The 72,089-nt window shown below is 37.4% G+C and overlaps 1 protein-coding gene across 1 annotated transcript; it reads left to right on the forward strand.

The window, feature by feature from the left end:
* Positions 1-48,487: 48,487 nt before the first annotated feature.
* LOC136232744 (calcium-dependent protein kinase-like) lies at positions 48,488-56,254 on the forward strand. Its single transcript, XM_066022125.1, has 8 exons — positions 48,488-49,414; positions 50,320-50,463; positions 53,119-53,271; positions 53,357-53,472; positions 54,822-54,989; positions 55,082-55,209; positions 55,733-55,832; positions 55,920-56,254. The coding sequence occupies exons 1-8, from the start codon at positions 48,733-48,735 to the stop codon at positions 55,992-55,994; spliced, it is 1,566 nt and encodes a 521-aa protein (XP_065878197.1). The 5' UTR covers positions 48,488-48,732; the 3' UTR covers positions 55,995-56,254.
* Positions 56,255-72,089: the final 15,835 nt, after the last annotated feature.

A 72,089-nucleotide genomic window follows, 5' to 3' on the forward strand; every position in this document is an offset into this window, starting at 1 on the left:
TAGCTGCATATATACATTTATAAAGGGATTTAATCAAAACCTTATAAAATATACTCAGAACTTAAGTTCATATAACTTTATATATATAATGCATCTTGTCAAAACAAATCAAAACAAATAAACGTTTTATCAAACTAATTCATAATCAAATGAATGTTTTATCAAACCAACTTGTAATCAAATCAATATTTTATCAAACCAACTCGTAATCAATCAAATGTAAAACCTTATATCAAAATCAATCATAACCGAAAACATAATCCAAACGAACTTAAAACATTGTATCCATCCTCAAGTTTCTCCCTTTAAGTATCAATCCATAACCACATATATAGTCGAGACGTCTCTTAACATTGCCTATCCCATATGGTCTTACCCAACACTTCACTGCCATACCCAATAGGTTTTCAGACTGTGTAGACAGGCCATGTCCCTCATTGAACATGGTCTTCAAATATAAGACCACCGATCCGGATAACTCTCGATGGATATAAAATCATAAAATCATAACGTGCTCAAATTTCCTTTCACAATCAAATTCCAAACTATTTCATAACCATAAATCATTTGGCTTCAATTAGCCCTTTTATAAAAGTAACCACAATTATTCAAAATATCAATCCTTAATCAATAAAAATTCCAAAGTTAATCAATCAAATTAAGCCGTAAATCAACATAATCAAGTAAAATCTGAAATTCACATAGAAGCATAATCAATAGCTTCATTTGAACCGTAATTGCACAATATAAAGCAAAATCATGAAAAACCTCAATTTTACAAAATTCCTGCATAACCCTAAAATATCAATTTCTGAAAATTCTTTGATTATATATATATATATATATATATATTTATATACATCAAACTCAAAATATAGTTGATAGTTACTTACCTTGGCTACTAATTGAAGAAAATACACCCGATCGATTCTCCTCTAAATTCTGTCTAAGACGTTTTCCCTCCAAACATTGTCGAAACTTAAAAACTCTTCGGTTAGGACTTAGATCTATGCATAAGGATGCTATGGTTCCAATTTCGAGTGATTCGGACAGTCGAATCTCCGTAAATCAAAGAAACGGTGGACAAACGGCTGAAAGAAAACTGATGAAGAAAAGAAACAGGAAAGAAAAGAAAAACACAGAAAGAAAATGAGATAGTGATCGCACCACCTTTTCACGATTTGGATTATATATATCCAAATCTAGCAAATATTAAGTTCGATCCTCCATCTTTATATAATCTTTAAAAATTACTTCAAACTTTTATTTTACACATAAAACCCTCAAATTAACTCTAAACTTTTCCTATAGTACCAAATTAACTTCACACACCCAATAATTATAACATATACTAATATCAAAATATAAATTCTAAAAATTTAGACACGGACGTGACATAAAAACTATATATAAATAGACCTACTAGGATAAAAGTTTAACATTAGAAGCGAAATAAAGCTTGGAATATTAGAATAAAATATGGGACACGGGTTAAAACAAGATCACCAAGCTAAGGTATGAACCACCTAGTTAGCTTGTATCCAAACGAACCAAACTAACTAAGAATCCTATTGACGAAGAAGTACTGACACTGACTAATTAAATCTCCGAACTCCGAACAATCTTCACTTCTTGCATAAATAGAGTCTACCACAACTTTTACATCTACCTCAAAGATAACTCTCTGAAGTCCTTGATCTCTAGTTCATTCCATTGTCCGGGTAAGAGCAAGAGCTTCACCTTCCTTGCCTCGTAGCATTTTGTTTATGGAAGTCGTTCTAACACCAAGAAGAGAAGTTTGAAAGAGCTTATTGGGTTCAAAAAGCTCATTTAAAAAAAACTCATTTTAGGAGACTTTTCAATTAACTTATTGTTTTATCTCTTCTTATGAACATTTTTACCCCTAATTAATACTCTTTAATTCTAAATAAATGTTTTACCATTTATTTATCATTTTACATAAACAACTATTAGGAGTCAACTAAGTTTTATCAAACAAGTTCACACAATCTGCTAGTCAAATCAGATAACCAAAAAGGTAATCAGCTAACAGCTCATTACCAAACATGTCATAACCTTTTTATTATACAAGTAGGCGAGGTTTATTGTTTTCTTTTATTGTCAATTTTTTTTCATTTAATTATTGTACAAAATCAATATAGTTATCATTGACAAATTGGTGCTTTAATTATCTAGAATGTTGAAATAAGTAAATTGAATATGTAAGGAGATAAAGATCCTCTAAGAGCATCTCTAATAATTGGATTACGAGACTAATTTTAAATTTATCAGTCACCCCAACCATTAGAGAAGCAAAATTTGAAGTCTTAGTCATTGGAGAGTCGCCGGATTCAACGACTCTGCAAGAAAATTTGAAGTAAAAACGATGAGATGCGCTGGAGAGAAGAAGAGAGAAACGTGTGCCGCCTATGTTGCAACAGTAGAGGCGTGGCGTTCACCTCTCTTCTCTGCGCATGGCGTGATGAAAATTCCGCGAGAAGTGCACTAAAACTGTGGGTCCCTCTGTCTTTTTAGTCTCCAATGGGAGATTTCGCATTTCAATGTTTTATTTTGTAATTTTTTTTACAGTAAAAGTTTATAAATTGACGCATATTTGAAAAAGGTTAAATTTTTATTCGGCATAAAGTAAGATTATCTAAGGTTATCGGTAATAATTGTACAAACATAAATACTAAAATATAAGAAATGTGTAATAGTAATATTTTTTAAAATCCTATAAAAACAATCAATTAACCCACAACAAACTACATAAATTTTCAATCTTTTTCTACTATTAATATTTGGCAACGTTTCGGAACTGACTTTACTAATTGATCATCGACAGATTTCATTCTTTCAATTGTATTATTGTTTTAATTTAATGTATTTAGTTTGTTCCTCACATGCTATCGGCAAATAGTCTGTTCGTTTTTTTTTTCAAATGTACATTTCTTAATATATTTTACAATTACGTTAATTACTAATATCGATTAAAATTGGGACAAAAAATTTATATACATTTTATTTATGAAATAACATAATATTAAACAGTTTTACCCTTTATAATATTTATTTTTATAATACTTAATTTTCAATTTTATCTACCAACAATTCACTCAATAATTTAATAATCTTTACTATCAAAATAATAATAATTTAATAACCTTTCTTACATTGTCTCTCAAATCAATTTTGTTGTACAAAATCGATGTAGTTATCATTGACTAATTGGTGCTTTAATCATCTAGAATGCCAATTATATCCAATAGTAGATACAAAGACAAAGACAAGTTCAAGGTCTATTATAAATTTATTTTTCTTTCTAGAAAAGAAAGAAAAATAGTTAAAGTTCAAGGGCCTCTTTTTTTTTATTTATTTATTAATTAAGGCGTTTCTTGACTTAACTAAGGCGCGGTTCCGGTATTTTAGAGGGTCTAGAAAAATAGTCTGTTGTTAATTCTGGGAAACGATCATGCATCTTAAGTCCGATCTTATCAAGTACCTAATACTTCAAAAGATAAAGCATTAAAATCAACAAAAAAAAAAAATGTAAACAAAGTTATTTAAAATGAAAAGAAACACTTATTTAATTACCTCATGATAAACTCATACCGATAATGTTGAAAGTAAGTAACAACATTTCCATCCCTCTTCATTCGAGTACGTGCTGGAACTATATCATTCATATTAACAACATTGATAGAATGAGTCACACAAAAAGACTTAACTTCCAACAAAAATGTCTCCCATCTTCTATCCCGCAAGTCTAGCAACTGAGTCTTCACATTCTTAATCATGCATGGCTTGAACAATATTTTGATCTCTTTTTTGCAACAAATTAGACAAATCATTTGTGTATGCCAATATTTGTTTCATCAAATGCAAAATAAATACAAAGTCATAGCTCTCCATCCTCATTGTCAAGGTCCTAGCAAAGCCACTATCATCGCCATCCTCATAGACATTAAAAAGCACATCTTTTACTGAGGGCCACATTGAATGTAAGCGTAGTAATGTTGTGTAATGTGATCCCCATCTAGTGTCACATGGCCTAGCTAATCCAGTTTCTTGATTTTTTTCCCCTACCACTAGTAATTTCCCCACTCTCAAGACGTTCAACTATTCGATCATGTTGAAGTTGTCTAAGATTGTCGACTCGTTTACAAGATGCTCCACTCGTATTCACAATCATAGTAACTAGAGTAAAGAAATCACCAACAATTTTGTTTGATCCTTTGGCGACTGCAATAATCACCAATTGAAGCTGATGAGCAAAACAATGAACATAGAATGCATGAGGATTTTCTCTTAAAATCAAGGTCTTCAACCCTTTAAACTTTCCTCGCATATTTGAAGCACCATCATATCTTTGACCTCTCAATCTAGACAGAGATAATCCATGCTTGGAAAATAATGCATCAATGGAATCTTTTAAACATTGTGATAGAGTCTCTTTGACATGAACCACCCCTAACAATCATTCAATAACTTCTCCACATTTGTTGACATATCTAAGGACTACTGCCATTTGTTCTTTCACATAGCTATCACGAGATTCATCAACCAAAATAGTGAAACACTTATCACCAATATCATTTAATACAAGAAGTGTAGTCTCCACAGCACATACATTAGTCATTTCCTTTTGAATAGTGGGACAAATCATAAGATTATTTTGCGGAGCATTAATTCCAACAACCTTTCCAACACATTTGTTTTTTGAGGTGTACCATTCAAGCAACTCATGAAAGTTTCCTTTATTAAAAGAAATTGAAGACTCATCGTGTCCACGAAAAGACAAGCCTTGCTGCAATAAAAATCTAATCACATCTAAACTAGCAGTCAAACGCGCGTGATAATCAAATTCAACCTCTTGACATTGCTTTGACAATGAATGGGTTACACTTTGTCTTTGATTTCTAAATGCTTCCAGATTCCTAATAGCACTATGATGCACACCCGTAACTCCACCAACATGTTTAATAAATTTTTCACTGGATTTTTTTCCAATTGTAAAATTCTTTGGTATTAAATACTTCATCTTTATAGCGACTGACATTAGGTGGCTTGAATAGAAAACAACAAAAACAATAAGCGGCATCATTCGATATGCTATATTCTAACCAATCATACTTGTCAAACCATTAAACTCTAAAACCCCTTTTAGATGGACCAAATTGACGTTGAGGAAATGTATGCCCAAGTGGTCGACAAGGACCTCTAGATATGTACTCTCTTCGAACACGATCCATAAGGTTAACATCAAATTCTTCAATCTGTTTTCTTAGTCCAGGATCACTAATTATATCATCTGGGTTAAACTCAACACTAGGAGTTGAATTGAGAAGTATTTGTGCATTAGGACTACTACTGCTAGGTAATTCATCAACCGAACTTCGTGCTCTTTTAAACACAAATTTATTCATTAACCTACATAAATGAATAATTCCAAATCAATTCAATCAATAATGCCAAACCAATTCAATCCATTAACCCAAAATTAAGAATAACCTAAAATTAAGAACAATCTATTAATCAATATCCATTAACCTAAAATTAAGGATAACAATTAAGAACAAACTATCAAACTAACTAACAATTAAGAACAAACTAACTAATTCACAATATCCATTTCTTTTCTAATATTTCTACTTTATTCAATGCTAAATATGATTGGAGATTTTCATTTGATATAAAAGAAATGCAACACTATACTCGACAGTTATTTGTACACTATACTTTATTCATAGCACTAACAATACATTTTTTGTCCTTCCATTTTAACCTAAAATTAAGGATAACAATTAATAACAAACTATCAAACTAACTAACAATTAAGAACAAACTAACTAATTCACAATATCCATTAACCTAAAATTTAAATTAAAGGACAAAAAAAGTTAAACTAACCTGTTGGAATGGTGGCCGCCGGCCGGCCGGAGAGGAGAGGAGGCGTCGACGCTGCTGGATGGAGGAGGGAGAGGAGGGGCGTGCCACGTGCTTGCTGGAGAGGAGAGGAGGCGATGCTTTGCGAGATCGACGAAGGAACGCGAGGGAGAGGCGAGGCTTTGCGAAATCCCTGGAGAGTTGGTGCGCTGCGTTTTTGTTATTTTGTAAAATAAACCATAAACCAAAACGACGTCGTTTTGGGAATTTTTTTTTCCCGGATGAAGGGGGAAAATGCCCCTTTGACCCCCCTAAATCTACCCCTGGTCTAAACGGTTCTTATACTCTATTTACTTTACAAATCTAAATTTTATAAATATAAAATTTAATTAATTCTAGATTGAACTAAGAAGAACTAACTAAAACTCAAACTTTTGGAGTAATTTAAAGAGAATGAAGCGATTAACAACTAGTATATTATTGTGGGATAAGGTACAAATTTAGCCTTATGATTATTAAAGAAGAACAAATTTAACTCTCACTTACAAAACAATGTAATATTAAGCCTAACGTTTACCAAATGATGCAATTTTAGACCTCATTAATGGAAGATGACTTTTTTCATGTGTAATTTCATGTTCTCGTTACCTCCTATATCTATCATTCTATGGAACATATTCTGTTAATGAAAAAAATACCCATCTTTCATTAATGAGCTTTGAAATTGCATCATTTCATAAATTTTAGGCTTGGAACTGTATTTTTTTTTATACGTAAAGACTAATTTTGCCCTCCTCAAATAACCACATGGACAAATTTATAACTTATCCCTCTTACTAGACAAAAGTTGTGAAATAATTTTTGAGACCCCCTATTGTGCTATTGTTAAGAGGTCGTGATTAGAAGAAAAAAAATACAATATGTGTATTGTTGTGGATTTTCGCTTCCACTTTATTATATGTATTCTTATTCTCTATACATGATTATTTTTAAATCCAAATATGAGATAATAATTACTGTTGATAATTTTTAACAATTGAAATTTCAGTAATTATTGTATTGTAACTGAAATAAGTTTTGAATTTTATAAAAAAAAATAAAAAAAAATTGAATGGGAGGTCCTAGGTGGGCGTCTAGACTGGCTTCCCCTAGAGCCTCCTATGCTTAATAATCACCTTCTTCCGACTTATCATCAGTAGTTTGGTTAGCTCAATAATGACAACTAAATAGGAGGGTTGCACTCGTTGCAGGACTTAACCTAACACCTTTCGGTACAAGCTAGCGACAACTATACACCACTTGTAGCAGAACGTTCCATTCTAATGGTTGACCATCTACATATGTCGATAAGAAGATGAATGAGCCAAGATTAAATTAAATCTTTCTTAATTTCTCATTAATTCTATTAACAGCAACACCAACAATATAAAAAAGAACATACACAAAATACCAAAGGCCAGCTGTTGAAGAAACAAAAATGGTTGTAACTGTATGCTGAGGTGGCTGTGAGTGAAAGAGGATATGATGTAGGTGAGGTGTGTGGTGAGAGAATGTTCTATTTCTAGAATGTTTCTATTTGCAATTGGAAAAGGCAAATTATAGGGATAGACAATCTGGGGAAAACATAGAAATTGAAATTAGGGAAAGCTCTGATACTATTAGATTAACAGTAACAACAACAATATAAAGAAGACAATACACAAAACGCCAAAGGCCAGTTGTGGAAGAAACAAAAATGGTTGTAACTATATGCTAAGGTGGGTGTAGGTGAGAGTGGTGCGATGTAGGTGAGGTGTGTGGTAAAAAAGAATGTTCAGTTTCTAATTTTTTTTTATATTTGTCAATAGAAAAGGCAAATTGGGGAACGAAAATTTGGGGAAAATGCAGAAATTGAAATTAGGGAAAACTCCGATACTAAAAGAAGATGAATGAGCTAAAATTGAATGAAATCTTTCTTAATTTCTCATTGATTAGATTAACAGCAACAACGATGATATAAAGAAGAAAATACAAAAAATGCCAAAGGTCAGTTGTGAAAAAACAAAAACAGTTGTAACCGTATGTTGAGATGACTGTGAGTGAGAGATGATTTGATGTAGGTGAGGTGTGTGGTAAGGAAATGTTCTATTTTCTAAAATATTTCTATTTGTAACTGTAAAAGGCAAAGTGAGGAAAGACAATTTGGTAAAAACGCAGAAATTAAAATTAGGGACAGCTTTGATACCATAAGAAGATGAATGAGCCAAGATTGGTGAAATATTTCTTAATTTCTCATTGATTAGATTAACAGAAATAACGATAGTATAAAGAATAAAATACATAAAATGACAAAGGCTAGATGTGGAAGAAACAAAAACAGTTGTAACCGTATGATGGAGTGGTTGTGAGTGAGAGAAGATATAATGTAGTGACATGTGTGGTAAGGGAATGTTTTGTTTCTGGAATGTTTCTATTTGTAATTGAAAAAGGCAAATTGGGGTAAAGACAATTTGGAAAAACGCAGAAATTGAAATTAGAGAAAACTCAGATACCATAAGAAGATGAATGAACCAAGATTGAATGAAATCTTTCTTAATTTCTCATTGATTGGATTAACAGCAACAACGACGATATAAAGAAGAAAATACACAAAATGTCAAAGGCCTGTGGAAGAAACAAAAACGGTTGTAATCGTACGCTGCGGTGGCGGTGAGTGAGAGAGGATTTGATGTAGGTTGGGTGTGTGGTAAGGGAATGTTCTATTTCTTATTTGTAATTGGAAAAGGCAAGTTGGGGAAAGACAATTTGGGAAAAACATAGAAATTGAAATTAGGGAAAGCTCTGACACCATAAGAAGATGAATGAGCCAAGATTGAATGAAATCTTTCTTAATTTCCGATTGATTAGATTAACAACAGCAACAACAATATAAAGAAGAAACTATACAAAATGTCAAAGGCCAGTTATGGAAGAAAAAAAAACGGTTGTAACCATACCTGAGGTGAATGTGAGTGAGAGAATATGATGTAGCTGAGATGTGTCGTAAGGGAATGTTCTATTACGTTTCTATTTGTAATTGGAAAAGGCTAATTGGGGAAAGACAATTTGAGGAACATGCAAAAATTGAAATTAGGGATTTAGATTTGACAGAGGTTGAAGACGACGGAGACAAATAGGCGCTGTAAATTCATGAGTCGAGTCTTATAAACTTCATGATCTAAATATACCTTTGAGTGTGAAGGATATGCGTTAAGTATCCCATATTAGTTAGATGTTCTTATATTAAGTAGCTGATCTTCCATGTCATTTGGAGGACATCCGATTCATATTTGGATATGTGTATTATGGCATAACTTAATAAATAAAATAGTTTGACCTCTTATAATATATGCGGGTCCATATTACACATGACAAAATACAGTAAAACCTCTATATATGAATACTCTATATAGGAATAACCTCTATTTTGTTATAAAAAAAACTCGGTCCCAATTTGGGCCAGTTATAAATAGGAATAACCTCCCAAACGTTATTTGTTATACACTTTTCAAGTCTCACATTTAGAAACTATGCCTCTATATAGTAATAATTATATATTTATATGTATATATATTAAGAATTCAAACTAAATTATAAAATATTTAAAAAAACTATTGAAATTATCTATGGGTTGGAAACAACTATAACTTGAAATTATAAATATTTAGTATTGTCATTGATGTTTACATTTTTCTCATAAAACTCTTTCCATTATAATCTAAACTCTAAATTGAAATTCTAAATATTTAATTTGTTCCATTAATGTCTATTGTTATACATTATATATAAACCATGCATGTCTATGATAAAAATTTAAAATTTTATGTGTTGAGAAATTTTATTATACCAAACTCTATTTAGTAATAACCTCTCAATTGTTATACAAATAGTCTGGTCCCAAGTGTATTCTTATATAGAGGTTTTACTGTATGTATCGGAGGTCATCCATTTAAAAAAAATAAAAATATATAACTCAAACGAAGAAATTAAAAAATTTAAATTTCAAAATAATTTTTATGTATAAATTACATCTATGACCACTTAAGTTTAATCATTTGATGGTATAGCCACTAAACTTCAAAACGGAACATAAAAGTCTCTCAATTTTACTTTTTTTTCTTTTTTTTTTATTATCATTATGGTTAATAAACTCCGGTTAACACCTCAAAATGTGGATAAATTACATCCATAGCTACTAAATTTTATTTCAACTAACATTATGAGCACTAAACTTGGGTTAAATGCATTATTGGTCACTGAACTGATATGGTTATCTTAAAATAATCACTCAACTTTAATTTGTCTCAATAAAATCACTCAATTTTGAGTTTTATCTCAATTAGGTCACATCATTGATTTTAGTGGTTAAAACGCATCAAAATAATGACATGAGTGACACATCAACATGAGTTAACTCAAATTTATGACCAAAACGAAAGGTGACAACAACATGTCAGGTATATTGTTATGAAAAAACTAATTTTCATAAAAATAATCGATATGTGATCGCAAGGTGGTACATACATGGATGTCATGTGTCATTTTGGTTAGAAATATAAGTTGTCTCATATTAACGTATCACTTATGTCATCATTCCGATGTTTTTTAATTACTGAAATCGTCATAGTGACCTAATTGAGACAAAACTCAAAAGTTTGGTGATTTTATTTAGGCAAATTGAACATGAGTGACCATTTTGAGATTACCATATAAATTCAGTAACCAATGGTGCATTTAACCCCACTAAACTTCAAAACATAACATAAAGGCTTAATACATATATACGCAACCCCCTGAACTTGTCCTTTTTTTCATTTTACCCCCTAAACTTAAGGGACAACCTATTGACCTCCTAAACTTCTAAAAAACCACCCAATTTACCCATCCTCTCCGACGTGGCGCTTGGATTATTGCAGCTTTGTATTCACCACGTCGGAGAGGAGGGGTAAATTGGGTGGCTTTTTGGAAGTTTAAGGGGTCAATAGGTTGTCTCTTAAGTTTAGGGGGTAAAATAAAAAAAATGACAAATTCAGGGGGCTGCGTATATATTAAGCCTAACATAAACATCAAAACATAACATAAAGGTCAGTTAACTTTACACTTTATAAGATTACCAACTAAACTTCAATTAACACCTCAAACTGACATTTGACGACCTCAAAATGGAAACATCTAATAATTAGAATTGTTTAAATCCATATTTACCATACAACCATATTTTATATTTTCTAAACCCATCTGAAAATTTTTTCTCTCTAAAATTCACTTTTTCGTCTCTTAACTAAACAATATTTAATTTACTTTCTCCCAATTTACTCTAATTTTGTGGTTAAATTACACCCACGGCCATTGAACTTTATTCATTTTCATTATATCCCACTAAACTTTAAAAGGTAATATAAAAGCCATTTAATTTTATATTTTCTAACATTATGACCACTAAACTTTCAATAACGCATCAAAATGACCGTTCACAACCTAAAAATAAAAATATACAAGAATTAAAGTTGTTTAGAACGACATTTATCATGAAATCACAATTTTTATTTTCCAAAATCACAATTTCTTGAGCTATCTCTTTCACTCTCCTAACCAAACAACACTTAAATAATCTAAAAACAAAAAAACAATGAAGAGTTAAAGTTGCTTAGAATATCATCAATTTTTAGAAATTTTTATTTTGAGATCATCAACAGTCACTTTGAGACGTTAATTGAAATTTAGCTGTTATAATGCTAGAAAGTATAAAGTTGAATGTCATGTTATGTAAAATTTAATGACCATAATGTTAATTAAAGTAAAGTTCAGTGGTTATGGATATAATCTGTTTGGTTCAGCTGTTAGCTAATAGCTGTTGCGGTTGCTGTTAGCTGTTTGCAGTTGCAGTAAGTTGTTTGTTATTAGCTGTTTAATTATTAGTGTTTGGTAAAATTATATTGAAATGTTGTTGTTTGGATTTAAAATGTCTAAAATGGACATGTTTTAAATTAATCAACGATGAAATTATAAAAGGAAAAATGTGAAAAAATGTCGATAACATTTACAACTAGGAATAATTTTACTCTTAACATCTAAAATGATGCAATTTTACCCATAATGTTGGCAGCTATGAGCAATTTTACTCCTAACATTGGCAAATTGGATCGATTTCAAATATTATTAGAAAATATAGATATTAGAGGTAAAATTGCTTTTGGCTGCCAATATTAGGGGTATAATTGCACCATTTTAGATGTTAAGGGTAAAATTGCTCCTAGCTATAAATATTAGTGGTATTTTTGCACTTTATCCTATTATAAAATAAAAAATGTGTTACATAAATTAATAAAAAATAATCTATATAAAAAATAAAAAATTTATTGAATACAACACAACTTTGTTCTTTTGATAATTATGTTGTAGAAATATAAATACTATTAAAGAATAAACATATTTTTATGAAAATAAAAAGGATAATTTTATCAATAACAAATAACTACAAACAGATGTTTATGAAAAACTTCAAATATGAGCTTTTCGTGAAACGCTCAAGAACGTTGCAGTTTCCAGAGAAATTTTAAACTCTGTGGTTTTATAAACCTAACCAAACGCCTGCGGTTTGGAGTGAACGCTAAACGCTCATCCGAAAAGCTGAAACAAACACCCTCTTACTTTTTTTTTTTTTTTGGTTGTTGTTATAAAAAATTTAGAGATAAATTCGGTTTGATGTTCATGAATAGTCAAATGATAATTTACCACGCATTTTCCCTTTGTTAAATATTTGTTAAAATTTGGTAATTATTGATTATTAATTATTAATCAAACCCTGCTGTTTATACCCACTTTACAAAAAAAAAGATACAAAATTCCAAATTGGTTACTTTGCTATCAATTTCAATTTGAATCCTCCGAAAATAGAAGTTTAAACATTTTTCTACAGTTTTATGATGACAATGATGAAAAGGAAAATTAATGATTCAGTTAAACAAATCCAGATTATCATTTCCTTAAACTTTTAACAGACTTTATTGATTTTGATATTATTGTAACATCAAATTCAAAGGTTTTATATCAATAAATCAACTTTTTTTGGAAGAAAATAAAATTGGAGGCTATAAATGTAATTTTCCAGAAAAATTTAGGGTAAATTACATTTGTAGCCACTGAACTTTATAGATTTTATACTAAGACCACTGAACTTTAAAATGTAACATAAAAGTTACTGATCTTTATACTTTGTTATACCCGTGGCGGGTAAATTACATCCATGACCATTGAACTTTACCCATTTTAATATTGTGATCACTAAACTTCAAATTCTTAACGGTATGACCACTGGACTTTACACTTTTTTAACACCGGTGGTCATTCAAAACCTCAAAATGACCGTTGACGCCTTCAAAATAAAAAATTCAAAGAGTTAATGATATTCTAAGGAACTTTAATTCTTGAAAATTTTCGTTTTGAGGTCATTTAAGTGTTGTTTGGTTACGAGAGAGAGTGCTTTTTTAGAGAGAGAAAGCTCCAAAAAAGTGATTTTGGAAAATAAAAAATGTGGTTTCATGGTAAATGTCGTTATGAATAACTTTAATTCTTGAATATTTTCATTTTGAGGTTGTTAACGGTCATTTTGAATAGTTAGTTAAAATTGATTGGTCACTAGTGTTAAAAAGTGTAAAGTTTAGTGGTTATACTGTTAACAATTGAAGTTCAATGACCATAATGTTAAAATTGATAAAGTTCAGTGGTCATGAATGTAATTTACTTGATTTATATAAATAAATTAATTTTTTTTAATAAAATAAAATTGGAGGCTATAAATGTAATTTTCCTTATTTTTTTAAGTGTCCTTGGCCATTAAACTTTACAAAATTTTCATGATAAAAGCCACTGAACTATACTTTGTTATTACACCATGGCCATTAAAATTTAACTTACTATTCAAAATGATCCTTAACGATTTCAAAATGAAAATATTCATGAATTAAAGTTGTTCAAAATAAGATTTACCATGAAACCACATTTTTATTTTCCAAAATCACTATTTCTGGAGATTTTTCTCTCTAAAAATCCACTTTCTCTCCTAACCAAACAACAGATTTCAAAACAAAAAAATTCAAGAATTAAAGTTGCTAATAATATCATTAATTCTTGCATTCTTTTATTTTAAGACAGTTAAAAATCATTTTGAGACGTTAATTGAAATTTAGTGAATCATAGATGTAACAAAGTTTAAAGTTTAATAACTTTTATGTTATATTTTAAAGTTCAGTAGCTATACTGTGAAAATTGATAAAATTCAATGGACGTGGGTGTAATTTACGCGAAAAATTTATGAAACATTTATTAACATAGATGGATTCAAATAGATAAGCTTTCTATTTATAGTGCAAGAATTAAATTTATAACCTCATTAGTAAAGATTTTGATATGATTTTATCTGGATTTTTATATGATTTTATCAAATTTCATATTATTGATTTTTTTTTTTTTTTTATTTCAATAAGGCCATTCTTACCGTTTCATATGGAAAAAACCCATTTATACAGTGACATGATATCAACATTAAAAATAATTGATTTCCACATATGACATGTAGCAATTATATAATATTAAGAAATAAATGGTAAATAATTTATTAGTTTCTACATTTTTTATTTTATTTAGTATACTGTTTTTGTATTTTAATAGGGATAATTACAAAACTGGCTCTATTTTATAATCTATTTACGTTTTTAATCTAGTTATCTAACTTTTTACAAATATAGGCAGTTTCATTGTATTTGGACAAAAATACCATTGTCTTCCTTATTCCCCCTTCTTCCCCATCAAACACATTCACCATTACTCATTCATCACACTTGCTCCACACTTTCCTTCTTCTCTTCTTTTTTTCTTTCCATTTTTTACAACACTTCATACAACAATCAAGTGAACAACAATCAAGTGAACAATCCAAGAGCTAAAGCTTAGTTTATTCATGTAAGTATGGTGCCGGGTTTGACCTAGATTTCAATTTTAATCTCAATACAATATCATATGTGTTTAATACGATGTATATAAGATGTATATGTCAAATTCAAACGAAAATAGTCTAGGGTTATGCATTTCGGACCCATTCAACCCATTGAAACTCTGTATTTTTTTCAGATTTTTCATGAACGTTTTTCTGGGATTTCCCCCGACTTTGTCGTATCTGTCGCACCACGAAATAGTGCGACAATGGCCCGATAGTTTAATGTTGTCGCACTTGTCGTATTTTTCACGGTGCGACAGACTCCAGAAATATGAACCTGTCGTATTTTTTCAGGGTGCGACAAACTCTCTTGGTATAAGTTTGTCGCCTTTGTCGCATTTTTTCAGGATGCGACAGACTCTCTTAGTATAAGCTTGTCGATTTTGTCACATTTTTTAAAGGTGCGAAAGACTATCTGAGTATAAGTTTTTGTTAATATGTGTTTTTTTTTCTCAAATGTAGAAGTATGTCGTTTGGAACAGTTCCATGTATGTTATTGTGGCACGGCCATTGGAAAACCGTTCGAGAAGATATGACATACGTGGGCGGTCAATCGAAGTTGTTCCGTTTTGCTACTAACATCGATTTGCAAATGTTAAAAGAGAAAGTGTACACTTCAGTAAGTATTGATGCAACCGATTTTGATCTACATATCTCAATGCAGTCGACATACGGTCCAAACAAAGTTCTTGGAATAGTAGCACCAATTCAAGAAGATGAGGATGTTATGGTTTTTATAGACTATTGTCGTATGAATCCGACTGATTTGATTCCTCTATATGCTACCTTTATACCACGAAGAAATGATGAACAAAAAGACATACAAGGTAAGGAGATGAGGAAGCCCCAAAAAGAAGAGACACGAACAGAAGTCGTGCTTGTACAATCAAACCGTGCTTCTACACACGAATTTGACGCCCGTGGATTAGATGATCTAATTGAGGACCGAATTTGGAATGATGATGATGGTTACGATCCCAATGATGGTTATGATGATTATGATGTGTATCCCGATGATGATTATGAAGTACCTATTCGGCAGAGTGAAGCCAGCGGTGTCAAAATAGAGCCGCAAGTTGATCATGTCCTGAAATATACTGAGGATGATTCAAAAAGGCAAAGAAGAATGACTGATCCATTGCGGTGGATTCCAGAGGCCCCCAAGGCACCCGCGTTGGCTAAAGAAAAACTTACAGATAAAGGTGCCTTCAGTTTAAAGGTGGATGATATTTTTGCCAACAAAGTAGAACTGAAAGATGCACTCGGAAAACATGTAATCTTAAATATGTACCAATGGAAGGTATACAGATCTAACAAGTCAATGTTTGAAGTTAGATGTACATATGTTGAAAAATGTAAATGGCGGGCTAGAGGTATTGTGATACCTGGTTCTGAAATGTTTAGACTTCGAAGGATGGATGGTATCGATCAACACACTTGTCCAAGAGATCAAATATTACCACACCATAGACAGGCGGGGAAACGAGTTGCTGGCAAACTGCTTCGAGATAAGTTTGATCTCTCGAATCGAGTGTACCGACCAATTAACATTGCTGAAGATTTTCAAAATGATTACAAAATTAACATCTCTTACATGCAATCCTGGAGAGCAAGGAATTGGGCCATAGATGCTCAAAGTTTCACCGGAAGAGTCATACATGTTGTTACCGGATTATTGTGTGACATTGAATGCTAAAAACCCTGGTACGGTGATACATATTGAAACTGATGATGATCACCACTTTAAATGTTTTTTCCTTGCTTTTGGTGCTTCAATTAGAGCGTTTAAAGAACACATCCATCCAGTTCTTTGTGTTGATGGAACCTTTTTAAAAGGTAAATATCCCGGAACATTATTTGTTGTTGTTGGTAAAGATGGTAACAACATGATTTTTCCACTTGCATTTTCCATTGGACATAGGGAAAGTAACGAATCATGGACATGGTTTTTGACCAAGGTAAAAGAATGTATAGGCGATGTCGAAAATCTAGCCATAATATCAAACAGACATAAGAGCATTGAACATGCATCCAACTTGGTTTTTCCAAATGCCATACATGGAGCTTGTGGCTTTCATTTTAAACAAAATGTGAAGGCCAGATTCAGGGCCGTTAAGAATATAGATGCTGTGTTTTGGAAGACTGTAAAAGCATATCGAACTTCCGACTTTGACGAGTCATTCACTAGACTTCGTGCTTTATATCCCGATGCCGCTATATATTTAGAGCAAGTTGGAATAGAGAAATGGTCACGTGCCTATTTTTTCGCTTGTCGGTACAACATCATGACGACAAATATTTCTGAATCATTCAATGCTGCTATGGGGAAAGGTAGACATTTACCGATCACAATGGTAGTGGAGTTCATACGGTGTATCCTTCAAAGGTGGTTTTACGAACGACGCAATGAAGCAGGTTCTATCTCTAAACTAATTTACAATTGAGTTGATCATTTCATAACCCTTATTGTAACTTATACATATATCTATGCATTTCAATGTTAGGCGAACGTCAGTCGTTTTTGTGTGAGTGGGCCGAAGAAAAACTAAAAGGACATGTCTCGAAATCTGTAAAATGTTCTTGTCGTCCTATCAATCAACACATGTTTGACGTCGGCGATCGACTAAAGGGTGGGATTGTGGATTTGAATTCAAAAACATGTACGTGTAGGTCATCATGTGATTGACCCTTTCCATGATTTCATCCACAAGTCCCCTTCTCTTATCCACTCTTGGACGGATGACAAACTGGTTATCATCATCTGCTTCTTCCTCGTCCACCTCAACTTCTTTTGTTCCCTCTTCCTCTTCACCGTCTTCTTTTTCGTCTTCTTCATTTTCTTCCTCTTCGCCATCTTCTTTTTCGTCATCTTTATTATCTTCGCCTGCCTTGTCCTCGTCCTCATCTCTTGCTTCCTCCTTCAAATGGTCCATAAGTTGTTTAAACCAACCACATTGCTTCTCTCCATCTTCTGGTTCAATGGTTGCATGTTCAAGAGGATCGGCTTTCTACAAAACAATTCCCAAATGTAATAGGTGAAAAAGCTTTCCAAATATAGCAACTCATACAACTTGTTCGCTTACCTCAAACAATGTCTGGATTTCAGACAATTGCGCGGTCTTTAACTGTGTCCACCGAAGCACGCGAGGAATGGTAGGTTCAAATTCGAGTCTTGTATAAAAGATATTGGTAGCTTTCCATATCTCACAAATCCAAACCTATCATCAAGCAACAAGTATACATAAATATTATATACACTATAACAAGTACACATAAAGCAAACAAGTATACCAAAATTTCATACCTGGAGTGCATGAGTAAAACCATACAGGTTATATGGAATCCGGCCTTGCACCTTTTTCGCCTCAACCATATCCTGAAAACTTTTCTTATTTAGAGCCGACTTCAAGGTCTTCAAACTCTCATTAAAAGCCACCACACCCCACAGATACTTGTGGAACAGCTCTGGGAACTCAGCAAGGGTCATAATATAAGGACGGACCTTTCATGTGACCTTGTGTTCCAAAATGTTGCCATGTATGAAATACAGCATTGCCATCAAAACTGCATCACCATCGTCTTGCTTGGCCCAATCCGTTCCTGTGAACTTCTTGTTGGTCCCTTATAACGTAACAAGTTAGTTCCAAGAGGGGGATAGGAACTATTTAAAATTTTAATACGTTAAGGCTGACTTCTTTTTCTTTGAAAAAGGATTACACAGCGCACTGAGTAAATTAAGACACTAGCTTAGTCAACTGGTGACTAAGTCAGCTTCTTTCTTTGAGTCAGGAGATAGCACTTGAGTCTATTCCTAAACTCAGATACTCAATACAACACAACTCAGCGTGACCTCTTTACTTGGTCAGTTTTGTTTAAGCAAGCAATATATATATTAAGGAGTTTAAGGTTAGAAAGATGTTACTCAGCAGATTTATCCAGGTTCGGCCTCTAAGCCTACGTCCTGTCCCCGGAACACGTTCCGAGCTTTCAAATTCTCTACTGAGCTTTTTAACAGTAGAGCATCAAACCTTTTACAACTTAGAAGTTGAGTATAACAAGAGTACCTTCCTCTATACCTCTACTCACTCCTAATCTCTCGCTGAGTACTATAACCGAGTACTCAGCCTCTCCTTTCTAATCTCTAGAAATGATAAAGATTTGTCCTAAACAATAATTGCTAAGACACCTTAGATGATTGAATAATCACTCTAGACTTTTACACGAAAGATATATAATTTGGTGTAAGTATTTGCTTTGCTTTTTCTCACAGAACTTTGAGTAGAATTTTGGTCAGCGTAATGGCTTGATAAAGTTCTGTATTGAATGAAGCAACTGAAAGGCCCTATTTATAGAGACGTCTGAGGCATCAGTCATTTCGAATTTTGAAATAACCGTTGGAGGGAAACGGCTTCCTGTCGTTGTCACTCAGTCCTGCTCAGTGCTCTCGGCCAATCAGATTCAAGTATCTTCTGTCTTCGGTCAATGCTGAGCAGCTTTTAGTCAGTCCTGCAGAATGTCTCTCCATTTATGGTAAGGTTAACTAGACAGCTTTCTGTGTCTTCTGAACTTTACCCAAAGTAGAAATACTTTGTCTGGAAGTTGTTCTTGCTCAGCTGCTGTCTTGTACTCTTTGTCGATACAACTCAGCAGCTTCGTTCCAAAGTTGTTCAACGAAGGTCTTCTCGAACCTTCTCTCGTTGAGCTGCATTTTGTACACAACGGCAGCGTTTTGCACACGCAGGCCGAGTGGTCTTGATCTGTTTGACTTGGGCTTTGACTTCCGTATTGGGCTTAAAGCCTTTTAGTCTTTATGTCTTATAAACAATATAACTCAACATTAAACAAACACATTAGTATTATAAATCAAAGCATTTAAACTTAGTGTGTTTAGAATATATTTAATTTTACTTAAATAATTTTGTCAAATCAAAATCATGTGGAAAGGTGTTTCAACAAACTCCCCCATTTTGATGTTGGCAAAACTATTCAGCGAGGAACTCAGTATTGAGCTCCCCCATGATAGTTGACCTAATATTACTTAGCAGACTCCCCCGTAAGGGTTAAGCTACTGACTAAACACTTTAAGGTTTAATCGACTAAGTCTAAGGTCAGTTTTTTTTTTTAGGCATAGGTCAGCTCATGGAATATATTCTATTTTACTCAGTGTTAAGCGGAAGATTTAACATTCAGAGGGCGCTGAGTATTTTATTGTTCAATGGGTCTTATGAGACAGTGTTTAATAAGCATACAAGATAATGTCAAACATTTTATCAGCATAGCGTACAATCAACAAGTATTATAGACAGTAAGCACAGTTGATGTTTTTGAAGATACATAATAACATAATACTCAGCATCATAGAAAATAATTCAAGGTTGGATAAAAGATGCAAGTATTGTATTGAAATAAAGTAGTCAGCATACACAGCAAAAAGAAACATAGAAACTACAAAGTGAAAACACATGACTGAGTTAGCCTATTTCTATTTCTTCTTCTTTTGCTTAGACTGACTACTTCTAGCAGCCTCCTGCTGAGTTCTAGCTTGTTCTTTCTCCCCCGTTTTGTCAGCATCGGGAGGAGGAGGAATTCTAAAGGAGTCGGTTAAGACCGCGTTGGTCAGTGTGCCGGACAACTCCTTAAGCTTGTCGGCGCTTTCATTGATGCCGTCGAAGACAACAACGCCTTCATCCAAGACCTCTTGAGGTATACCGAGTTCAGCTACGCTGAGCATGCTCAGTATGTAGGCTTGAGATTTACCCACCCAAGTAATTGTGTCTGACAGTGCAGCAAAAACTTGATGAAATGTCTTCAGCAGGGCTGAGTCATAATATTGACGCTGGATATTGTAATGACGCACATGGGTGAAGGTCTTTTGGGTAGTGACCAGTATCTCATTTTGCTTCATCTGGTCAGTGTCCATCTCTTGCTTATTTAAGTTCAGCAAACAAACGGCTTCACTAATTTGCTCCATTGAGCATTGAGAGTAAGAAGCCAGCTGATGGTTGGTCTTGTTTTTCTCAATGTGAAGCTGGGCAAATAGCATCTTAACTTCAGCAGAAGTGGCATATTGAGAGTTTGAAGTTGACAAGGTTTGGAATTGCTCTTGAAGAGTGTTGAGATGTTGAGCCATTGTCAGTTGGATCTCAGCCAGCTTCGTGATTGAGTCCTGCTTGGGCTGTTGTGTTTGAATGGAGATCATAACACTTAGCAGATCCTTCAGTCCCTTAACTTCATTTAAAAGCTGAGTGACTTAGGACAGCTGAGTTGACTCATTGTTGGTAGACCCAGCAGTAGGTTCAGCAGTTTGATGAAGATCCTTGATTAATGACTGCACCGAGTTGATGAGTTGACTACCAGACTCAGTGGCATACATATAGCTGAGTGATCCTTCATCAGTTTGCCGAGTTTCCTCAGTGTGACCAGTTGATGGAGGAGTAGGATTTTTCTCAGGTACGACATAGTCAGTGACTGGAAGGGGGTTGTCAATCTGCATTTGATTCTCTTGTAGAGATGATGGATCGACATGAATGATTGTTGTTGTAAGAGTAGGTTGAATGAGTTCAGTGCTGACAGGGGCAGGTGTTTCCTTAGTCAGCACAGTGCTTGGAGCATCAGCATTAGCAAGAACTTGCTCGGTTTGGCTTGAAGGGTTGGCAGAAGCATTCAAGTCGGCTTGTTCCTGTTGTGAAGAAACAGAGGCTTGCTTTTCAAGAGAAACTGGTGTAGTCGCAGAAGTTTGTTTCCTGAAAAACTTTAACTTAAGCATAGAAGGGTCTTTGCTCGGCTTCTGGACTGGAAGGTCAATGACAGTTGTCTGACTTGCCTTTACTAGTCTTCTTCTTCGAGGGGGAGGAGGAATGTCAGCAGGGATAGACTCTACTGAGTGAGGAGGAGAAGTCTCTTCTTGATCAGCATTGAGCTGGTCAGTTTGTTCTTGTTCTTCTTCTGCAGCCAACTCAGTATTAGTTGGGTTAGCAGCTTCCTCTTCACTGGCTGTCTCCTCAGTGTCATCCTGACCACTGTCTTCTCCTTCTTCTGCTTCTTCATCATCCTGATCTTCATTATCTAATTCTTCTTCCACCTGAGTGATGAAGTGATCATCCAATTGCACATCGTCTTCTTGATGCTCAGCTTCAGTTCCCTGACATTGTGTGAAGTGAGAATCACCAGGAACAATGATGTCAGTGGGGATAACATCAATTGGAGTCAGCTCTGAAGGCTTCTTCTTCTTCGGAGGTTGCTCATCAGCATTCATTCTTTCTTCAGGCTCATCTTGCCTGCTTCTCTTCTCAGCTGACTTAGGTCTCTCCTGACCTTTTTGAGCAGCTGACTTCAGCTTCTTGGCCGGAGACTGATGCGCCCTCACCTAAGTTGGGATGAAGACTCACTAAGGGATAAGTGTACCCCGTCGTTATCAAGTAATAAATTTCTGGTTAAGTCCAGGTTATCGTCCACATGATTTATTTCTGCAAGTATCGAGCTACTTGGTTTCAGGAGTTATCTAGGCTTAGGGGGTTTTGAGTTTGTTTGATTAAGTTAATCTACTCCTAGGTTGAATTATACTAATCCTAACTAAGTTATCTGATTCTAACTAAGTTATTCTATGCCTAATTAAGCTACTCTACCCCTAATTAAGTTAAACTACTCCTAATTGATCTTTCACTAGATGCAATTACCCGAAGGAACATGGTATGAACGATAATAATGAAGATAGATTGTTAGGTCTATTGAGTAAAAACCTAATCTGAGTCACTTGTATTCAAGGCGATTAACCCTACTTACCCTCCCGAGGTTCCTAGCACGTGATTCCCTAAGGCGAAACTAGGTCTAAGGCTCAGTAAATTGGTGCTTAATCAACTAAGAGGTTGTCAATCTCCTAGGCTCTAACTAGGTCAGATTCAGCTCGCAATATGTGCCTACTAGATTTTGGGGCTTTTGAATGAGTTAAACCAATTGAATAAAGCGTAAGACAGAGATTAGACAAATAATCATAGAACAAAATAAGAGCTAAATTATTATTAAAGGCGAAGAACAATGTCACAAGATACAATAAGCTAGGTTCGGCAACTGTATCAAAGAGTACAAACAAGGAAAGATAAAAGGAGATACAAAAATCCCTTTCAGGGAACCTGTTTACTCTGCAGCCGGCGACCTAATCTTAAGGACGAACCTTGATAATTCCTCGAGAAAAGCTTTGAAGGAGCTTCAATGGAGGTTTAAAGGATATGGAGGAGATGGAGAGGAATTACAAGGGGAAAGCTAAAGTAATTTACAAATAAATGAAAGATACTAATTTACATTGGAAAAACTCTATTTATAGGCATGACTCGGCCCTCTTTTTGACCTATTTTCGTGTCCTTATGCAGGTAGGAAGTCGTGGGGTCCGTCGTGGCATCATGGGGGCGGAATTGGTCTTTTTGACCAATTCTCGCAGGTCTGCTCGCCGAGCAGGGTGAGCTGCTCGGCGAGCAGGCATCCTGCTCGCCCGAGCAGGCCTCTGGTGGCCTGCTCGGCGAGTAGGCCTCCAGGGGCCTGCTCGGCGAGCAGGCATGGCCTACGGAGGCCCGCTCGTCGAGCATTCTTGCCCGGTATGCCCCCGCGTGCTTGCCGACTGCCGTCGATGCCTTTTCGTCCGAACTTATACCTGCGCATGTAAAGAAACTCCAGATAACATTAGTCCAAAGGCTAAATTGACCCGCCAATCGCTTATTTTGAGCAAACGCTTCGTTTGGTGTGACTTTTGACGGACCAATTAGCTTCAAAAGATAAAGGAATTATACTATGCATGCTATTTTGGCCGTAATTGCCTAAATTGGTCATAAAACGAGCCTAAACAACGAAAAATAAATAAAACGTTTCCAATTCCTAACTAACTCACACAAAAGCATTTAAAAGCGAGAAATGCTCGCTTATTAACTAAATAATGCTAAAACTCGTCCTAAAACCGTACCCAAAGATAGGGGTTTTTGACCCCTATCAACCTCGTCGCACTTAAAACTTTATTTGTCCCCAAGTAAACTAAAAAACTAAACCCGCAATCACAAGCAAGCTAGAAAACCTCCCGGTTTGACTAGGTGCTTGACACAATTTCGAGCATCTGTAATTACATGCATTCGGAAATACAAAGTAGAGACACGATATCCAAAAGCCGCATTTCAATTATCATAGGTCATAGTTTTAACCAAAAGGACACATGTTCAATTAAACGAGCTTGAGGGGATCACTAAGTAAAACACCTCACCATAGGTAGTTCACTCAATTCACATAATTTTGGTGGCTAAAGTGTTTAATCTCGGCTTATGTTTTTTTTTTTTAGGATTACGTTGATTTTGCAGGTTCATCCAAGTTCCTCTACTATGCTATATGACTCCGATGATATCAAAAACAACCTCGAATTTGGGTTGTAATGTGGTTAGAGGGTTAAAGGTACAACAAGGGTTAATAGTTCTACCGCTAGAAAAACAAAGTTCAAATGGCTTTAGCAAATATGAAGTGACTGAGCTTTTTATTCATAAATTTTTTTTTTCTTTTTCTTTGAGACGTTTTGATTTTAAGAACTGGGGAACGAAGTTCTCCCATTTTTGTTCGTCTCTTTTCTTTTCTTTTCTTTTTCTGTTTTTCTTTTCCTTTTGGATAGTAATGCTCATTCACTTCTTAGCCTTTTGGCTTGCTACTTTGATGCCATAAACAAAGATAAAGCGCTAGAAACGACAAAGACTCGATGTGAGCTTTGCAAAAACTTTGGGTTAAGTAACAAACCAAGTGATGGCTTGCAAAAATTGGGTTAGAACGAAAGAAAAATCTATAAACTACAAAAATATAGGCTCAAAGGGGCTTCCTAGAGTGGATGAAAAAGAGAAAATAAGGTAAAGAAAAGGGTTAATTCTAATGAGGCTGATTCATCGTTTATCATCTCAAATCATTGCATGTAGGTTCAACACAGTATTAGGTGCAAAATCTGTAATCTTTCCACAAGTCAAAGCATTCACACAAAAATGTCAAGAAAAAGAGCTTTTTGATGTTCGCTCTTAGGCTCAAATTCAACTCACAATTCTTTGGGTTTCAATTTTGTGTTTACTAATTTTCCCCAAACTCAAGTTCAACATCACATGCCTTCAATTCTTAAGTTATCTACCTAAGTAATGATTTAAGCATTTCTTCAAAAGTAGGGTCTAAATGCAAACTTTAGCTCATGCTCTTACAGATACAAGGATTGTGTCCTACACCTAAACTAGTTGTCATGCAATATTAGATTCGGTTCTCAGTCCTCGAGGTAAATAATGAAGTTTAGATTCGAAGGAGGTTCACGGTTTTAGGTCCTAAACATGCAAAAACATAAATAAAACCCGAAAATTCTAAACCAAACTAGACACGACACAACAAAAATTAAAAAATTTATACAATTTTTGTAAGTTTGTCTACCCCTCCTCCTCACACTAAAAATATGCAATAAGTTCCAACATTGCATCACAAATCATAAAGTACGAGTGTAAAAAGTCAGGGTGGAGAAGACAACTTACTGATCGGCCGGGGGAGGTGGCCATGGCATGTTATAGCGCTCGCAGTAGTCTGATGCTACATATTCAAGGCCCGTGAGCCTCCGGTCCATGTTCTGTTCAAAGGTTGTGAACCGATGGTCCATTTGTTGAACAGTGTTGAATGTCCGAAGGTTCAGGTCTCGCATTTCTGCCATCATGGTGTTGATGGCTTGGAATTGGGCCTCCGTCCCCGGTGCTTGGTCTTCCATTTGGTCTCCTGCTGTCGCAGGTTCTTCTTCCTCAGGTTCCTCGTCCCTATGCTGTGGTGGAATTCGTGCTCTTTTCCGTCCCCCTTTGCTAGAGCTTGCTCCTTCGGTTGGGTTCCTGTTTAAGACTTCACGAAAAGTAGATCTCCCCAAAAACTTGGAGTTAAGCAAAGTAGGGTAAAAAGCAACTTCTTGAATGTCCAAATTTTTGAATTGGCTATCAAGTACGTTGGTAACTAAGTGTCCAAGGCCAAGGGAACCGCGTTTTCTACTCGTTTGGCTTGAGAAGCCCTCAAAGATGGTCTTGACATTATCCACGTGTTTGTGGTTGGCCACACACCACAGTATGAGCAATTCTATCTTTGAGACTTTATTGCTCTCGTTTTTTCCCAACAAGTTGTGAGCCACAAACTTGTGAACAAGGTTGAGGAGTGGGTCCAAGAGAGCGACTGGGCTAGCAGTCTGGGAGTCAAATTCCGATATGCCTGTTAATTGTTCCCATGCCATATCTTTTGTCATGGGTTTCTCAAAATCTGAGATTGCCTCTGGATTGTTATAGACTCCCATCAGGGCTGCTAGTGTGGTATCACTGAGACGGTAAGGTTTACCATTCAGTCTAAAAGAATTCTTACCACAGCCCAAGGGTAGCTCTTTTTTCCAAGTAGTCAAAAATTCCATAGTGAAGTTGTGATAAACTGGGGTCGGTTTTGTGGCTAGTCTAAACCAGCCGTGGAATTTGAGGATTTCATTGAAATCCTTTTTCAGGCCTTTAGACGCTAAATATGTTTGATCAACAACTATATGGGTGGCAAGTTCTTGCTTAGAAAATCTATCATACAATACCCCCTCACGTTCATTAACGAGCCCAAAAGGTGGGTCATACTTAGCTTGGAGTGTATCCCTGAACTCGACGTCAGACTCGGCTTCATTCTTAACTACGACCTTGGCTTTGCCCTTCTTACCCATAGTTCCTGAGGAATAGACAAAAAAAAATGGACAAGTTAGGACATATTTACAATTTTGAACATAAACCCCCAAAAAAACCATTCATAGGCATAAACCATAGTTTAGGAATTTAGGGACTAAAACCATAAGTATTCGGTCCCTAAGTGTTTTACCCGTAATTCACAAATTCATGCAAAATTAGAGATGTCCAATGACTAAAACATGGTAAGAATGCAATTCATAACTCTATTGGCAAGTTTTTAACTATAAATTGAATAGTTGAACTTTGAGCTAAAATGGAGATTTTACCCAAATTGAGCAATTTCTCCAAATATTCACAAATTAAGAACAGAAATCACACCCAAACCACAAATTAGTCATGATGTTAACATATATTGCAAGGAAATCAAGAATTAAAAGCAAACAAGAGATTTATTTGAGAAAAGAGAGAAAAACCTAAAACTTAGGTTTTTCCTTAAATCTAAAAAATTATCACCCTAAGCTAAAATCTAAGCCTAGAAACATGTTAGAAATCAAAAATGGGTAAAGATTCATACCTTATATCTTGAATTCGGGTTAGTATGGTGGATTTGGGGGGTTAGGTTTTGAAAGGGAAAGAGAGGAAGAAAGGAAGAAAGAAAGAATGAAATAAGAAAAAGAAAGAAAGAGAGAAGGGAAGAAGAAGGTGGGGAAGGGGATGATGAGTCATCCCCCCCCTTTTCTTATTCTTTTTCTTTTCTTATTTCTTTCTTCCTTCTTTTTTTTTGGTTCGGGATTTTAAAATCCCGAACAACCCGTGTCGGCCGAGCTGACTGGCTCGGCCGACCAGCCCGGCGAGCTGGGCAGTGCCTAACTCGCCCGGGTTGGGCGAAATTCGTTTTTTTTAGAACAAAGTATGGGGGAACAAAACTTGACAAAATAAATAAAAGGAATGTAAATTAAAGGTTCACAACCAAAATTCAAAAATAAAAGAAAGAGAAATTGCAAAAATAACTGTTCAAGCTTTGAATTTAAACCGAGGAGAACCCGATTTCTCCCCCTTACTCAATCCTTTCTCAGGATCTTTGGATTCTTCTCCGTTGTGCTCGGGAGAGAACCCTGTGGCCTTTCCTGCCTGTCCCTATTGATCTAAGCTACCTGATTGCTCAGATCCTTGCAGAAAGCTTCATTGTTGGCAAGCCTAGCCGAGATCTCCTTCAAGAGAGTAACCACCTCGTCAGATTCCTTAGGAGGTTGCATTGGCCCTTGGTTCTGCTGTTGATATGGGGGCATGCCAAGCCCCTGCTCTCTATGTTCCTAAACAAAACCGCTGGGAGGTCGAAGCACATTTTGATTTGAATTCCCGTAACAGAGGTTCGGGTGCTGAGGCCTCCTGCAGTTGCTATTGTTGTTGTTGTAGGAGTTGTAGTTGTTGGGGTTGTAGTTGTTATAGTTCTGATTGTATCTCGGCTGCCCCCCAACATAGTTGACCATCTCCACCCCATCTCCAGCGAAAGGGCTACCTGCTTGACAATCCTTTCCATGGTGGTCGCCGCCATAGTGCACACAAGTGGGAGGTTGGCTAAGCTTAGCCAACAGTACGTCCATCTTCCTACTCAAATCCGCAACAGCCGGATTTTGTTCCTGTTCTTCCACAGCAAATACCCGCTGCCTTGTGGGGCCAGCGAGCTTCTGTTCTTACCATTGCACACTCTTCCTAGCCAGCTCATTAATCATGTCATATGCCTCTGTTGCTGTCTTCCTGAACAAATCACCACCCGCTGCGGAATCTACAATAGCTCTGTTAGCGGGTGTTAATCCGTGGTAAAAGACGCTTACCAATTGATGCTTGGGTATGTCATGATGAGGGCACATGCGCAGCATTTTTCTGAATCGGGTCCAAGATGTATGGAGCGCTTCGTGCTCAGGTTGGTGGAATGAGGTGATCTCTCCCCTAAGCATTGCTGTCTTCGAAGGAGGGAAGTAATAGGACAAAAACTCCTTCTCTAAACCAGCCCAAGTCGTGATTGATCCGGGCTCTAGTGTTCTTAGCCATTCCAAAGCTTGCCCAGTTAAAGAAAATGGGAACAACTTCAGCCTAGCAGCATCTTGAAGAACCCCATTTGTTCTTGCAGTGTCTGCGCACATTTGGAAGCGATCCAGATGATCATCCGGGCTCTCGTGTGCTTCCCCACCAAACAATCCAGTCTGTTGGATCAAGTGAATTATGCCTGACTTGATTTCGTATATGTTGGTCGGAATGTTCGGAGCGGCTATGCCGGACAGATGCTGGTGTCGGTGTGGTGCCAAGATTTCACTCATCAGACGAGTGTCAGTCTCTGGCCCGGTGTTCTCAGTTTCCCGTCTAGTCATCTTGATAGGCTCGATGATCTCGTCTTGCTTCAGTTTATCAATCTGTTTGTTCCTGCGAAGAGTACGTTCAAGTTCGAGGTTAAGAGGGGCAACGGTACTCCCGCTGATCGCGTAGGCATATGCTGAGAAAGGAAATAATATATGAAAGTAAAGACAAAATGCACAGATATGGAAAAGTATGATACAGACAGAGAATAGAGAATCGAACTATACACAAGGGTATTCACAAGTTAGGAGTACGAGAAATAGCATTATCAACAAGCGCAACTAAGATGGTTGAACATCTATAAGTATGTTTAAAAACAAAACAGGTATGAGCAAGTATTGAACATGAACAAGCATACAAAGGTACAAATAACTATATAAATACAGACACGTATAAGTAAGAAATGAACATGTATTGTGGACAAGTATGTGTACACACAAGTATAACTATTACAAACAAGTATACATTATAGAAAGGTATACATAAACGAGTACAAATGATATAAACAAGTATAAACAATATAAACAAGGATATTTACAAAAAGAATCGTATATAAACAAGTGTATGTATAAGCAAGTATATGTATAAACAGGTATAAATATGAACAAGTATAAATATAAACAAGTATTAACGGTTATAAACAAGTATAGATAAACAAGTATAGATGATATTCACAGAGATATTCACAAAGGAATGCCTAAACTAACAAATCGACATTTGGTTCGATATTGCAGAAGAAATAAATCCCCGGCAACGGCGCCAAAAACTTGATGCGCCCTCACCTAAGTTGGGATGAAGACTCACTAAGGGATAAGTGTACCCCGTCGTTATCAAGTAATAAATTTCTGGTTAAGTCCAGGTTATCGTCCACAGGATTTATTTCTGCAAGTATCGAGCTACTTGGTTTCAGGAGTTATCTAGGCTTAGGGGGTTTTGAGTTTGTTTGATTAAGTTAATCTACTCCTAGGTTGAATTATACTAATCCTAACTAAGTTATCTGATTCTAACTAAGTTATTCTATGCCTAATTAAGCTACTCTACCCCTAATTAAGTTAAACTACTCCTAATTGATCTTTCACTAGATGCAATTACCCGAAGGAACATGGTATGAACGATAATAATGAAGATAGATTGTTAGGTCTATTGAGTAAAAACCTAATCTGAGTCACTTGTATTCAAGGCGATTAACCCTACTTACCCTCCTGAGGTTCCTAGCGCATGATTCCCTAAGGACGAAACTAGGTCTTGTTAGGGATTATAGCCAGTTAATCAACTGTAGCGCAGCGGAATTGCGGTTTAAAATTTATTTCTAATCCCTTATAGCTTGATCTTTATCCGTTAACCATTGATTGAATAAAAACTTTTGATCCGTTTAAGGATATAAACATACCCGGACTGTCTCTTCTAAAGACGGCTGAAGAATCCACAAGGTAGTAAGATCTCCGTAGTCAGGTGCACGAACAGCTATTGAGCTAGAACCGGTGCTAGCCGAAGAACGAAGAAGAATTGGAGAGATTGTGATATTAACCAAAAAAACCCACTTTCTCAAATGGTGGTGCTGTCGAAAATCAATAATGATTTTCTGTGGTGGCCGCCGAATATGAATAGTGTTAATTAGGTTGTTTTAGGTTTTAGGCTTTTATTATATATAGTGTAGTTATTCCTAAACCTAATTGGTTTAGGGTTAATTGGGTTTAGGGTTAATTGGTTAAAACTAATCTACTCCTAACATAATCACTTAAATAAATACCAATAGTATTTATTCTATGCAATTAGTTATAATTAGATTAAATTTAATTACCCCAATTAAATAAACAACACTAATTAATAAATTGACGTATTAGTTTGATTAATTATTCACGAATGCAATTTCATTAATTTACAAATTAATTAATTACATCCCGTAAACTAATTAACCAATTAAATACTCAATGCCTAAATCTATTAATCAATTGCATTGATACAAAGTATCAATTAATCAATTAATTAACCACCAATTAATTACCTTGATATTTTACTGTCAACCAATTAATTAATCTCATCCCTCCAATGTACCGTTCTCTAAGTTCTAACTCAGATGTTCAATGTGCACGATCCTATGGGACTGTCCTTAGCTAGCAGTGGGCTCACGGCCCACAGACAGTAAGTGGGTTCTAGCAAACCATTACTACCCCTAACCAATACAGCTATTTCAGCAGTCTAAAGATGCAGAGACCCTGTAGTTATCTCTTAACTTCTTTTACCATTTGATATCGATATTATAAACTAAAGGCATGGCGGCTGTCATCCTCTTTGTTGTTTATGATATTTCTTGATCTTAAGTAGATTAATGAATCCGATAAGTAAACTACTTATCAGGGTGTGGCCACACACTTATCAATCTCACTTATCAAGTGGCCTATGATATCATCTCACTATTATGTGAGCGGTAATTCCATCACTTCACTATCAATGCCAATGTGTTCACCTGTTCGCCCAATCATACCCGTATTTGGCATCCTGTTACAGACCTGTTAGGCGTATGTCAAAGTGAACCGGATCCCACATTGATATTATAATGAAATCTGGTCTGAAGACAGTTAGAGACCTACTTAAGAAAACTAATGACACAACCACCATGTAGTTTTCTCGGGCGGATCGATCCAGTCACATGTATACAACATGTACCCATATTCACAACTGACTTATCAAGTGCTATGGCTAGTATCAATTACTACCATACAGTCGTCGAATATACAAGTCTGTGGTCCTAATCATTCCCATGATAGAATAGACTTGGGATATGGTTTTACGATTATCAATCAATGGATTCTCTATTCATATTATAGCACAAGATATAAATGAACTAGATTAATGCCTTTATTAATGTGACACAAATACATTTTATAAGAACCAATGCCTATGAACTAGGGCACACCAACAGGTCTAAGGCTCAGTAAATTGGCGCTTAATCAACTAAGAGGTTGTCAATCTCCTAGGCTCCGACTAGATCAGATTCAGCTCGCAATATGTGCCTACTAGATTTTGGGGCTTTTGAATGAGTTAAACTAATTGAATAAAGCGTAAGATAGAGATTAGACAAATAATCATAGAACAAAATAAGAGCTAAATTATTATTAAAGGCGAAGAACAATGTCACAAGATACAATAAGCTAGGTTCGGCAACTGTATCAAAGAGTACAAACAAGGAAAGATAAAAGGAGATACAAAAATCCCTTTCAGGGAACCTGTTTACTCTGCAGCCGGCGACCTAATCTTAAGGACGAACCTTGATAATTCCTCGAGAAAAGCTTTGAAGGAGCTTCAATGGAGGTTTGAAGGATATGGAGGAGATCGAGAGGAATTACAAGGGGAAAGCTAAAGTAATTTACAAATAAATGAAAGATACTAATTTACAAAGGAAAAACTCTATTTATAGGCGTGGCTCGGCCCTCTTTTTGACCTATTTTCGTGTCCTTATGCAGGTAGAAAGTCGTGGGGTCCGTCGTGGCATCGTGGGGGCGGAATTGGTCTTTTTGACCAAGTCCCGCAGGTCTGCTCGCCGAGCAGGGCGAGCTGCTCGGCGAGCAGGCGCTGCTCGCGGCGAGCAGCGCCCTGCTCGGCGAGCAGGCCTCTGGCAGCCTGCTCGGCGAGCAGGCATCCTGCTCGCCCGAGCAGGCCTCTGGTGGCCTGCTCGACGAGCAGGCATCCTACTCGCCCGAGCAGGCCTCTGGTGGCCTGCTCGACGAGCAGGCATCCTGCTCGCCCGAGCAGGCCTCTGGTGGCCTGCTCGACGAGCAGGCATGGCCTACGGAGGCCCGCTCGTCGAGCATTCTTGCCCGGTATACCCCCGCGTGCTTGCCGACTGCCGTCGATGCCTTTTTCATCCGAACTTATACCTGCGCATGTATAGAAACTCCAGATAACATTAGTCCAAAGGCTCAATTGACCCACCAATCGCTTATTTTGAGCAAACGCTTCGTTTGGTGCGACTTTTGACGGACCAATTAGCTTCAAAAGATAACGGAATTATATTATGCATGCTATTTTGGCCGTAATTGCCTAAATTGGTCATAAAACGAGCCTAAACAACAAAAAATAAATAAAACGTTTCCAATTCCTAACTAACTCACACAAAAGCATTTAAATGCGAGAAATGCTCGCTTATTAACTAAATAATGCTAAAACCCGTCCTAAAACCGTACCCAAAGATAGGGGTTTTTGACCCCTATCAGAGACTTAGCACCTTTTGAAGGAGTCCCAACAGCTTTCCTTTTGCGGCCAGCTGGAGCCTTTGTTCTTATGTCCTTCTTTGGGACAGTCTCCTCAGCAGGCTGATCACCACCTTTAGCTTTCTTAATCGGTTGGTTATACTTCAGGGCACGCAGCGCAGCAGCTGTGATCTCAGAACCTTGGGCCTCAGTTTCCTCGGTTAGGTCAATCTGATGGTCTATGAGGATTCTGGTAATGAGTGAGCCCAACCTTAAGGTGCCAGTGCTTCTTTGGAAGCCAGCAATCAAGAAAACTGGCATATTGATGGGCTTGTAGGTCAGCATATGCCATATGAAGCATTGCTCAAAGTTTGTCGCTGAGCTGGTGCAATTAATCTTAGGGTAGATGTAATTGGTCAGCAGGTAGTGTGCCATCTTTTGGTGCTGGCCCATTGAGGAACTGGAGATTTCTCCAGAATGGCCAGGGGGCTTGCAGAAGGTGGCTAAGTACCCAGTTCCTTCATGATCACCAGTTCTCCTTAGTTTTGTCCCTTCATTCTTTAACTTCAGTAAGTTGGCAAGATAGGTAGGGTTGACAAAGATTGTTTTCTCTTTTACCATAGTTACTAGGTAGTCCTTGTTATCGTCAGCAACCCGCAGATTATGGTAGAATTCCCTTACTAAGTCAGGGTAAGTTGGATCTATGATAGAGAACAGCTTCGTCCATCCATTCTTCGATATCCATTCACAGAATGGTTGCTCGGTTTCTACGAAAGCCTTAGAGAACCATCTTGAGAAGTCTATCTTCCACTCTCTAACGTCTTCGAAGACCTTAGTGTAGGTTCTAACTTTGGTCGGCTTTCCTTTGGAGGAGGTGGCTTGGCCAGCTTTTCCTTTGCTCGGTGTAGTGGCCTTAGTCATTTCAGGCAGAGCAGTATGCTTGGGAGGTTCATCGGAACTGGTCTTAGGGTGACCGGCACTGGAGATGTTCACTGAAATCTTAGTCATAGTTTCAGAGAGGGTTTTGGAAGTTTTGAGAGTTTTTAGAGAGAAGGTGGTTATGCCAGAGAATTCGATAAGTGTAAAGAGATAAAAATGGGGATTTACCCATTATTTATAGCGGTGTGAGGTGGATCTTATCGAATCCATGTGTCAGTTTTGCCTTGGGATTGTCAACCGACAATGATCCTGGCACTTATGACACATTCGGTGCATACGTCATCCTAGGTGGCTATTCACGTGCTTTAGCATTAAATGCAACGGATCTTGTACTCAGCGTTTAGGATTCTAAACATTCTATATTCTGAGTAGTCAGTTTTATATAAACGGATGGTTTAATTAGTTGGTTGCTCAGTTTGAGATAACTACTCAGTGTTCATATTTGCTCAGTATGTGATATTCATTCATTTAGCATTAAACACTCAGCATACTTATATTCACTCATCAAATAATATCATAAGTCATTCAGCATGGTAATTCACTCAGCATGAATATATATTAGGAGCTGGAATTTACTAAAGAGGATTAAACATACCAATGGCTTCTCTCAGTATGCTGAACTGCTCACGAGCCAGTGGCTTTGTGAAGATATCCGCAAGCTGCTCATCCATTGGGACATAGGTCTGCTTTATCTCACCCTTGAGTACATGGTCTCTAATAAAGTGATGTCTGATGCTGACATGCTTCATCCTGCTGTGCTGAATTGGGTTCTTTGATAGATCAATTGCACTTTTGTTGTCACATTTGACCTCAATTGTCTTTGTTTGAACACCATAGTCTTCAAGCTATTACTTAATCCATAAGACTTGAGCAACACAGTGTCCAGCAGCAATGTACTCAGCTTCAGTGGTAGACAAGGCTACTGACGCCTGCTTCTTGCTGAACCAGGATACAAGACAGCTTCCTAAGAAGTGACATCCTCCAGAGGTGCTTTTTCGTTCAAGCTTGTCTCGTCCCTAGTCAGCGTCAGTGTATCCAACGAGTGTGAAACCATGAGTGTTGGGATACCATAAACCTGCATTCACTGAGCTTTGCAAATATCTAAGGATTCTTTTTACAGCTATGTAATGAGATTCCTTAGGGTTAGATTGATATCTAGCACAGTAGCATACTGAGAACTGAATGTCCGGTCTACTTGCTGTTAAGTAAAGTAGAGAGCCTATCATACCTCGATACAATTTGCTGTCTACTGACTTACCATTCTCGTCAGCACAAAGGACAGTGTCAGTGCCCATAGGGGTAGATATTGGCTTGCAATTTTCAAGACCATATTTCTTCAATATCTCCTTGGCATATTTAGCTTGACTGATGAAGATGCCATTTTTCCCTTGTTTGATTTGAAGTCCAAGGAAGAAGTTGAGTTCTCCCATCATTGACATTTCAAACTCAGTCTGCATTTGCTTGCTAAATTCCTTACACATTGACTCATTAGTAGCACCGAATATAATATCATCAACATATATTTGAGCCAGCAGGGTGTCTTTACCCTTTCTCTTAATGAATAAGGTTGTATCAGCTTTGCCTCTGACATAATTGCTAGTCAGCAGGAAACTGGTCAGCCTCTCATACCAAGCACGTGGTGCTTGCTTGAGGCCATACAGAGCCTTTTTGAGTTTATAAACGTGGTTTGGGAATTTAGGATCCTCAAACCCTGGAGGTTGATTAATATAAACTTCTTCGTTTATAACTCCATTAAGGAATGCACTTTTAACATCCATTTGAAACAGTTTAAAGTTCATATAACTTGCATAAGCGTATAAAATTCTAATAGCCTCTAGCCTTGCCACTGGGGCAAAGGTCTCACCGTAGTCAATACCTTCTTGCTGACTGTAGGCCTGAGCTATAAGCCTTGCTTTGTTCCTGACTACATTCCCTTGTTCATCCAGCTTGTTGTGGAAGACCCATATTGTTCCAATGGTCTTCTGACTTCTTGGATGTGGCACTAACTCCCATACATCGTTTCTTCTGAATTAATCAAGTTCCTCTTGCATTGCGCTCATCCAGAATTCATCTTCCTTAGCATCAGCGAAGTTCTTTGGTTCCTGAACTGAGACGAAGGCTACGTTGCTGAGGTATCTCCTGAGTTGGTTTCTTGTCATCAGGGTATTCTCAGTGGCATCAAGAATAGCACTCTCTGAGTGTCCTCTTGGTATCCTTATCTCCTTTGGTAGATTGATGTCTTGTGCTGTTTGTGTTTCAACAATCTCTGCAGGTGTAGACTGGTCAGTGAAAACAATTTGAGGTTCACTTTTACCTTGGGTCAGCCCTTGAGGGAATGACTCAGCAGCTGTATCTTGATCAGCGGGTACTGAGTGTGGATCATCCTCGGTCAGCGGCTGATATCTTCCTGCAGGGTTAGTTTTGTCGAACTCAACATGTACTGACTCTTCTAAACCTGAGTTCGTTTATTGAAAACTCTGTATGCTTTGCTGTTTGTTGAGTAGCCTAAAAAGATAGATTCATCAGCTGTTGAGTCAAACTTAGCTAGGCTATCTTTGGTGTTTAAAATAAAACATTTACAGCCAAAGGCACGAAAGTATCCAATGTTGGGCTTTCGTCCTTTCCAAAGTTCGTAGGGGGTTTTCTTTAGTATAGGTCTAACAAGAGCCCTATTAAGAATATAGCACGCTGTGTTGACAGCTTCTCCCCAAAAATACTTTGGAAGCCTATGCTCACTCAGCATTGTCCTGGCTATTTCAACCAAGGTTCTGTTCTTCCTTTCTACAACCCCATTTTGTTGAGGCGTTCTAGGAGCAGAAAAATTATGGTCAATGTCGTTGGTTTCACATAATTCAACAAACTGTTAGTTCTTGAATTCTCCACCATTATCACTTCGGATGTGAGCCAGCTTTAGGTCATTATCATTTTCAAGTTTTCTAACCAAATTTGAAAATGTCTCAAAGGTCTCATCCTTGCTACTCAGCAAGATGACCCAAGTGTACCGAGAAAAGTCATCTACAATGACCAAGGAAAATCTTCTTCCACCCAGACTCAGCGGCTGGACTGGACTGAAGAGATCCAAGTGTAGTAACTCTAACAGACGCTTAGTTGAGACAATATTTTTACTATGAAAAGATTGTTTGGTTTGTTTTCCCGCTTGGCAAGCGTGGCATAGTTGATCTTTTTCAAATTTAAGTTCTGACAGTCCCTCAACCAATTGCTTTCTTGCTAATTTGGCCAGGAGGTCCATGCTTACATGACCAAGTCTCATATGCCATAGCCAGGAATTTTCTTCCTTTGATACTAAGCATACAGTTTTTGAAAACTTTTTCTCTAAGTTCAGCATGAAGACATTATCAATGCGAGGGGCAGTTAAAATTAACTCATTAGTTTTACCCTCGAATATTTTACATCCAGTGTCATCAAATATAACTTTTCTCCCATTGTCACATAGCTGAGCTACGCTGAGTAAGTTATATTTGAGTCCGCTGACTTGGGAGACATGATCAATAGTAGGATTACCTCCAATGGTTCCTGACCCTACTATCTTACCCTTTTTATTGTCCCCAAAACTTACGCTTCCTCCTCGTTTACGCTCGAATGTGATGAACTGAGTTTCATCACCAGTCATATGCCTCGACCATGCGCTGTCAATATACCACATCTTTGACTTCTCAGCACATCTCATGCTTACCTGCAATGTAACTAGTTACTCTTAGGTACCCAATTCTTTTTGGGTCCTTGCTTGTTAGGTTCAACAGGTAAAACATCATATTTTATTTTATAGCGACATACTTGGACAGTATGGACATTCTTTCCATAGAAGTCACAGTTGACTTTCCGTTTAGGATTTCTCACTGACTGGTCAGCACCCCAGTGCTGAGCGTGCTAGCACACCTTTGTGGTGTGTCCTTTCTTCCCACAGAAGTCACACTGGACATTCCGCTAAGGATTCCATCTCTGCTGACCAGTACCTCGGTACTGAGTATTCAGAGGAATATTTCTTTTGTTTGGAACCTTTAGTTGGTTCTGGATAGTTGTGACGTCCTTTCTCAGTTTCTTAGAATTTGATTGGACTTCAGATACAGACTTATGTATGATCTCCATGTTATCATGCAAAGTTGAGTTGTCCTAAAGAATGAATCTGAGGTCACTCAGCTTGACCTCTTCAACCTCGTCACAGCGCCTGCTGAGTGCTCTAACTTTCTTATTACACTTTTTAACAAGTGTGTAGAGGTCACTCAGGGCATTAACCATTTCATTTCTGAGCTGGGGTAGTGATATTACCTCATTTGATTGCTCCTCATCGTCAGATGCAATGGAGGGGTCAGCATGCTCAGAGACGCACGGCTCAGTAAGTTCGTCAGCCATAAAATAAATCTTTGTTGACTCAGTGGCATCAGCTTCTGATGATGAAGACTCATCACTGTCGCTCCATGTTGCCACCATTGCCTTTTTGCCGTTCTTCCTTTCTTTCCTCAGCGTGGGGCAGCTTGACTTGATATGGCCAGTTTGATGACATTCAAAGCATGTAATGGGCTTTGAGTTGTCCTTCTTGCATTTGCTGTCGCTAGACTCAGCTTTATACTTATCAAACTTTTTGTAAGGCTTCTTAGAATATTTGTCATTCTTTCTGAACAGCCTTTTCATCTTCCTGGTGAACATAGCCATCTCCTCATCATCTGTTGAGCTCCCATCAGTGGAGTCAGCTTTCATGACAAAAGATTTTTGCTTCTTGTCTTCAGACTTTTCCTTCACCTCGAAATTCTTCATTAAGATCTCATGGGTCAGCAGTGAGCCGATGAGTTCATCATATTTGTAGGTGGTTAAGTCTTGAGCTTCCTCAACAACAGTCTTCTTTGCTTGCCAGTTTTTAGGAAGACTCCTAAGAATCTTCTTGACTTGTTCTTCCTCAGTGAAGATCTTCCCAAGTCTCTTGAGCTCGTTGATGATGTTTATAAACCTTGCATTCATGTCAGAGATTCCCTCATCATCGTTCATTTCAAACAGCTCGTATAGTCTCATATGCTGGTTCACCTTGGACTCCTTTACTTTGTTGGTTCCTTCATAGGTGACCTCTAGCTTCTTCCAGATCTCTTGTGCTAACTCACAACCTGATATCTTGTTATATTCTGCAGCATCAAGCGCACAGTGAAGCATGTTTATAGCCGAAGCATGGTTTTGTAGCTTCTTGAGATCATCTTCTGTCCATTTGGCCTCAGCTTTGACAACTGTTTGGCCAGCCACAACTTCAACAGGAACAAATGGGCCTTGGACTATTGAAAGCCATGCACTCATATTTGTTGCCTGAATAAAGTTTTTCATCCTATTCTTCCAAAAGGTGTAGTTAGACCCGAAGAATAGGGGAGGCCGAGTAATGGACAGCCCCTCAGGTAAGATCTGAGTTGTCTGGTTTCCTGGGAGAAACCGAGTGCTGTTTTCAGCCATAGTGGGGATCGGCTCAAGGTAGTTAAACCTTTCACAGTGAGCTTTTAAGCTCTGATACCACTTGTTGGTCCCTTATAACGTAACAAGTTAGTTCCAAGGGTGGGATAGGAACTATTTAAAATTTTAATACGTTAAGGCTGACTTCTTTTTCTTTGAAAAAGGATTACACAGCGCGCTGAGTAAATTAAGACACTAGCTTAGTCAACTGGTGACTAAGTCAGCTTCTTTCTTTGAGTCAGGAGATAGCACTTGAGTCTATTCCTAAACTCAGATACTCAATACAACACAACTCAGCGTGACCTCTTTACTTGGTCAGTTTTGTTTAAGCAAGCAATATATATATTAAGGAGTTTAAGGTTAGAAAGATGTTACTCAGCAGATTTATCCAGGTTCGGCCTCTAAGCCTACGTCCTGTCCCCGGAACACGTTCCAAGCTTTCGAATTCTCTACTGAGCTCTTTAACGGTAGAGCATCAAACCTTTTACAACTTAGAAGATGAGTATAACAAGAGTACCTTCCTCTATACCTCTACTCACTCCTAATCTCTCGCTGAGTACTATAACCGAGTACTCAGCCTCTCCTTTCTAATCTCTAGAAATGATAAAGATTTGTCCTAAACAACAATTGCTAAGACACCTTAGATGATTGAATAATCACTCTAGACTTTTACACGAAAGATATATAATTTGGTGTAAGTATTTGCTTTGCTTTTTCTCACAGAACTTTGAGTAGAATTTTGGTCAGCGTAATGGCTTGATAAAGTTCTGTATTGAATGAAGCAACTGAAAGGCCTTATTTATAGAGACGTCTGAGGCATCAGTCATTTCAAATTTTGAAATAACCGTTGGAGGGAAACGGCTTCCTGTCGTTGTCACTCAGTCCTGCTCAGTGCTCTCGGCCAATCAGATTCAAGTATCTTCTGTCTTCGGTCAGTGCTAAGCAGCTTTTAGTTAGTCCTGCAGAATGTCTCTCCATTTATGGTAAGGTTAACTAGACAGCTTTTTGTGTCTTCTGAACTTTACCCAAAGCAGAAATACTTTGTCTGGAAGTTGTTTTTGCTCAGCTGCTGTCTTGTACTCTTTGTCGATACAACTCAGCAGTTTCGTTCCGAAGTTGTTCAACGAAGGTCTTCTCGAACCTTCTCTCACTGAGCTGCGTTTTGTACACAACGGCAGCGTTTTGCACACGCGGGCCGAGTGGTCTTGATCTGTTTGACTTGGGCTTTGACTTCCGTATTGGGCCTAAAGCCTTTTAGTCTTTATGTCTTATAAACAATATAACTCAACATTGAACAAACACATTAGTATTATAAATCAAAGCATTTAAACTTAGTGTGTTTAGAATATATTTAATTTTACTTAAATAATTTTGTCAAATCAAAATCATATGGAAAGGTGTTTCAACACTTCCCATATATGTCTTTGTGTTTTACATTAGTAACCTTTCCAAAAAACTTCTCCTTAAATCCTCCCTTAGTTTTCATCTTCTTCATCCCTTTCGTTATTGCTTTTGTGCTTCCAAAGGGCAATCCTGTAATTATCCCAAACTCCTTTGCAGTGTATCTCAACTCCAATCCCCTCACATTGAAACATATCTCCTTATCACATGTTTCAACTAGAGTAATCTGTCTAGTTAACAACGTGTGGATAAATAACCCGGACAGAGAGGGGAAATCTCGTCTGAGATAAGCTCCAAAACAGCATTCCCTAAATAAGTCTAATTGTTTAGGAGTCAAATTTTTTCTGATAACTGCACGCACGGACGTGTTAAACCTGTTAGATACTTGAGCGGATGAATTTAGGGCAAATGGGAATTTGAACTTTATCTCAGTCTTTCTCCTTTTGTTCTGTTGTGATACCCTTTGATGAGGCTGCAAATAAGACAAATAATCAGACAAATACAGAGAACATAATAGAAAATATACGTCAAATAACAGAATTTATAGGCTGTCGTACCTGTCGTATTTTAAAAAAATGCGACAGGTGACAAATTATATAGTCTATCGTACCTGTCGTATATTCAAAAAATACGACAGGCGACAGATTATATAGTCCGTCGTACCTGTCGTATATTCAAAAAATCCGATAGGCGACAGAATATATAGTCTGTCATATCTGTCGTATTTTTTAAAATGTGACAGGAGACAGATTATATAGCCTGTCGTACCTGTCGTATTTTTTCGTACACAATATAACTGATCTCCTTCTAGTTCATCCAATCACAATCATAACACCACAAAGTCAATATGAAGTACAAAAAGAGCCACAAAAAAGGGCATGGACACGAAACAGACACAGACATGAAATGAAACACAGAAACAAATTCTATCGGCTAGATTCAGCATGGACACGAAACAGACACAGACATGAAATGAATTACTGTTTCAGTGCCTAGATTCAGCATGGATAGAAAATTAAACAAATTCTATCGGCTTAATACATCAGGCCCCCTATATAAGCAATGTCTTGAAAAAGATAAGCAAACAAGTTAATGAACATAGAAGGAAGGTCATCTGTGTTTGAGTTTGAGTTTACATCAAGACACCATTACCATTGTGTAAAAATAACATACATATGGTCAGATTGCATTCTCAACTGTAGGGAAGGTAAATGTGCAAGATCTTAATTTGTAAAAACTGGATAATGATTTAAAAACTTGTGCAAACAACATTACAACCTGAGTATTTGATCTTGAGTTAATTTCTTCACTTGACCGGATTTAACAGCTAGGCTGACTTTGCTCTCTGAGCTCACTTAATTGTTAAAGTAATTTTCAAGATGCATCAATTAGCACTCCTCAAAATAAATCATTTCCAATTAGTGATTTACCCACAGCCATGCAACATTTTGTGCTTAACACTATCCTCAATTGCAATATAAATAGCTAGTCTGGCTAATTTTTACGCAAAATTGACTCCCAATTGGAAGATGTAGAATTTAACATGGGAGCTAGGTAAAAATATTACGCACAAACATGAATATAAATTACTAAAATGAACCTAACATATTTGCTTTAAACCCTGCCAACCTACACAGAAGTTGTTAAATAAATACGTTTTGCTTCAGATATGAACCAATATTTTTTTACAACAGAATCAAACATTCAGAAAGGTATTGAAAGAACAATGTGGTCAAATTTACATACAGTATAGTGAGACCACATGTTACTAAACCTGAATTAGTAAATTAAGCAGTTAAATGTATAAGTCGAATCAATCAAAGCAGTTGAAAAATTTAAGATTGTTTACCTTTCGTTTTCTCCGGGATTCCTTTTTACCCTTACCCATGGTGGAACGAGATTGCCGGAAAGAGGTTTGCCTTCCTCCTCCTCCTCCTCTCACCGTTTGCCTTCTTCCGCCTCTTCCTCTCACCGTTCGACTTCTTCCTTCTCTTCCTATCACTGCCGCTTCTCCTCCTGTTCGCTTCACCGCCGTTCGCTTCATATCCCTGTTCTCCTTGCCGTTCGCCGTTCGCCAGTCGCCGTTCACCGTCTTCCTTCCCTCCTATCGCAATCGCCGTCGTCTTCCTTCCTATCGCTATCGCAATCGCAATCGCCATCTTCCTTCCTTCCTATCGCAATCGAAACGTTTGATAGTTTAGGGCGAAAAACAGGGTTGGGAAAGAAAGGGCAAATTTGTCCAAATTCCCTAAAATTGCCTATATTTGTAAAAAGTTGGAGCACTACACTAAAAACGTAAATGGGTTATAAAATATGGCCAGTTTTGTAATTGTCCCTATTTTAATAATACATTGTTTAGTCTTTAATTTTTATTTTACTTAACAATTTAGTCTCTCAAATATTTGAATTATTGAACAGTTGAGACTAAACTGTTAAATAGAATAAAAATTAAGAACTAAATAATGTATTATCAAAATATAAATACTAAACAGTTGCAAGGTAAAAATGCAAGGACTAATAAATTATTTATCCAAAAATAAAAACTATATTTATTATTTACTTAATTCAACTGTTTGAAACTGTCATGTAACATAACACTAAATTTGTTTTTTAGCTGTCACGTACCATATGACTGTCATTTTATACGTAGCTAGCACAGTTCTTTCCAACGTGAGTATCATATCAGTATTTTATTCATTTGCTCTGTTTGTATTGGTTGTAATCTATACTATATATATAATAGCGGAAGCAGAGAGAAAAATGGAGAAGTGTTTTAGAAGCCTTTTTCATGAGTTGTCAAATAGTTAAAAATCAAAATTAAAATGATTTAATAAAATAAAATAATTAATTAATTAAAAAATCGAGTTAGTGAGAATGGAATGTATTAATGAAGTGGGATGTATTAATTGATTATTAACTATACAATGTAAAGAATTTATATAGATGCAATGCAAACAAAAAATTATAATAAATTATTTAAATGATATGAAGATTTAATAAAAAAAATATAATTAATTAAAAATCAAAATTAAAATGATTTAATAAAATAAAATAATTAATTAATTAAAAAATCGAGTTAGTAAGAATGGAGTGTATTAATGAAGTGGGATGTCTTAATTGATTATTAACTATGCAATGTAAAGAATTTATATAGATGCAATGCAAACAAAAAATTATAATAAATTATTTAAATGATATGAAGATTTAATAAAAAAAATATAATTAATTAATTAAAAATCATGTGAGTAAAATCGAGTGGGGTGAGTGTATTAATGGATACATGTACAGAAATTATATAACAAAAAAATAATTTGATTATTTAATTATATAATAATATATAAGGTATTGCATTAATTAATGGTATAACAACCAATTATTAATGAAGTAGACGAACAAGTATTGTATTAATTAAGATATAATAATAAATTAATAATTTATATTTAATAGGTATTATTATTGCAACATCTGTTACAATTTATTATATTATATAATGCAAAGAGTTTGTGATTTTTTTCTTCACAAATTTATCTCCTCACAAATTAAAATTTTCAGGTACGACTATGTTGGATTTTATTAGAGTTATATGATTTTCTTTTTGTGAATTATTTTGAGTTTTACGTTGTACATTGTTATTTTGAGTTATTTGAAAGAGGACACCATGACTCTATGATAAAAAAAAAAAATTGATGTTATTATCCAGGTTGTAGAACTTTTAAAAAATTGTGTAATGTAAACACTATTTCTTTCGATTGTATATTTAAAAAAATTATTTTTTTGTTTAAGTTATGATTTAAGTTGCCGTACATTTCTTACAAAATTCAACTATTAAATAATATAGAATTTAACTTTTATTTGTTGTATTTTGATGTGTTTTTTTATGAATTGGTGTTCATGCAGTGTGACAATGTTACAAATAAAGAATCGCTTCAACCAAATTAATTACATCTCTACTGAAAAAGATGCGTGGAGAATAAAGGGTTATTGATTATGAGAAGCACTTAACACAAAAGATACAATTTCACAATGAATTTAGATATGATATTGCTAAATGAAAAAATATTTATTTCACATTTTTATATATTCATTAAAATTGAAAATCTATTGATATAATTTTTATTGTAGCACCATTCATGGAAGTATCCGTAAAGTCCAAATCGATAAATTTCGAAGAAAATTACATGAAGGAAAAATTCATGTTATTGAAAACTTCAAAATTATGTCAGCTTTACAAAGCTGCAAGCATATTCCTAATGCGCATAAGATTGTCTCCATTCTAACAACTAAAGTAACAGAAGTTGATGAGATTGATTGCAAAATTGCTCTAGAAAAGTTTTAAGTTTGTTACGTACTTTTAACAAGCTTATTGATAGATGTCAAAACCATTTAGTTCTAACTGGTGAAATATTTCAAATATAGTTTTATGATTTAATGCAGTTTCAAAGTAAATATTAATTTTAATTAATCTTACGATGTTAATTTTGCAGATATTATTAGAAGAATCATAATAATAAGCTCGATCAATGTGATTGAAGTTAGTGAAAAGAAACAAAAGAAAATAGATCTCGAGCTAATGAATTATGAGTAAGATATGTAATTAAATTTTTTTACAATTTAATTTAATTTTTCTTATTTTTATAAAAATAAATATATATTTATACTTAGTTGGTTAATTATAGAGAAAAAATTATTAGAGTCACGTTGTGGGGGAAAGTAGCGATAGATTTTGATGGAAGGTCTCACAAAAGATCAACCATTAATTATTATTTTAACATCAATAACCGTGAAGAAGTAATTTTTTTTTATATTAATGATTTTTTCATTAACCAATTAACTAAATTTTTTATTATTATTTATAGGAATGTCAGAACCAAATAATTCATTCGAATCAAACCCGAAGACAACAATGAGGATTTGGAGAATAAGAAGTTCAGGAATAGAGTGAATATAAATGATATTAAAAACTTGTCTGGAGAAGATTTTTAGAGTGGCTGCTACAATAAAAAGAATCAAAGATAAATTCGAATGATACTATTTGACATACGAAATTTGCCGAAAGAAAGTAAAGCCGAAAGATAATATGTAAAATCCATTCAAATTCCATTCATTTAACTTTAATAAATAGTATTAAAACCAATATAATTAAAAAAATTTATAACACATTTAATTTTTCGTTGCAATTATTAACACAATATTTAAACCTCCAAACTACTATATAAGAATGTAAAAGGACATTGCAAACATGACAATTATGACAATAGATTATGACTTCAACAACTTTCAAATACTATTATCAAGCAATTATAAAGATATGTTTGTAAATTTAAATTATTTTTAAAAATTATTATTATCATTATATTATGTAAAAGATATAAAATTAAAAAAATACTATAATATAAATTTATGTATAAAAATTTTATCTACTCGCGCAACGCGCGGGCACACACCTTTTAACGTAACACATTTAGTCCATATATTTTGAAAAACACATTATAAAATTCATATTTTTTTTGTCAATATTAACAATTTGGTCATTCTATCTATTTGTTTTTAGATTTTTAACCGTTATATTTAGTATAAACAGATAGACAGAAAATAAGAGAGTAACATAACCATTTTGTATCGTATTATGACTTTCCTGAAAATTAAAATATGTTTGATTAAAAATCTAAAAAAAAGATAGATAAAAAAACTAAATAGTTAATATTAATAAAAAATAAAAACCTTATAATATGTTTTTTAAAATATAATATTAAACAATATATTACATTACTGAAAAAACTTTAAAAAAACCGTTACGATAAAAATGTGGAGAATAATAGATCACAACTTGTGACAATTAATGCAGTGTAATTGATTTTATACACATGCAATTGTTTCTACCTAGATAGGTCTTTATTATTAATCAATTGATTAATTATTAATATTTAATAAAATTGTAATAATAATTATTGTTAATATATAAAATATTTAATATAGATATATTTTAAATTAATCAATAAATAAAGTATAAAGAATGAAATAATTAAATAAAAAAATTTGTTTTCAGTAGTAATAATATTATAAAAATAGAAATAATATTTAAAAAATATATATTTTGTAGATAATTTTATTTATATTAAGATCCCGTTTGGTTTATCTGATGTTTGATTGCTGTTACGGTTTGCGATTTGTTGTTGCTGTTGGAAAAACATAGATTCCTTGCTTTTGTAAGAAGATATTTTGAAAAGACAAAAAACATCTCCAAACAAAACACTTAAAACTATTATTTTCAATATGAAAAGACAAACATGAGATGAAAATGGTCTAAATAAATATCTCCTAAATAAACAAAAACAGTTAAATTACACCCATGGGCACTGAACTTTATCATTTTAATACTGTGACCACTGAACTTCAATTTTTAACAGTATGACCATTGAACTTTACAATTTTTAACACCGATGGCCACTCAACTTTAACTAATTCTTCAAAATGACCGCTGTAACGATATCAAAATGAAAATATTCAAGAATTAAAAGGGTAAATTACATCCATGGCCACTGAACTTTACCCATTTTCATATTATGGCCACTGAACTTCATTTCTTCCCGGTATGGCCACTATACTTTACACTTTTTAACACCGGTGGCCACTTAACACATCAAAACGACCATTGACGGCTAAAAATAAAAAATCCAAAGCGTTAATGATATTCTAAGGAACTTTAATTCTTGAAATTTTTCGTTTGAGGTCATTTAGGTGTTGTTTGGTTATGAGAGAGAAAATGAATTTTTAGAGAGAGAAAGCTCCAAAAAATGTGATTTTCGAAAATAAAAAATGTGGTTTCATGGTAAATGTTGTTTTGAATAACTTTAATTCTTGAATATTTTCATTTTAAGGTCGTTAACAATCGTTAACGGTCATTTTGAGAAGTTAGTTAAAATTGAATGACCACCGGTGTTAAAAAGTATAAAGTTCAGTGGCCATACCGGAAAAAAATGAAGTTGAGTGGTCATAATGTAAAAATGGAGAAAGTTCAGTGGCCATGGGTGTAATTTACCCAGAATTAAAGTTGTTCAGAACAACGGTTACCATGAAACCACATTTTTTGGAGCTTTCTCTCCCTAAAAATTCAGACTCTCTCTCTCCTAACCAAACAATACCTAAATGACGAAATTTTTCAAGAATTAAAGTTCATTAAAATATCATGAATTTTTAATTTTGAGACCGTTAACGGTCGTTTTAAGGCATTGAGTGACCACTAGTGTTAAAACGTGTAAAGTCGACTGGTCTTAATATTAAAATGGATAAAGTTGAGTAGCCATGGATGTAATTTACCCAATTGTTCATTAAAGTTGCATTGTATATTCCTAATTAAACACTACATTTCTTTAATTTAATTGGAGTGAGCTAACTGGAAAATATTAATTCTCGCGGATTATAATTCTAACAATTTCATTTGTTAATAAGAGTTTTTTTTTTTTTGTAAATATTAATAAGAGTTAATAATAAATTTAAAAGATATTCATTCCTATTCTTAGAATTTCGGATAGATATGATAATATTTTATTTATTCAACAGTTCATGCCCGTGCGGGACAGGCTTTTTAAACGGAAAGTCGTTTCATTTTCTCCTTTATTTTGACATTCATCGTCTTCTTCTTCGGCTCAAGTCAAATGCACAAGTAAGCATTCCTCCGATCACAATCTTTCTCTATCATCATCTCAATCTCTGTATATTAATGGCGTCTCTTTAAATTCAGCTCAAAAAGCTTCAAAATTCATCTGTCTTTTCATCTGAATTAAACTATCTATAAAACCCCCTTTCTGAGTTCTTCGTCCAATTTCAAACGATGGGCTGTGCTAAAAGCAAAGAGATGCATTCAAAACCACAACCTATTCGGCATTCAGCCGCCGCGGCTGTCTCCGCCGCTGCCGCAGCAGCTAATTTCAGTAAAAATCAGCCACCGCCGCAATACCATCAACAGCCACCGCCGCCGATAAAGCCAACAATTCCTAAACCGGAGACGACGATTTTGGGGAAACCGTTGGAAGACATTAAGCAATTTTACACACTAGGTAAAGAATTAGGTAGAGGTCAATTTGGGATTACTTATTTATGCACTGAGAATTCAACTGGTAATAGCTATGCTTGCAAATCGATATTGAAAAGGAAATTAACGAGTAAAAGTGATAGAGAAGATATTAAAAGAGAGGTTCAGATAATGCAGCACTTATCTGGGCAGCCAAACATTGTGGAATTTAGAGGTGCTTATGAAGATAGACAATCTGTTCATCTTGTGATGGAGCTTTGTGCTGGTGGAGAGCTTTTTGATAGAATAATTGAAAAGGGGCATTATTCAGAGAGAGATGCTGCTAAGATTTGTAGAGATATTGTTAATGTTGTTCATGCTTGTCATTTTATGGGAGTTATGCATCGTGATCTTAAGCCGGAGAATTTCTTGTTGTCTACTAGAGATGATGGAGCTATGTTGAAGGCTACTGATTTTGGATTGTCTGTGTTCATTGATGAAGGTTTTTTTCTTATCCCTTAACTCATATATTAGAGAACAAATTTAGACTTCGCATATAAAACCGTACAATGTTAGCACTAGTGTCGAGTAATTTTTTATTCCATGGATGACAGGAGCCTATTTTCCATTGAATGGTTTTATATGTGGAGTCTAAATATGTTCTCCCCGAATAATCATAGTACTAAATTTGTATAGTCAAGGGCTTTTAATCGCTTAAGTAGGTGTTGAATTCGGTTCTAGTGTATGCAAACAGACCTTAATTAGGAGAACTGATCAAACTCGAACTGATTAGTTGCCAAAATATGTAGCTGGATACGTGGTATAGCTGTTGCTGAAGCTGTTTTGATGCTTGGAAATTGTCAATTGTGCATCTTAATGTAACATAAAGTTGTTGGAATCATTGAGTTTTTGTTCAATGTATTTTAGGAGTATGGTTTGACTCGCTAAGTTTAGGCATATAGAAGGGATTCGTGGAATATTTTGTTAAACTATTTATTGTTGTTGGTAGTTGAAAGACGTCTACTGATTTTCCTTTCAAAATAGCTATATCAACAGCTGTTTCTCCGTCCTAACCAAACAGTTTTGATTGAATCTACTGTTTGATTTAGTTGTCGTTGTTTGTTCGTAGATGTTAGCTGATTTTTCTTCCAAAACAGTTATAAGCAACTGTTTCTCAATCCTACCAAACACACTATATCTACTGTTTGGAGTAAAACAGACATCCCGAACACTTAGTTCAGAATGGACGAATCAGGAGAAATGTGATGAGCTATTTGCAAACATTAGGCGTAACTTGTGTGTGGATGATGCCCCATTCAAACATTCTTTGAACTTCATTATCTTCATTGGCTTCTATTTTAACCCCCAAATAAGCATGTTGATGAGCTTTAGAAAAATATTTTGCAGGGAAAAGGTACAATAATATACTAGGTAGTGCTTACTACGTTGCTCCTGAAGTATTAAGGCGTAGTTATGGAAAGGAAATAGATCTCTGGAGTGCAGGGGTTATCTTGTATATTCTACTCAGCGGTGTACCTCCATTTTATGCTGGTAAAGACTTTTTTTTTCCTTTGTATAACGGTCAAATTTGCCTCTGCGGTTATCGGGAGATCAGTTTTTCTTTGATCGTATAAATTATTTAGCTCAATTTTGCTCTCACGATAGAAAATCTAGTTTAATTTTATCCTCTTTTAAGTTAATACCGACGGAAAGTAGAGACTGCATTCCTTGGAAAAGGGTAATTGAGCTAAGCTTTCTACCATGAGTGCAAAATTGAGTCGTTTTTGTACGATGATGGAAAATTCGAGCTTTCTTAATAACCTTAAGGGAAAAATTGACCACTGTCCCTTTTGGGATAAGGGTCAAATTTGCTCGCAAGATTATCGGCAATATCAATTTTTTTCTTATTGTATAAAGTGATACATTTTGCCGCTATGATAGAAACTTTAGCTCAATTTTATCCTTATGGAGCATAGTATAAGGGAAGTAGCGAAGGAAGTTCTAGGGGAATCTAAAGGTAGCATGCCACCGGGTAAGGACACATCTTGGTGGACAGAAGAAGTACGACAAGCAGTAAAGAGTAAGAGAGAATCCTATAAACTATTGGGGAAATGTAGGAGTGACGAGAACTACGAAAAATACAAAGAGGCTAAAAGGGAAGTAAAGAAGGTCATACGAGATGCTAGAGCAAAGGTGAATCGGGATCTGTATACAAGATTGGATACGAAAGAAGGGGAAAGAGACATATATAGAATTGCTCGGATGAGAGATAGGAAGACGCGAGATCTCGGAAAAGTTAAATGTGTGAAGGATGTGGACCAGAAAGTCCTAGTTGGAGATAAGGATATCAAGGAACGATGGAGGTCCTATTTTGATGACTTATTTAATGGAGATCGCCAACAAGATGTTGGAGATATAAGTATCCATCACGATATGATAAATCATGAATGCCTGCGGAGAATTCAAAAGGGTGAAGTCAAAATGGCATTAAGTAAGATGAAGTTGAAGAAAGCAGTAGGACCTGATGGCATCCCTATTGAGATTTGGAGATGTTTGGGAGAAAGAGGAATCGAATGGTTGACGACGTTCTTCAACAAAATTTGGAGAAACAATAAGATGCCATCAGAATGGAGGAAAAGTACCTTAATCCCTTTGTATAAGAACAAAGGCGATGTCCAAGATTGTGCCAACTATCGGGGAATCAAATTAATGAGTCACACTATGAAACTTTGGGAGCGAGTGATTGAACAAAGGCTAAGGAGGACGGTGAAGATCTCGGAAAACCAGTTTGGCTTTATGCCGGGAAGATCAACTATGGAAGCCATCCATCTAATGAGACAATTAATGGAGCACTATCGAAATAAGAAGAAAGACTTGCATATGGTTTTCATTGACTTGGAGAAAGCATATGATAAGGTACCAAGGGAAGTACTTTGGTGGGCCTTGATAAGGAAAGGCATTTCGCGGAAATATATTGACATCATAAAGGACATGTATGAGGGAGTATGCACGAGTGTACGTACTAGTGTTGGGAAAACTGAAGAGTTTCCTATTACGATTGGAGTGCATCAAGGTTCCGCACTAAGCCCATTTCTTTTTGCCATCGTTATGGATGAACTAACAAGTTCACTTCAAGATGGTATACCATGGTGCATGCTGTTTGCAGATGATATTGTGTTGGTTGATGAGACGAAAGAAGGAGTGGAGATGAAGTTGGAACTATGGAGGCAAACTCTAGAATCTAGAGGCTTTAAGTTGAGTCGAAGTAAGACAGAATATTTGGAGTGTAAGTTTAGCGGCCGTAGGAGTAGGGAGGCAGGGACAATCACCCTAGATGGGAGAGTTGTTCAGGCCTCGGATTGCTTCCGGTATTTAGGATCTATTATCCAAACGGATGGAGAAGTAGATGGAGATGTTGCCCATAGGATTAAAGCTGGTTGGTCGAAGTGGAAGAGTGCTACGGGTTTCCTTTGTGATCCCGGCATGCCTAATAGATTGAAGGGAAAATTCTACCGGACGGCAATTAGACCAGCATTGTTATATGGTACGGAGTGTTGGGCAGTGAAACACTGCCACATCCATAAGATGTCGGTGGCGGAGATGCGTATGTTGAGATGGATGTGTGGTCACACGAGAAAGGACCGGGTGCGTAATGAAATAATTAGGACAAAAGTAGGGGTTACATCTATTGAGAATAAAATGAGAGAAAACCGACTAAGGTGGTTTGGCCATGTGAGACGTAGAGCGCTTGATGCGCCGGTTAGGAGAACCGAAGAGTGGCAAAGGGATGTAGTGGTGAGGGGTAGGGGAAGACCTAAGCAAACTTGGAGGAGGGTGATCGAGAGTGATATGAGTTTATTGGGAATTGAGGAAAATATGGTAGTGGATAGGACGGAGTGGAGGGAGCGAATCTGTGTCGCTGACACGACTTGATTTTCACGGTTTTATATGATGGTTCATGTTAGCCGACCCCGAATCATTTCGGGACTAAGGCTTTGTTGTTGTTGTTGTTGTTGGTAGAAAATCTAGTTCAATTTTACCCTTTTTTAATTAAATGCTGACGGAAATTAGCGATGAGATTCTATGGAGAAGTGTAAAATTGAGCTAGAGTTTCTACTATGTGGGCAAAATTGAGCTATTTTGTAGGATGTGAGCAAACATGAACAAAATGCTTGCACATATTAATGTGTTAGATTTGAATTACAGAGAGCGAAGCAGGAATTTTCAATGCTATTCTCAAAGGAGATATCGATTTCGAAAGTCAACCATGGCCGTCAATATCTGACAGTGCAAAGGATCTGATTAGGAGGATGCTATCCCAGGACCAGAAAAAGCGAATCACTTCTGCACAAGTTCTTGGTATAAAATCACCCGATTTCACTATATTTTTTCGACTTTTTTGGTTTCCTTTTGGCTTATAAATTTTATTTATTTTTATAATTAGAACATCCATGGATCAAAGATGGAGGTGCAGCATCAGATAAGCCCATAGATTGTGCTGTTCTCTCTAGAATGAAGCAATTCCGGGCAATGAATAAGCTCAAGCAGCTCGCATTAAAGGTAACACTTCTTTATAACTATTAAATAGTTCTCTCTTTTAGTGACAACTGGCTGCATTTTGTTGGGCTAAGAAAAAATCCCCGTGGCACCGAGACTTGTCTAAGTTATTGGCTAGCCAACTGATACCGAGGGGATTTTTCTCCCCTGTAAGTATTCTATCAAGTTCTACTTCAAAGAGTATAGCAGAACCTAGGGCAAAATTTAATGGAAGCGTCCCCTAAGATTTTCCTATACTCTACCCTTGTAGTAGCGCGCACTATGGGCGCTATAGCCCCATAATATCCATAGGCTCCTTATCTTTCCCAAGGTAAGATGACTAGGGTGGATCACTCAAGCCAAGTGCATGTTCAGTGGTCCAGGGGTGCCGGAGATTCCATGCCAAGTAGTCCCGCCTTTCTTTCGTAAGGCAAGATGCTCGCCTCCCAGTCCCTGGTGGACTAGGGTGGATCACTTAAGCTAAGTGCGTGTTCAGTGGCCCAGGGGTGGTAAAGATCCCACGCCAGGAGTCCTCATCTCCTATGGTACTCGTTATACCAACTTGGAGACAAATGGCTGCATTTTGTTGGGCTACACCAAAATCCATGTGTCACCGAGACTTTTCCAAGTTATTGGCTAGGCAACCGATACCGAATGGATTTTTCTCCCCTATAAGTATTCTGTCAAGTTAGAGGGCGAGCCTTGGCGCAACGGTAAAACGTTGTTGCCGTGTGACCAGAGGTCACGGGTTCGAGTCTTAGGAGCGGCCTCTTGCCAATTAAATTGGCAAGGGAAGGCTTGCCCCCAATACACCCTTGTGGTGGGACCCCTCCCCGGACCCTCGCTCAGCGGGGACGCGTAAGCCAAAACTAATGGAAGCATCATGTATCATACCTTACCCTTGTAGTAGCGGGCACTATGGGCGCTATAGGCCCATAATATCCATACGGCTCAGGTTAGATGCCCATCTCCTAGTCCCTGATGGACTATGGTGGATCACTCAAACCAAGTGCATGTTCATTGGTCCAGGGATGGCGGAGATTCCACGCCGAGTAGTCCTGCCTATCCGTCCTAAGGCAAGATGCTCGCCTCCCAGTCCCCGGTGGACTAGGGTGGATCACTTAAAGCTAAGTGCCTGTTCAGTGGCCCAGGGGTCCTCGTCTCCTATAGTATTCCTTGTACCAACTTGGAGTCTGGGAGGAACAACAATCAATATGTTCCATTCACCACGCCTTGTTGAAGCCTTCTCGGACTGTGCCAATGCTTGGGACGATTAGGCTACTATAGGTTATTAGCACTAGATATAGGTGAATTAAAATGGTGTTTATCTCCATATTCTCTTAACTGTATCCGCATCCTATCGAATCTCCTAGGTTATAGCTGAAAGTCTCTCGGAAGACGAAATTCAAGGACTCAAAGTAATGTTCACAAACATGGACACTGACAAGAGTGGCACAATCACCTATGAAGAACTGAAGTCAGGCTTGGCTCGTCTCGGATCCAAGCTGTCTGAAATTGAAGTTAAACAACTAATGGAAGCTGTAAGTAACAAGCAACTGTATTATGTCATAATATTAGTAGCGTTATAGTTCAGGGGCCATTGATATTAATTAATTCGTGTAACTCATTGCAGGCTGATGTGGATGGAAACGGAACCATTGACTACATCGAGTTTATATCCGCCACAATGCACAGATATAGACTCGAAAGGGATGAACATTTATACAAAGCGTTTCGATACTTTGATAAGGATAGTAGTGGGTGAGTTCTCTCATCAGATTTACCATTTTTCCGGAAATTTACTTTTAAGTATCAGTTCTTTCATTTGAATTTGATGAAGTTTTTATTAATGAAAGAGAGCTTGTAGCTTCAATTATTCAATCGATTATCGATTTCATCTCTTTGAAAACTGCATTATTGTGGGGGTAAATTACATACGTGGTGTACAACATTTGTCTTATCTCACACTTTGCTGTACAACCATCAATTTTGCACGCAAAAGTGTATAACCGTTTGCTGACCTTTCACTAAAGTGTACAGCCGGTAATTGTGGCCGTTTAACATGAAGTCAATGCACCACGTCAGCAATTTGATCTCCTTAAAAGTTGACCGGTCAACGCGCCACATCACCAATTTTGACTTTTATGGAGGTCAAATTATTAACATGGCATGTTGACTTCGCATTGACCGGTTATAATTGCTGGTTGTACACTTTATCCATTCTTGTGTCTGTTCTGTATGTGTATAACAAATTGAAGAAAATGATCATTATAATTCATTACAGGTACATAACGAGAGACGAATTAGAGTCCGCGATGAAAGAGTACGGTATGGGAGATGAAGCCAGCATTAAGGAAATAATATCCGAGGTGGATGCAGATAATGTAAGTGATTGGGTTCGGATCAATTCATGTTTTCGAAACGAAAATAACATTATTTTCACTACTGACGGAACCTTTTGGATTTGATAGGATGGAAGAATCAACTACGAAGAATTCTGTACGATGATGAGAAGCGGATTTCAGCAACCAGAGAAGTGTTTCTAGTTACATGAACTGAAAGCCATTAAAATGTGCAGAGAAACCGGAGGAAATCTTGATTGGATGCAACAGAATCAAATGTTTGAGCTGATGTTTAGATTGCTCAAACTTTGCATTTTGATGCTTGTGAATACATCTCATCTCTTTCAAGTTTTGTAGGTTCTTAACCTGATTCTTTGCTGTCAAATCAATCTTAGTTGAACCGGTTCGATCTTGTAATGGATGGCGATGACGATGATGAATGCATATACTGACGGTTTACTGAACATGTGTAATCACATTGATTTACTCTTAAAAATATATTGGGAAATGAGTTTACAAATTCTAAGAGAAGCGTTTCCATTTCTCTTAAATTATGGAGACGTGACCCGAAGCTTTTCGTAAAAGTTTACACAGCTGATTGTGTAAATTTGTTTGGTAAAACTTATGTGATTGCTAATAGCTGTTTGCGCAAAACTTTTATTTTGGGTTAAAAGGTAGTAATTAAGGTTAAAAATGTCATTTAAAAGAGATGAAACAATAAACTAATTGAAAAAGTTCATAAAATCAGTTTTTTTTTTCTTTCACACTTTTTTCCACCAAACACCACTGTTAGAAGTTTGATTAGTTAAAACCTCTAAAGTGGCTCAAAGATACCAAACAATTTTGTCAAAAACAAAGTAAACATAGCCTAATCCGGCCATTGTATTCTCGGGAATAAGTTTTCAAATTCTAAGACAAGTGTTTCCATTTCTCTTAAATTATGAAAAGTGACCCGAAGATTTTCAAAGTTTTCTAGAGGTATCGTTGAAGGGTATGTTGTAAGAACTGTCCAATTAAATAAAAATGAAAATGTAGGGGGCATACTGAAAAAAGCAGAAATACAAGGATTTAATCGATGAAACACTAAAATTACGGGATTTATTTAATATAGGAATAATGTGTAAAAATGCTTATAAGGTTTACAGGAAGGAGCAATTTCATCCATATTGTCTAAAATTGTGCAATTTTATCCTTACAACAAGGAGCAATTTCATCCATATTGTCTAAAATTGTGCAATTGTATCCTAACGTCGGCATCTAAAAGCAATTTCCCCCTAAAGTTAACAAATTAGGATAATTTGAGAAATAATTTATCGAACTGTCTTCTCGATCATAAATCTTGTTATCTACACTTCATACGTGTCATTTTTATCACTTATTAGTAATAGTTCATAAGGAGGGCGAGCCTTATCACAACGGTAAACGTTGTTGTCATGTGACCAAGAGGTCACAGGTTCGAGTATTAGGAGCGGCCTCTTGCCAAATAAATTGGTAGGGGAAGGCTTGCCCCCAGTACACCATTGTGGTGGGACCCCTCCTCGGTCTCCCCTCTTCGGACCCTCGCTCAGCGGGGACGCGTAGTGCGACCGGACCGCCCTTTCTTAGTAATAGTTCATAAACATATATGTGGTTTTTTTTTAAAATTTAAAAAATATGTTACCTTTTGTATGAGCTGGACAAACAAAATTCATATATTTCGCCGAATTTATAAATATTAATCTCTAATTCTATTATTAAACACAAAAAATATGAAATCTTTTTTCTAAACCAACTAATATATGAGGGGTGTACAATGGATTAATTTCTTGTATTTGGGTTAGAATCCAACCCAAACCATTTAAAAAAAATTCATGAGTTGGTTGGTAAAACCAACCCAACCTATTAAATATTGAACTTAAATAAATTGGATTGGGTTGGATTGAATTGGTTATTAATTCAAATAATTTCAAATATATATTTGTAGCTATTAAACACTGCACTAAATTGTTTCAAAAAAAAAAACATGAGACTAAATTAAAGAACTTATAAATATTTTTACCAAATAAAAGGTATTAATTTTTTAGTTAATTGAAAAAACCCTCATGTGCTTTCACGGATAAGTATATATATGTTTTTTTCTCCTAAACAAATGACTTAACATATTTAAAATAGAGCGGTATTTTATAGATTTTTTAAGTCACTTTTTGATCCGTTTCTTTTTTTCTCGAATTCCAAAATTTTAGAATTTTTCGGAATTTCAGATTTTTGAAAAGAATTTAGAATTCAAGATTTATAAAATTTTGGAATTTCATAATTTCTAAATATCCAAAATATCTGAAATTCCAGAATTTTCAAATTTCTAGAATTTCCAAACCAGAATTCCAGAATTTTTGAAATTCCAAAATTTCTAAAATTCTGGAATTTTAGAAATTTTGGAGTTTCAAAAAATTACAGAATTCTAAAAATTCTGGAATTCTAAAAATTCTAGAACATAAATTATGGAATTCTAAAAATTCTGGAATTTTAGGATGTTATATAATTTAATTTTTTTTGTAGAATTATAGAATATTATTTTAGTTTTATATGTTTTATATGAGAAATAAAAATATATTTTTATTAACTATTGTTTGCACCATAAATTAATTTTTTGGCTTTTATATATTTTTAATTTATTGTTTGGCCTAACTTATGTTTAAGTAGATTTTTTCAAGAGTGAACATCGGGGTAAACCAATTACCTAAGGTGAACCTGAGAGGAAACTTAAGGTAAATCAAAAGGGAAATCATAAGACCATTTAATATTTTAACGTATATTTTGTGAGCCAATTAGAAAGCAGGAAAGTTAGAAGGTGTCAAAAGCAATCCATCGTGAAAGTGAAAATGGAGCAGTTACTCAAGACGTGGGCTGAATGTGGAGAACGTGACTTAGTGGAAAGAGGCAGGAAGTTACCTCCAACGTCTATAAAAGGAAGAAATCACGATGAGAAAAGCCGATCAATCAACTCAACAACAAGTACCCAAAACTCTAGCAAATTCACCTTAGACTTTAGCATCTTTTTATTTCTCAGTTTATTCTCTTAGTTTCAATTTCCAGATCTAAAGTTCAGCACATCATTTCCTTTCCTTTCAATTTTATTTTATTTGTTGTTTCAGTCATTTTCTGTAAGGTCGGTATCGTTTTGATAATTGAACCCTTTAGGAATTTTCGGTCTCTTTAATTCTTACAATTGTTTGATATTTAGAAGTTAGAAAAGTGCACCCAATTTCACTCCATAGTACGAGAATACTATAATTCTCTGACACGCCCGCAATTTCCCACGAAAGAGCCAAACAAAAATTGGCACGCCTAGTGGGACCCAATCACAATGCCGCCGAAGAAAAGTGATAAGAGCAACAAAGATCCTACAGTTGCAAGTTCTGAAGAAGAGGAGGTCATGGTAACAGGCAATGTTCCACAGATGGTGGGACGAATTGAAGGGGAAAAGGTTACTAGCCCCAGAGGAGAATCATGGATCTCTACAGAGATCCAAAATTCACCATTCTTGGAGAGGCATTTCAGTTCCATCGAGAAGAATATGGAAGCTCTGCGGAGTGACATAGATCTGAAGATGGATAAAATACTCCAGAAGCTGTCAGAACCAGGGGTAATCAAGAATGGAGAAAACCATGGTCCTCAAGGTTCCCTAGATTCCAATGGGGGACGTGGGTTGTCCGGCGCTGAGAAGTATCAAATTCCACTATTGAGGGACGATGTTGCCTTGCAGAAGGCCGCTAGTTCAGCAGGCCGAGAAAATAGTGGTAAGTCACCTGTTTCTCAAAATTTTGGAAACACTAATCCTACCTCCCACACAGCTTCGTATCATGAGGAGGCAGGACGCCACCATATCACAGGGGACATGGGGGGAAACTATAGAGGCAATGGAAGGAACACTGGATTTCTTCATATGCCTTATGGTCACCATCAGAATGGCATGCCTCAACAAGTTCCAGCATTCAATATGGAGGCTGTGAGAGAAGTTGTCCAAAAGCTGTATGGGCCTGGCCTTCGTCAAGTTGGCCGTCCTGAGTTCCACAAGCCTTACCCTCATGCGATTGACATGGAGAATCCTTACCCAAGGGGATGCAGAGTACCTGACTTCTCCTTATTCTCTGGGGAAGATGGTTTGTCAACTTTGGAGCACGTAGCAAGGTTCACGATTTAGTGTGGAGAACTTGCCAACTACCCTAATTTCAATTATCTCAAGTTGAGGCTCTTCCCAAATTCTCTGACGGGACCAGCCTTCACTTGGTATGCTACTCTCCCTAGAGACTCCATCCATGGTTGGCAAGATATGGAGAGGCAATTTCACACTCAATTCTTCAGAGCAGAGCCAGAAGTGTGTGTTGCAGAACTTTCTAGGCTTACTCAGAAGGGAGGTGAAAGAGCAGACCAGTTCATTGCTCGTTTCAAAAAGATGAGGAACAGATGCAATGTCTATCTCCCAGAGGTGGAGTACGTAAAGATGGGCCAAAGGGGACTTGACATTGAGCTGAGGAAGAAGTTCCAAGGGATGGAGTTCAGAGACTTTTATGACTTAGCTGCCAAGGTGACAGAGTACGAAGATCTGTTGAGGGAAGAGAGTCACAGAAAGAAGAGTGCCATGGAAACTTATTGCCAAGAAATATACCATGAGGTTGCAGTGGCAGATCTTAAAAGTACAAGGACTCATGTTTTCCCTTTACTCCACTCCACCGGAGGACATGATGCAGCAAAGAAATCTTTCAATGATAAACCTCCATAATTCAGCTTTGATGTGTCCAAGAGTGATGCTCTGTTTCACTTTCTCTTAAAGGAGAAGTTTATTACTTTGCCTGAAGGTCATAAATTGCCAATAAAAGAGGAAATCAAAGGAAAGACATATTGCAAGTATCATGATTCCTGGAATCATGCAACCAACAATTGTTGGCGCTTCAAGAATGCAGTTCAGGAAAGAATCAACAAGGGAATTCTTAAGTTCCCAGAGAAGAAAAAAGCAATGTTGGTTGATGAAGATCCTTTTCCATCGGTGGTGACTATGAACATGGTGGCAGTAGATATGCGAGATGTCCTCAATAGGAAGAAAGAAGACATTCGTTTGAGACTTAGAGAGTCCAAGAAGGAGAAAGGCAGAAGCTACCATACTTGGATCCTTAAGGAGTATCTCAGAGGTCATGATGAACTTCAGACTAACATCAAGGAGCAAGGGGGGCAGAAGTCAAAAATTCGAGTAGAAGTGAAGAGCATCGGAGGGAATCATTATGAAAGAAGAGTTCAGACCGAGAGGAAACAAAAACCTCAAAGAAGTGAATTTCAGTGAGACCCAACTGCCAATCAGAGGAGACCTCATTTTATGGTGCCTCAAGCAGAAAATTCTAGTAAGTGGCGCGTGGTACGCTATAAAAAGTTCCCCCAACCTCTTACAAGAACACAGAAGAGAAGGATGCAACGTAAGAGGGTAGCTGTTGAAAGACACTATGATGAGAAAGATGAAGTAAGAGAACCAGTGGAAAAAGAAGAAGTGAAAGCTGGTGAGACAGAACCAATAGTTTCAGAGGAGGAACCAGAGGAAATCATTCAAAATGTGCGAATAGGTGACATGGTGATACCTATCAGGTGTGCAACAACATCAGTGACATTGCCAGCTGATTTCCTAGGAAGTTCAAAGGATCATCATGCTGAAGAGGAGAATAGTTCACCTATTCCTGAGAAGAGAGATTCATTCACCAGTAGGGTCACAATTCAATCGAGTGGCCCAGGAGAACCAAAAAGAGTGGTTTTTGAGAAACCTGCAGATAGCATGACCAAACATATCATGCCTCTTTACATCAAAGCACATCTAAATGGCAAGCCAGTATCAAAAGTGCTGATCGATAATGGCTCTGCAGTGAATATCATGCCATTTAGGATGATGAAGACCTTGGGGAAGTCAATAGAAGATCTAATTGCCACAGAGGTTATGGTGTCAGCTTTCACAGGGGAAACCACCAAAACCTTAGGAGTTCTGCCAGTAGATATTACCGTGGAAAGCAACACATCTATGGCAGCATTCTTCGTTGTTGATTCAACAGCAAGCTATCAAATCTTGCTAGGGAGAGACTGGATTCATGCCAATTGGTGTGTACCGTCCTCACTTCATCAATTCTTGCTTTTTTGGAAAGGAAATGAAGTAGAAGTTGTCTGGGCGGGTGGGAAACCATTTACAACTCAAGCTGATTCCGTGGAGGCAAGGTACTATGATGGAGCTGTGGGTCCAATAGAGTTCAAAGGTGGAAGCAAGAGAGGAGGACCCAAAAGTATCACCTGGAAGAAGCAATGTCAGAACAAAGGGAAAGCTATCCTCCAACCATCAGCCATCGTTCCATCCAAATCTTGGGGAGCGTTGGTGTTAGACGAGGTGCCGCGGCCTAATCTCCCGGGCGGACCGGGGGGTGGACACCTCATGGCGACGTAAGCGGTGATTGGTACCGAAAGCAACCAATCGTGGAATCAAGCTACTCGGCAGGACCGGAGCTCGGAGTATGAAAGAGTCGCCACCCACGAATGGGAAAATGAACACCGATCCCTTGCGGGAGACCGGTGTGGGTTCGGGAAACTTAGGTACGAGCCGAGAAGGCTAGCTCCTTTCCGGAGAAAGGCTACTAGGCACCCCGACATCGCCCGGTTATGAACCACCGGCCTCCTACTCAGCGTGTTAGGCGATAACGGACTAATCGCATATTTCTTTAAGTTTAAAATTCATTTGAAACCTTTTCTTTCTCGTTTTGAAAGCCGTTTTGAACATATATTATGGAAAGCCATTTTGGTAAAGAATCACCCATTTACATCAGTTCAAGAAAAATACATAGGAGAGAGGGGGAGAAGGAAGAATTGATTCGTTTACAATGTGATTTATGCTTCGTGTTACACACTAATTCTAAACTAAACTCACTTCCCAAAAACGAGTTTATTTACCTGGTTCGTACCTTAATCGCCGTTGGAACGACTCGGGCGTTGGAAAACGTTGAGATAAAAGCCTTTGATAAGAAAATGTGGTTAAACATACAAGTCAATTTTATTTTGTACAAATCATTTAAGAAAACGATTCAAAACTTCGTTATTTACAATGAAAAAAAACGATTTTAATTACAATGTTCACTTAATCCGTCGTTGGAACGAATTAAGGTTTTAAAACATGACATTTTGGAAACGAGTTAAAGATGTCAAGAAAACGTTATTTACACTTTGAGAACCTCTAGAAAAGCTTTAATTTAAACCAACCAATTAAACTCTCTTTTTGTGATTTATTTTCCCCTTTTTTACTTAATTGAACCTTACTTGAATATGATAACAACAAATAATAAATTGAATCTCAAACTCAACCAATCAAAACATTTTCCCAAATAATATATATATACATATAAGAATTTTGAGAAGAAAAGGAGAAAGATATATATATACATATACATATGTACCAAAATAAGTAATTTGAGAAGAAAAGGAGAAAGATATATATATATACATATACATATGTACCAAAATAAGTAATTAATACCCATCCAAATAACATAGAGAAAATAATGTACCTTAATAAAAGAAAATAGTGATGAAAATATTTAATAAGTATAATAACTTCCTATTCTAATCAAAAACCAAAAAATGAAATAGGTTTATAAATAAGAAATTAATATTTAGCTTAAATGAAATGAGAAGAAAAATCTATATATATATATACTTTATTAAGTCTAATTAATTGAAAATAATTTATAAACACATTAAATAACTATATGTATAATGTATTTAAAAATAACTTGAAAGTAAATATTACATAAGAATACATATATATACAAAGGATCAAAAGCTTAAAAGTTGAGGAGGAGGGACCAAAACAGCATTTCCAGCAGATTTACCGACGGAAAATCCGTCGGTAAACAACAATCAGGGACAGAAAATGCAAATTACAGAACTGCTCCAATTATTTCCAGATTTATTCAAAAGCTTTAAATTAAGTCTAATTCAATCGTTTTGGATCTCCGAACTACCAAAAATGGATCATAGTCTATAACAGAGTTTCCTAAAACGACGTTTTTGTTTTAAAACGTTATTCGGAAATATCTTTTAAAAAAAAACTCATAATTACAACGTTTTTAATACCCGAACTACCTTTTAATCGGATCACGGTTCGTATTGGGATATTAAAACGAGGTTTTTGATTTAAAAACAAAACCGAACATTTTTCTAATACGAGACGAAAATTAAATAAATACGCAAAATTAAATAAAACGTGAGAAAATAAATGAATAACTAAATAAATAAAACTATGACATAAAAATAAATAAATAAAAGAAACAAATTAAATGAAATAAAACGAGTCTAGTCCTCGGATAACACCTTAAGTTCGGTATTGACGGTTGACGTCGGTTGATTGCACGAATCGTGCTTTTCCGGTGTTTTCGTGTTTTTGGTAAAATTTTAACTTTTAGGAAATTTGGAATTTTTAGGAAAAAAAATGTTTTTTCCCAAAAAATAAATTTTCTCTCTCCAAAAATGTTTAGAGTGAGAAAATCCTTCCAAAAAAAATCCCCCTTTTTTCACCTTGGGATCCGTGCCTTAAATAGGCAACGGATCCCGTCAACTTTGGGCGACGCCCAAGTAAAATTGGGCGTCGCCAAAAGGGGGTTGGGCGTTCGCCCAACGTCGTTCGGCGTGCACCCAACGCTCGCTGGGCGTACGCCCAACCGACGTTGGGCGTTCGTCCAACGATCATTGGGCGTCCGCCCGACGTTGTCGGGCGCTCACCCTGCGGCCGCCGGTGCGCTCGCCCAGCAGCCACCGGGCGTGCGCCTTGCGCTACCGGGCTCGTGCGTCCAACGGACGTCGAGCACGTGCCGCACTGCCGGGCTCACGCATCCAACGGACGTCGAGCGCGCGCCTCGCGCTGCCGGACATGCGTCCAACTGACGTTGGCCACACGTCGGCTGCCGCCAGGCGCTCGTACCTCGTCGCTGAGCACTCGCGAGCCGTCAACTTGACGACTGCGACTCATCCTAACCATTCTCTTCTTATTATATATTTTTGTTTTTAAAACTTCCGGAATCAACCGCTTCAACCGTCTTGTTTACAAGTTTTCGTCACAGGTCCTCCGACTCGGTGTCTACAGTTGCCCCTACTTTCCTATTTTGACAGTGATGTGTGTGTTTTGAAAACGTTTTTTGCTAACGCAACACATGCAATGTAAAACATATAAAAGTAAAAGACACGTAAAGAGTAGGAGGAAGAATACCTGACCTTCGCACTGCGTGTTCCGGCGTCGTTCTCCGATTCTTTCCAGCCTCGCCTCTGAATTGGCCGTCGGTGGATGTTCTTCTCTCAGAATCTAGCCTACGTTGACTGTGGGTAAGAAAGGCTCAAAAGCAACCCCGGTCTACGACCGTAGGTGAAAACGGCTTAAAAGCAACCCTGGTCCACGACCGCGGAGAAAATGGCTCAAAAGCGACCCCGGTTCACGACTAGGGTAAAATGGCTCAAAAGCGACCCCGATTTACGATCGAGGTAAAATGGCTCAAAAGCAACCCTGGTCCACGACCGCGGGTAAAATGGCTCAAAAGCAACCCCGGTTCACGACCGGGGTAAAATGGCTCAAAAGCGACCCCGGTTCACGACCAGGGTAAAATGGCTCAAAAGCAACCCTGGTCCACGACCGCGGGTAACATGGCTCAAAAGCGACCCCGGTTCACGACCGGGGTAAAATGGCTCAAAAGCAACCCTGGTCCACGACCGCGGGTAAAGAAGGCTCAAAAGCAACCCTGGTCCATGACCGCGGGTAAAAAAGGCTTAAAAGCAACCCTGGTCCACGACCGCGGGTAAAATGGCTCAAAAGCGATCCCGGTTCACGACCGGGGTAAAATGGCTCAAAAGCAACCCTGGTCCACGACCGCGGGTAAAATGGCTCAAAAGTAGAGGTTCTGAATTCTTTTAAAACACTGTTGTCTGTATTTCCTTACTGGAGCTAGTGTCTTGGAGGTTTGAATGGTTCAATAGGAACGTATTTTAGTCTGGAACGATTTCGACTAACAATTATTTTTCTGTTGACCGTCGTCTGTATTTTGACTGGTACCACTGTTCTGTAAAAATTGGCTGTCACCTGGAGTTCTTATCTTGACCGTATTGGCCACTGTCTGGGAGAAGAGCAGGCTGAAACGCACTGCAAATCGGAGGTCTGTGCACTTGGTAATTAATTATTTACTTTTTACCTTTATGTCACATCGTACCTTTTTCAGTATTTACGGGAATGCCATTCCCTCTTCCTATATAAGGTGGTGGGGTTTCATTTCAACCCCACACCTTCTCTCTCTTCTCTCTCTCTCTAGATTTCGATTTGGATTATTCTCGGGATGGATTTGGATGAATATGATGGAACGAAGGGCATGGAGGCGGGCTTCCTGAACCTTACCACAGTGGACCCTTTTCATAGTCCTACGACACATCTGAGCCGGACACCCTGTACCCAGGTAAGTACTTTCTTACTTCCTCGTCCCTTGACTAAAACTCTAGGATTTAGTATCCCTACTTGAACATGATTTGTATGCTAACATCTAGATTGCCCTAGAAGACTTTTAGTTAGAAAACATGAATTTCTTTGCTCGCAAGTAACGCTTTATTTATCTTTTCGTATGAATGCGAACTATATGCATATGAATAGTAAAACTACGAATCAATGCATGCCAACAGTAAAAACAAATGTGAATAGTGCACGTGAATAGTAAAAACGTGAATAATGCACGTGAATAGTAAAAACGTGATTAGTGCACGTGAATAGTGTACGTGAATAGTGCACATGAATAGTAAAAACTTGATTAATGCACATGAATAGTAACTCGACTAATGCATGTGAATAGTAAAAACTCGACTAATGCACGTGAATAGTAAAAACTTGAACAATGCACGTGAATAGTAAAAACTTGAACAATGCATGTGAATAGATCAATAAATCAAACCCTATACCGACAACCCTAAGGGAGAGATTTCACAAAATAACTGTCCAAATTAACAAGATGCCTCTAGGGTAGATTTGACCGAAAGGATAGCTAAGTTAATGTGTTTTCGTCAGATGCTAGCCTAGGAATAACCTTTAAACTTTACTTGTTCCGTTCTTTCCAGTTTATCGGCATTTCTGGGACTACCGCGGACATTCACACGTGGTACTCTATGTTAGGCGCCGCGGCGAGAGCCCGTGTGCGTGAGTTGGGCTTTGAGCCCTTCATTTCAGCGCTGCCCCGCACCAACGGGTTGTGCGACCGCTTTGGCCTGCGGGCCCTGTGAGAGAGGTGGGTTGACTCGACCCACACCTTCCATCTTTCTTTCGAGGAGATGACCATCTCGCCCAGAGATTTCTCCTTACTGAACGGGCTTCGGGGGAGCAGTACTCCGGTTCCCTTTTCCTTCGATGAGATGCGCCCGTGAGTTGACCGTGCTTGATTGGCTGCTTTGATTGGGCCAGGAGTTTATCCAGGCGCCAAATCCACCCCGACGAAGTTTATTACCACATCAGGGCTTCTGAGTCGCAGGGACTCTTGCGGGACTGACGACACCGACCTGGCCGTCCGCAGTTTCTTGATATATGCTTTGAGTGAGACGATCTTCCGCACCAAGAGCGGAACGATTCACGCAGGTCTTATTCAGGCCTTCAGTGATTTAGATGCGGTGGCATCCTACGATTGGGCAGGCGCGGGCCTAGCATTTATGTATAAGTTTTTGGATTTGACTTGCCGGAAGCGCAAGGATTTCGGCGGCTACACGTTTGCTCTATTGGTACTTGGCGCATCCTGGACTCGTCCTTTCTATCTTCTTCACGCTTTTCGTTCGTAACCTTTGTTTTTACAAGCAGGTTTGGGCGTACGAGAGGCGGATTCTTCCTAGAGAGTCTCGACACCGGCCACGAGTACCGAGGCCCCCACTCATGGCCCAGTGGAGAGAGTTTGATTTAGGCACAGAGGAGAGACGGACGGTGGCGCATCTCCTAGACTGGATTGACTCGCGGACTTTGGGACAGGTAGATATCTTCTAGTGGTGCTAGATTCTTGTTGGATCGGATCTGACTTTCTCTTTGTGTTTTTAGATCAAGTTTAGGTGGGACGACCTTGACTTCGGTCCCGACTACACGTACGTGACTTTGATCCAGGAGCAGCAGTGCGTGCTCACCGGCCCTTACGTGCGGGCCTGGTATTTGGGCGACCGGGGCATCACCGGGATTAGGGCCTCGCACTGATCACCAGGCGAGATCCCTGTCTCCATGTTCGCGGTGCGGACCATGCCTTTATCGGTCATTCGTCAGGACTTGACCCGCCGATACGTTGGTAGAGAGGTGTGGGTTCACGCTGGGGGCCGTGCTCTTTACCTATCGACTTTGTTGAGTGCGAGGGATGCCCCAGCGGTGGCGATGGAGGTGGACCCCGTGGCAGACGTGTTTTCGCGGGAGGCTGTCGCGGCAGTCTTTGGTCAGGAGGAGGTCCCGGTGAGTGGTTCGGCCTATTTACCTTTATTTACGAGATAGTTAGCGGTATTTATTATGTCTCTATTTGCAAGAGGGCTCCTGGAGGAGTGCTCATCTGTCAGACTTCTTTGATGGCGCTCGAGCTCAGACATCCACGAGCGAGCCGCCTTACTACGTCGGCGAGTCCTCCAGCGCTGCCTGACCGGAGAGATCCTCTTTGGGTGTGCCCGTCCCAGACTTCGGGAGAGATTTTGCGACCCTTTGTTATGATGAGTCCAGGGTGGCCTACGCCGGTGTCGAGATGGCTCCTCCCGTCTTCACGTCGAGGGTACCGTTTGATCCCTCAGACGCTTCCCAGACCATGAGAGAGACTTGTACTGATTACGTGGGGCTATCCGGTTACCTCAGAGACCGCCTCAGCTTGCGCTGTGCCGACCACCTGGTATGTATCCTTGCTTTATTTTAGTGTAGTGGAATGCATGCATGTATGTTTGATTTCTGTTCTTGCCTATGCTGCTTTTTTTCATATCTGTTTTTCTTTTTTGTTCTTTTTTTAGAGCGATCTTCACGCCCATGAGCGGAGACGGAGCGAGTCGGTGCGGGAGGCCGACGTCAGGGTTGGCCAGGTGTACCGAGAGCGGAACGACCACTGGTCAGAGGTGATGCAAAGAGAGACTGCTGGACGCCTTATCGTTGAGGAGAGGGCGCGTGATGAGACCACTGGACGCCTCGCTGCTGAGGAGAGGGTGCGTGTTGAGACCACTGGACGCCTCTGTTGAAACACCTTTCCACATAATTTTGATTTGACAAAATTGTTTAAGTATAAATTAGAATACATATTCTAAACACACTAAGTTTAAATGCGTTGATTTATTCTACTAATGTGTTTGTTCAATGTTGAGTATAAATGTTATAAGTCATAAGGATTGGAAGGCCCAAGCCTAATACGGAAGCCAAGGCCCAAGTCAAACAACTCAGTACACTCGGCCCGCGTATGTCAAGACGTTGTCGTTTTGGACAAAAACGCAACTCAGCAAACGGAAGGATCTAGAAGACCTTCAGGAACAACTTCACAATGAAGCTGCTGAGTAGTCTCGACAAAGCGTACAAGACAGCAGACCGGCAGAGGAAAACTTCCAGACAAAGTGTTTCTTCTTTTAGCAAAGTTCAGACGACACAGTATGCTGTCCAGTTGACTTTACCATAAAAGGAGAGACCATCTGCTGTGCTGACCGAGGACAGAAGATACACGATTGTGATTGGCCAAGAGCTCTGTGCAAGTCAGGATGACAACGACACATAGCCGTTTCCCTCCAACGGTTATTTCGAAATTCGAAATGACCGAATGACCAGACGTCTCTATAAATAGTGCCATCACAAGCTTCACAACATACAGAACTTGATCAAGCCATTACGCTGTCCAAATCTCTACAAGTTCTGCAAGCAAGAAGCAAAGCAAAATTCTTACACTACATTTTCATATCTGTGTAAAAGTCTAGAGTGGTTGTTTTTCAATCATCTAAGGTGTTCTAGCAATTGTTGTTTAGGACAAAATCTTTATCATTTCTAGAAGTAGAAAGGAGAGGATGGGTACTCGGTTTTAAGTACTCAGCAGAGAGATTAGGATTGAGTAGAAGTATAGAGGAAGGTACTCTTGTCATACTCAATTGCTGATATTGTAAAAGGTTTGAGGCTCTACCTTTAAAGAGCTCAGTAGAGGATTTGAAATCTCGGAGGTGTTCCGGGGACAGGACGTAGGCTTAGAAGAAGCCGAACCTGGATAAATCTGCTGAGTGAAGTATTTCTAAACCTTAACTCCTTATTCATATTGCTTGCTTAAAACAAACTAAAACTGACCAAGTAAAAGAGGTCAAGCTGAGTTGTGCACTACCAACGAGAAGGTTCAGGAATAGACTCTAAGTGCTATTTCCTGACCTAAGCAACGAAGCTGTCCTAGTCACTAGTTGACTAAGCCAGTGTCTTGCTGAGTGGTAAGCGCCGCTGTTTTATAAACTTTTCTTAAAGAAAAGAAATCTGCCCAAAGTATTTTAAAAAGGTCAAATAGTTCCTAACCCCCCCTTGGAACTATATTTGCAAACTTACAAGGGACCAACAAGTGGTATCAGAGCCTAAAAGCTCATTACTAAAGGTCTAACAACCTTGAGTTGATCCATACTATGGGCGAAAACAGCACTCGGTTTCTCCCTGGAAACCAGACAACTCAGATATTACTTGAGGGGCTGTCCATTACCAGGCCTCCCCTATTCTTCGGGTCAAACTATACCTTTTGGAAGAATAGGATGAAAAACTTCATTCAAGCTACAAACATGAGTGCCTGGCTATCTATAGTCCAAGGCCCGTTTGTACCTGTGAAAGTTGTTGATGGCCAGTCAGTTGTTAAAGCTGAGGTTGAATGGACAGAGGATGATCTTAAGAAGCTTCAAAACCATGCTTCGGCTATCAATATGCTTCACTGTGCGCTCGATGCTGCAGAATATAACAAAATCTCAGGTTGTGAGTCGGCACAAGAGATCTGGAAAAAGCTGGAAGTCACCTACGAGGGAACAAACAAAGTAAAAGAATCCAAGGTGAATCAGCAGATGAGACTGTACGAGCTGTTCGAGATGAACAATGATGAGGGCATTTCAGACATGAACGCAAGGTTCACCAACATCATTAATGAGCTCAAGAGATTTGGAAAAATCTTCACTGAGGAAGAACAAGTCAAAAAGATACCCAGGAGTCTTCCAAAAGACTGGCAAGCAAAGAAGACAGCAGTTGAGGAAGCTCAGGATTTAACCACCTACAAATATGACGAACTCATCGGTTCATTGCTGACCCACGAGATATCAATGAAGAACTTTGAGGTGAAGGAAAAATCTGATGACAAGAAGCAGAAGTCACTTGTCATGAAGGCTGACTCCACTGACGGGAGTTCAACTGATGATGAGGAGATGGCTATGTTCACAAGAAAGATGAAGAGGCTGTTCAGGAAGAACGACAAATATTCCAAAAAGCCGTACAAAAAGTTTGATAAGTATAAGGCTGACTCAAGCGACAGCAAATACAGAAAGGACAGCTCAAAGCCCATTACGTGCTTTGAGTGCCACCAAGATGGCCATATTAAGTCAAACTGCCCCACGCTGAGGAAAGACAAGAAAAGTGGGAAGAAGGCAATGGTGGCTACTTGGAGTAACAGTGATGAATCTTCATCAACAGAAACTGAGGCCACCGAGTCAGCGAAGATATGCTTCATAGCTGACGAACTTACTGAGCCATGTATTTCTGAGCATGCTGACCAATCTGATAAGTCAGACAATGAAGAGCAATCCAATGAGGTAATCTCACTCTCTCAACTCAGAAATGAAATGGGTAATGCCCTGAGTGATCTTTACACACTTGTCAAAAAGTGTAACAAAAAGATAAAAACACTCAGCCGGCGCTGTGATGAGGTGGAAGAGGTCAAACTGAGTGACCTCAGATACCTTCTTCAAGACAACTCAGTTTTGCATGAAAATATGAAAACCATTCATGAGTCTGTAGTTGAAGTCCAGTCAGTTTCCAAGAAACTGAGGAAGGATGTCACAACCATTCAGAACCAACTAAAGGTTCCAAACAAAAATAATTTTCCTCTGAGAACTAAGTATCAAGGTACTCAGTACCAAGGTACTCAGCAGAGATGAAATCCCCAGCGAAGAGTCCAGTGTGACTTTTGTGGGAAGTTAGGACACACCACTAAGGTGTGCTGGCACGCTCAGCACTGGGGTGCTGACAAGTCAGTAAAGAGTCCTAAACAGAAAGTCAGTTGTGACTTCTGTGGAAAAAGTGGCCAC

Source organism: Euphorbia lathyris, chromosome 6 (assembly GCF_963576675.1).
Source record: "Euphorbia lathyris chromosome 6, ddEupLath1.1, whole genome shotgun sequence".
Classification (NCBI taxonomy): Eukaryota; Viridiplantae; Streptophyta; class Magnoliopsida; order Malpighiales; family Euphorbiaceae; genus Euphorbia; species Euphorbia lathyris.

What these genes read in the sequence shown, in the direction of transcription:
- LOC136232744 (XM_066022125.1), top strand. Translation starts at nt 48,733, where the DNA reads ATGGGCTGTGCTAAAAGCAAAGAGATGCATTCAAAACCACAACCTATT. An exon ending in TCAAGCAGCTCGCATTAAAG is followed by an intron (nt 53,473 to 54,821) that starts GTAACACTTCTT and finishes CGAATCTCCTAG; the next exon opens with GTTATAGCTGAAAGTCTCTC. An exon ending in CCGAGGTGGATGCAGATAAT is followed by an intron (nt 55,833 to 55,919) that starts GTAAGTGATTGG and finishes TGGATTTGATAG; the next exon opens with GATGGAAGAATCAACTACGA.